Source organism: Eumetopias jubatus, unplaced genomic scaffold (assembly GCF_037043125.1).
Source record: "Eumetopias jubatus isolate StellerSeaLion01/CBP00866 unplaced genomic scaffold, mEumJub1_p1.0 scaffold_1, whole genome shotgun sequence".
Taxonomy (NCBI): domain Eukaryota; kingdom Metazoa; phylum Chordata; class Mammalia; order Carnivora; family Otariidae; genus Eumetopias; species Eumetopias jubatus.
The window spans coordinates 212110618-212182706 of NW_028274807.1; the positions used below are offsets into that span (position 1 = coordinate 212110618).

The following is a 72089-nucleotide window of genomic DNA, read 5'->3' on the forward strand; positions in this document are numbered from 1 at the left end:
AATAACATACAAAGTAAGGGAAGATAACAGTACCTCATGGAAAGGAAAGATCTCTTTTCTCTCCTTGCCTGAAACCCAATCTTGCAGTTCAAAAAGATCACTGTCTCTATTGTCTATGTCACACAAAATAATTTAATACAAGAAAAGTACTGGTACATATTAAAGTTTCGAGGGCTCGGGGCATGAAGACACCATGGACACTGCAAAGAGACATTAATGAAGTGCCCTGTGCCATTTCATCTGCACTAGCTTCTTTTTCTCATGGTGTTTTTCAGGATGTCCTTCTTGGCCCCTCATTGTCTCTGCCTCTCTAGCAAGTCTGTCTACAGCCAGTGCTGTGGCCAACCTTTCTCTTGCTGTCTTCACTTTCCTTTCCTGTTTCCTGATATCTTCCTCAGTCACCAGAAATTGTTTGCACAAGAGCTGTGGGATACCCAGATCAACTCCTGAAGACCCAGCAGGGATGGGCATGGGGCTGGAGTTCAGACTACCTGCAAGAACATCTGGCAGATATTCACCTGTGCACCTAGGTTCAAGTTTTTGCAAGGCTCTGGCAAGATCCAAAGTGCTTAACGGTTCCCCTGTACTGCTGCAGGCCTGGAGGCCTCGTAGCCTCTTCTGCCAGCACACCTGTTGGGGCTTGTCCAGGGCTTCCTCCCAGTGATGGCATCTGACCTCACTACCAGGATGGGATGTAATTCTGGTAACTGGCCTCTTGAATATGTAACTGGACATCCTCAAAGGGATCGAGACACTTAAGCAAGACTTTGGTTTGGATTGGTTTCCACAATCATATTGCTTCCTCTGTGGAGTCTTGACCATCATACTTCTTTTGCTTTTACCCTATAAAAATAAATCATGAGATTGGTTTAAAATGGTTTAAAAGGTTGCCTTCTTAGGAGCATGGTATCGGTTATCTTGTACTTCCACCTTCCTTCTCTACCTCTGGGGATAGATCTGACCTGTGTCCTGGGATGTCATCAGATAGACTTGGATCAAAACCAGAAAGTTCAAGGTCAAAATTCAGGACCTACTCCAGATCATTTCTCCTTCACCATCTTGTAAGATTCCTCTCTTTTATGATTTATTCTCACTTGTCCTTGTCACGCTCAACCATACAATTCCTGGTCTTCCCCCTACCCCCGGACATACGGTGCCCAGTCTTTTTCTAAATCTCCAGCCGCACCATCCTTCTGTGTTAGGTGACTATTCATTTGCTCGACCTGTTGACCACTTTGTTTTCAAAACTTAAACCAATAGTGAAATTATCATCTGCCCTGCTCTTAGCAACTCACTCCCATATCCCAGACCTTGACGTCAACCAACAATGTCATGGTCAAAAATAATTCAGAGAACATATTCGCCCACCATAAATTCCTGATTTTCAGTTTTCACTCAAACACTTATTACAATAGTTACCTGTCCCTCAAGGTTGGAAGTGATGCCAGATCACCATATACTCACCTTACTTTCTCTCCTATTCCTACCAATCCTGGATTCCATGGTCTATGATCTCAATAATTCCCTTGGAATAATTCAGAATTCCTTAACAATTATCATATCTGCCTTGTAAAATTTCAAATCTGGAAGACCCTCATTATCCACCATGCCATAGCTACTGCTAGTCTTAGGATAACTGCTGAGAAGAGCACACATACTTTAGTACCACTATAAATCCAAAATCATCTACATCCACTGCAAAACATCCATAATCCCTGGAAATTTTACTTTACTTTTATGTGTTGGCATATTTATTCCTTGGCTTTTCACAAAGCTTGTTTCAAACATTCCCTACTTTTTACTTCATATATATCCAAGATCCCTTAACTTGCCTGATATTTCACAGAGAAATGGTTCTTTCCACTCCTTCCTGTTCGTTGTGGATCACTGAGAAAAAGTCATCTACATCCTGTGCCTCTGGGGCCTCATCTTCAAGCACCTCCTCAGACCACCCCACTCTTCCATCTGCCCTCACCATTCTGTGGGTGCTTCCTTGATAAGGTCACAATGACTCCTTTGTTACTAGACCCAGTAGAAACTTTTCAGTATTCATATGACAAGATCTTTAAGTGGAAAACTTATAGGTATGTTTGCAACAACTTAGATATGTGAACCCTATTTTACATCTGTGAATAGTGTACAATCTAAATACAAAGCAGATACATCTGACAAAATTCAACTTACAAAATGAGACTGTGTTGTAAGTAGAAAGTACTGGATTTCTGATAGCACACACAAAAAATGTAAACTATCTCTATTAATTTTTACATTGATTGCATGCACAGGTAAAAATATCTTGGTTATAATGTTTTAAAATATATTACTAAAATTCATTTCACATGTTTGTTTTTATCTTTTTAAAGGCGGCTACTAAATTTAAAAAATTCCATATTATAGAGTGCTTAGTGGTCCTATTGACAGCACTGATTAAGCCGTGTGCCTAAAAATAAAGCCCAGAGCAAAATGTCTGGGAAAAATTTTCCCAAGGAGAGGAGTCTACCTCCACCCCATAGCAAGATGCAGCATGTACACACACACACACACACACACACACACACACACTCACACACACGGTAGATGTCCCAGAGTACCCCCATTACTTCTCAAACGCCATGAGGTTGCACTCCCACAGAGTCCAAACTGGACTTGATCTCAAGAGAGAAATCAGAAGTCCATATAATTTACCATTTAGGGAGAGCCAAACCAGAGACTATGCATAAAAATTTTTTTAGTTGCTCATCATCGGCTTCTATTATAAATTCAATTTGTTTGGAAAACTCTTCCAGGGAGGGTCATTTTAAAAATACACAGTAAATGTAAATAACTATCACTCTAGCCAATAAATGAAACTGAAAGGATAGAACACAAATATTATCATTATCAAGTCACTACTGGATTTGTGAGTCAGTCAGGGAACAGATGAGATTGGATTAATTAGGTGATTCTAATTGCACCGCCATAATATTTATCATATTATGCTAGGACTTCTGAAACATGGCAGCCCTCCCAACTACTTAACCACCAAGGCCCAGCAACCAGACAGGTTGTTGCTGGCAAATCCCCTCTGACAACACCTGGAGGATTTTCCCAACATCCCACTCTGCCACTGCATTCTTCTACCTGCTACAGGCCAAGGAAACATTTTCTCCAAGGTTCAGGCTCTGTGTGTATGCCAAGATCTGGGGGTGACCCTTCTCTCCCAGGTGAAGAGAAGGATCGAGGTGCAAGCCCTGGGAGCTGCAGGGATTGGACAAGAACTAAGATTTGCTGACACAGAAAAGAGAATCTATGGTGTGCAGGGTCAGCAGAGTCCAAGAAGCCCCAGTGATTCCTGGATAGAATCAGAGAAGAGGATGTCAGACAGAGCAGGTATGTTTGGGTGTGATTTTGCTTGGGAATATCAGGAGGACGTGCGTAACTCAGGTAATGCATTCATAAATGTTTATTGTTCATATACCCATCCTTTGTTATGGAGTACTTTCTACATACATTAAGGCACTAGCTCTTGCCCTCTGGAGTTTACAAAGTCAGTGTCAAAAGAATTTATAAATTTTGTTTATAATATACAGATACAGCACTTCAGGTATGTTAGGTGTTCCAAGCATTTTTCAAACATTAACTCCTTTAATAACTCTCCAAGACCTTACAAAGTAGGTAGTCTTGTTATTATGCTAATGACAGATGGAGAAACTGAGGCACAGACAAGGTAAGTAACTTGCCCAAGGTCAAATATCTAGTAAATGATAGAGCCAGAACCCAGGCCTGTTTTGAGTGGTATTCTGTGCTATGTCCCCTTCCTGTAATTCTCATTTCTGAGTTTATTCATCATATACATGTGTCACCAACCCACAGGTGTTACAGATATAATCTCATGTATACCTGGTGATGTCAAAAGGAAGTAGTTACCAGCATGAACCCCAACGCGCAGGTTGGGAGAGTGGAGAGGCTCCCAGTGGCACAAAGGCTTTTCCAGGACAGGGAACTGACAGAGAGAAAAAGAGGACTGAACTCAGCTCTGTCCCCTCCAGGCTGGGACCCTGGCTACATTCCCAGCGCGTGATGTGGCGAGCTGTGGTGGATATTTGTGAACAGTTATGGAGATAACACAGCCAAGTAGGGTAAGCAGTCAATGGTCTAGTGGAGGCTTTGGGTGGGTTTCAGTGAAGGAAGGGGCCCAGGAAATGGAATCTTGAAGAAGCAACCTCACTTCCTTGGTGACAGAACCCAACAGAATTCTGGTCACCAGGCACCCACATTCTAGAGACGGCCCTTCATTCAGTTCACTTGACCAGAGATGCTCAACAGAGCAACATGTATGTGGTCCTGTCATTTCCCCACTTTCCAAGGCTCTGGCCTCAGGAGAGCCAAGAGTGAGAACTTTATCAGTCGCTGTAGACATTGGCTCAGCCCTTATTTCTAACACCTCCGGCCATTCGGCACAAGGTACCGTAAGGTAACACAAGGCATCCAGGACAGGTCAGTCCAGGCCAGGCCACAGCTGTGATCCCACCAGGGCAGCCCCACACCCTTTAGCCCTTCCTGTGTGTGGTGGGGGGATAAGGCAGGAAATGAGGGGTGTCTTCCTGGGCAGGAGCAGATTAGGTGTGGGAAACCTGGCAGTATGTCATGTCCATACCCCAGCTTATGTCTAGCAGGATGGAAATGTAAGTTCTGGGTACCAAGGACCTCTACCCACATCCCAAACCTCAAGGTGTCATCTTGTTCCCTCTCTGGCTGGAGATCTATGCAGATGCTCCTCTGTGCTGGATCTTGGAAGCAGAACTGGGGGTCCACATTTCCTCCTGTGGTGTTGTCCAAGCAGACCCCTGAAGCCTCTTCCCCAGTTACTCTTTAAGAGCCTTTCAGATTTAAATGGGTCCCAGGGGAAATAGGCATTCAGGTTTTCTCTCTTAAGTCTCATCACATGTTTAGGCTTTGGAACAATAAACCACTCAGATACATAAAATTATATATTTATTCATTCAGATATTAGAAAACAATCAAAATTGTTTTACCTCTATTTATCAAGGGATTCCCCCTCTCTTTTTAAGAGTCCCTGTCTACACCTACCCTCAGCGATCAAGACTCACCATTGGGGTTCCATCTCAGATTAATGCTATCCTTGAGGATTTGCTACTATATCTAGCCGTGTCTTCCACCACTGAATAAACATTAAGTATGTCCTCTATTGCTTCAACCATTCTATACCAGAAAACTCATTTCCTAACTAAGAACTTTTCAGACCACTCTTTTGTACCTTCTACGTTTTGTTTCATCAACTGAGAGTACAAAGATTCATATTTGGGTAAAATATCTAAGTCATACATGCTTTTACCATGTTGTATTTGAACTATTTTAGAAAAGTTTTTAAATTTAAATTTTAGCTTTAAAACTTTCTCTGAATGCAGACATTAGCCAAATTTTAAAAGATGTAATATATTCTCCTCAATTTTAAATAATCATTTTCCAACTTACTTGAAATGCTAAATTTATCAAATACTAAACTTCCATATATACAAGGGGCTGTTTCTGGAACCTCCATATCCCTCTTCAATTTGTTGGGGGTTTTCCTCCCATAACAAACTTTAGAGAATGTTGTGGTATATCACTTTTTCCATATCCTCCCTTGTTCTTCATTCCTTCCCCCCCGCCAAAAAAGTTCTTATTTTTCTTTGAAAATTTTCACTTCCAGGGTGCCTGGGTGGCTCAGTCAGTTAAGCATCCAACTCTTGATTTTGGCTCAGGTCATGATCTCGGGGTCCTGGGATAGAGCCCCGCCTCAAGCCCCATGTGGGACTCTGAGCTCAGCGGAGAGTCTTCTTGAAGTTTCTCGCCCTCAGCCCCTCCCCAACCCATATGCATGTGCCCTCTCTCTCTGTCTCTCTCTCTCTCTAAAATAAATAAATAAATCTTTAAGAAAAAAGAAAAATTTCGCTTCCTTGTGAATTTGAGAATCAACATCTTTATCTAAAAATTACTTTTTGTTTCTATTCTAACTTTATTACATTGAATCAAATATTTGGGGTGAAAATGAATTCTTTACCATATTGTAAACCATTGGTAAATACAGTTCATTTTTATTTAATCATGGATTTTATTTCCTTTTTAATGTTTTATCATTTTTTCATATTATCTATTGCATTTGTTTTAGAATTTATTGACGTGTTATTCTCATTATTACCTTACTTCTGATTGCTTTGAGTATATGCGCTGCTGAAGTGAGCACTACTTCTGATTGCTTTGAGTTTATTTTCCTCTTCTTTCTAAAATTTCTTGAGGTGGGAGCTTAGATTAATGATTTCAGACACTTCTTCCTTTCTAATGTAAGCATTTAGTGCTGTATTTAAATTCCCCTCTAGGCACTGCATTATCTGCATGTCACAAATTTTGATATGTTGTATTATTTTCATCTTTTTTTAAATTTAAATTCAATTAGCCAAGGTATAGTACATCGTTAGTTTTTGATATAATGTTCAATGATTCATTAGTTGAATATAACACACAGTGCTCATCATATCATGTGCTGTCTTTCATTCCCATCACCCGGTTACCCCATCCCTCCACCCACCTCCTTTTCCACAGCCCTCAGTTTGTTTCCTGGAGTCAAGAGTCTCATATGGCTTGTCTCCCTCAATGATTTCTTCCCAGTTTTCCCTCCCTTCCCCTATTCTCCTCTGCACTATTCCTTACGTTCCATGTATGAGTGAAACCGTATGATAATTGTGTTTCTCTGATTGACTTATTTCACTTAGCATAATACCCTCCAGTTCCATCCATGTTGATGTAATTTCATCTTTTTTAGAATTTCATTTGAGAGTGCCTATTGAACCTTAAATTACTTATAAATGGGCTGATTAATTTCCAGTTATTTGGAGACTCTCTTGTTATCTTTATGTTGTTGATTTAAGGATGGTTCTATTATGGTCAGAGAATATACCTGGTATGATTTCAATTTGTTGACATTTGTTTTACAACCCAGTATGTGTTCTATCTTGGTGGATGTTCCATGGGAACTTGATAAGAATGTGTATCGGCTGTTGTTTGATGTAATGTCCTATAAATGTCAACTGAGTGTTCTACAAATGTTAATTGGATACTGATATTTAATGACATTGTTCAGTTCTTCTATATCTTTGTTGACTTTTTGTCTAATAGTGCCATAAATTTCTGAGGAGGGTGTTGAAGTCCCCAGTTGTAATTTTGGATCCCTCTATTTTTCCTTCCAGTTATATTAGTACTATTTTTTTAGATTTTGATTTTATTATGAACATTTTCAAGAATACAGCGATTGAAAGAACTTTACAGTGAATGCCTGTATACTCACCACATAGATTTCACCATTATAATGTTTTGCTATACTTGTTTGTTTTAGCATATAGCCATCATCTATCATCAATAAAACCATCTGGTTTTGATACATTTCTCTTTCTTCTTTCCAGCTTTATTAAGATATGATTGACAAGCAAAAATTGTACATATTTAGGTTGTACAATGTGGTATCTTTTTTATGGTGTACAACTGATGATATATCAGGTTTTGATTCACATATTTTGATTCTCTGTTGTAATCCCTGTCTTCTTGGTGGAGTGATTCTTTTATTATCAAGTAATTCCCTTGTCCCTAGTAATTTACTCTGATCTGAAATCTACTTTTGGCATGTTCTTTCTCCAGTTCCTTCCTCTCCAAGATCTTCTCTCTGTCTTTAATTCAGAGCATAAGGGATGCCACGTGCCACCACTGGAAGGCAATGGAAGTTCAGACTCTCATTCCATCTGCACTGACAATATTTTAGCTGGGAAAGGGAATGCAACCTTTGGTTGCCTATTGATGCAACTTGGGGGGGGCAGTGAATGACCACACTTCCTACTCATTCCCCTCTGACACTGACTGATCCAGCAGGTTATCTTCTACCACACCAGTGGGAGACAAAGAAACAGACTCCCAGCTCTGTGTCCACTGATGCTGCAGTGGAATAGGAAAGCACCCACCTGGGATGCCTGCTGTTGCCCAGGGTGGCAAGAGTCTAGGTGTCTGGTTTCCACCTTGTTGATGCTGCTGGTGGGACAGAAAAGTGTCTTCCTGGGCATTTGCTTTTGCTGAATCAGGTAATCAGTAGAGACCAAGTCAGCAGGTAAAAAAGTGCCCACCTGGGCTGCCTGATGCTGATGGTAGGAAATAGGTGTCTATACTCCCCACTTAGTTCTCACGGACAGCACAGAGTTTGGGTGGGGTAGGGTGGATATGATAAAAAATGTTTCTGTCCTGCTGAGTATTCGATGACCTGACCCTTTAGCCAGAGAGAACATGCTTGTCTAAGGACTTTTATTTTGCCTGGGCCTGTTGGTGATTCCAAGTTGCAGGCACCTCTGGTGATCAGAATTGGGTAAATGGAAAATTTTAATAAAATGTAAGAAACTTCTTACTGTGTAATGCATTCCTCAAGTGCTGAGGTCCTTAGCCAGTCCACCTTCCTCTTTCCATCTTTTAGTCTTCATACAATTATTTGTTGAATTGTTTCCAAGGCTTTATATTATGTTTAGCAGGGAGAAACAGGGAAAAGTGAGTCTATACCATCTTGTCCCAAACTGGGAGCTACATTTTTTCCTTTACTATTTAGGTATTTCTTTTTTTTTTTTTCTATTTGAGTATTTCTTAAGTTTTTGCCTCATATTTTTCATGTTTTGTTGATCTAATAAAGGAGTTCTTTTTATCTATTACATTTTCAATGTATTATCCTCAGATATAAAAAGTTTCTTATGTATTGGTCTTGTATGAAGTAACCATGAGGAGCTTACTGATTATAAATCAAATTGTGATGGGGTGTCTGGGTGGCTCAGTCTGATTGAGCCTCCAACTCTTGATTTTGGCTCAGGTCATGATCTCAGGGTCGTGAGAATGAGCCTTGTGTGGGGCTCAGTGCTCAGCAGGGAGTTGCTTAAGATTCTCTCTCTCCCTCACTCTCTGCCCCTCCCCCCACTTGTGCACTCTCTCTAAAAAAATAAAAATAAATAAAATAGAAATCAAATTGTGAGTAGAACCTCCAGGATTTCCTGGGCAGATGATTTTGTCATTAGGAACATTACTGATGCTGCAGTTATCCTTGTGCTTGTCTCCTATAGATTGGGAGTTGTTCCAGTCCTTAACCGTTAGAGATTGTTATGGGCTGAAATGTGCACCACCCTCTCTCTCCACAATTCCTATGTTGAAGCCCTAACTCCCAGTATCTCAGAATGTGACTGTATTTGAAGATAAGGTCTTTATAGAGGTAATTAAGTTAAAATGGGGTCAACAGGGCAGACCCTAATCCAAATGACTGGTATCTTTATAAGAAGAGGAAATTTGGGCAGAGATGTGGACAGAAGGAAGACCAGGTGAAGACACAGGGAGAAGACAACTATCTACAATCTGAGAAGAGAGGCCTAAGACAGATTCTTCCCTCGTGATCCTCAAAAGGGACCAACTCTGGTGACACACTGACCTCAGAATTCTAGCCTCCAAACTGTGAGAAAATAAATTTCTGTTGTTTAAGCCACCTAGTCTGCAATACTTTGTTATGACGGCCCCAGGAAACTCCTACAGGTTTTAATGCCCTTTCAATGTTTTCCAAATTAAGGAAGGTCTTTCTATTCTGTGAGTTCTATATTAGAAATGGATATTATGTTTCTCAAAATATTTTTATTATGGGAAAAAGGCACATAACATAAAACTCATCCTGACAATTGCCAAGTGTACATTACAATATTATTAACCACACGCACATTGTCATGCAACAGATCTTGAGAACCACCCCCACTCATCCCACATGACTGAAGCTCTGCACACACCGAAAAACTCCCCACCCACCCTACCCCCAGCCCATGGCACCCACCATTTTACTTTGTTTCTATCAGTTTGACTACTTTAGAGTCCTCATATAAGTAGAATCATGCAGTATTTGTCATTTTGTGACCGGTTCATTTCACTTAGCATGATGCCCTCAAGGTTCACACATGTTGTAGCATATGACAGGATTTCCTTCTCTGAATAATATTCCATTGTATGAACACACCACATTTTCTTTATTTTTTCGTCTAACAATGTGTATTTAAGCTGTTTCCATCTCTTGGCTATTGTAAATACTGCTGCAGTGCATTTTCTCAAATGTTTTCCCGGCACTCAGTGAGACCGAAAAAAAATTTTCTTATATACATTAGCTAATGTAATATATTACCTTTTTAAATTTCTAAAGTTTAAATATTTGCCTCTCCATAGATAAATCTTGCCTAATTGTGATTTGTGTTGATATCAGTTCATTAATAATTGAAGTTTTTTCATCAAATATTTTTCCATAATGGCATTTTGTGTGTGTTCAGGAAGTTTGCATATGATATGGGGATTTCCTAATTCTTGAATATTTAATAGAGTTTTCTAGTAAACCTTTAGGATAGGAAGTATCTTCCTAGATGTGAGGCAGAGAGCAGAAAAATAATAAAGTGATTGCTATATCAAAAAAAACTGTCGTTTTATTAAATCATTTTCTACCTACTCTGCTTACTTGTTAGAAGAGCGCATATTATTTTATTAATGAAAAGAGAATTCAATAAGCTATTTTAAAATAAGACAATATCTATTGAGAGTTTCTATGAAATATGAAAATTTTAGCAATATGTTGCTATCAATTCCCTCATCTGTAAAATGGAGATAGATAATAGCATCTTCCTTGAAGATTTGCTGTGAAAATACTCAGGAGTGATGTGCATAAAATGCTTATCATCATGTACATTGGAAATTAATGCTGTCTTCATTTTTCCACAAGGATGACTATAGCTTTTTTTAATGCTAGAAGATGGAAGTTTTCAAAATACATTGTTGTTGCAAAGTGAATCACTTTTATAAATTCTTCTTACAGTTTGATGATCCCTTTGGAATATAAATAATACTTAAAGCCTTATAATGAAAAGCTGTCCTCTTTTCTGACTCCCCGAAACAACTTCTTTATAGTAAATTGTAATTTCTGTATTTCTAAATTATCTCCTTATTCAGTGTTTTCATTTTTCAGCTTTTGACTTTTTCTAATAACTTCTCTGAAAAAATAGCATGTAGTTCTCTTACATATCTTAAAACATAACTTCCCTTATCCAATATAATTATTTAATGAATTAGGATAAACCAAAAGTCAATGTCTATTGTTTTATTACATAAATATTTAGCACTTTATGACATATGAATCTTATCTGTTGATATGCCAGGTAGGATATTATGAATACATTTTCTTTCTCATTTTTTTCTTTTGACTTTTTAAATGTAAAGTCTTTCTTTCTATCAGTTCATCACGGTTTATCCCTCTCCACCAGGAATTTAAATCTCCTTTCCGTAGTTCCAGATGCATGGGACAGTTTATCAGTTTCAGTTGTTGCTTGCCGACATCCCTCTTGGGCTTGAACATATACATACGCATACATATACACCTATATCTAAAAGAATAGAGGAGGAAAGGATGTTTATCTCTGGGCAAAGGACTGGGAGACAGTGCTGGGAGTGAGGATATTTTACTGACTTTGTATCGCTTTTTAAAGTTTTCCTGTATGTGTATCTATGACCTAGTACCCTCCCTGTCCCGCGAAAATTCTTAAAAATAGCGTTAGATCTCTAAGGCAAGTTGTAGAGCAATGTGCACATATAATCCATTTTTAAAGAAATTAAGACAGCAAACATGCACAAAAAATTAAAAGCCCTAAATATGGACACGTCGTTCTTTAGGATTGTGCGAGGCTGTGTGAACGTGGAGACAGGACTGTAGCGAAGTTTCTTGCGCATCCTGCTACCAGTGCAGTCTAGGGATACACGCAAAGCCCCGACTCCAGCCCCGCCCCTGGAGCTGATTTCCTCCCACCGTCCCGCCCACCAAGCCTATTCCAGCCACACTCTTGCCCCTGGAATTGGTCTCCGCCCACCACACCTCCTCTTGACTACGACCCCGCCCCACTGCCCCGCCCCAGGTGTGGTCTCCGCCCATCTGCCCGCCCGCCGTCTCGCTGTTCCCGCCCACAGTCCCACCCACAGACCTGATCTCCGCCCGGATGCCTGGCACCGCCCACAGCCCCGCCCCTAGGACTGGTCTCCGTCCCAGGTGCTGATCCAGGCCGGGGCCGTGGGGCCCTCACTAATTGAACTAGAAATCCTCTCCCGAGGCTGGGGTACGCGGCGGTCGACCTCGCCCGACCCCACCCAGAGCCCCTAAACGTCCCTCTCCGCGGCGGCTCGACAGAAACCGGAACTGGGGCGCGAGGCGGCCAGCCCGAGACCGGAAGCGGAAGCGTGGGGCGGGGCGGTGGAAGGAGCCTCGGGTGGCTAGCTGCGTGGGGTGCGCGGTCTTCTCCGCGCGGGACCGGCTTCACGTGGTATGTTTGGCCTCTGGGCGAGGGGCCGGACTCGGTGCGCGGCGGGCAGTCCAGGGCTTCCGGTAGGCGCCCAAGGAGGGGCACGGGCCGCGGGCATTCCGGATTTCGGGCTCTGGCGTCCCCGCGTCCCTCCGTCCCCAGCCGGAGCCCAGTTTCCTCCCCTGGGCTGTTTCCTCAGGTCGGTCCGAAGCTGCTGTTCCTCCCAACTCTGGACGCCGCCGCTCCCCCTACTCTGAGGGGTGATTTTGCTCCCCTCCCCGGGGACTTTGAGCAATGTCTGGAGGCATTGTTTTGGTTGTACAAATGGGGGTGTGGGGAGGCGCAACTAACATCTAGCGGGTGGAGGCCAGGGATGCTGCTCAGCATCTTACGGTGCACGGAACAGCGCCCCACAACGATGCATTATCAGTAGTGCCGGGGTCGGGAAATCCTCCTGTAGGGCCCCAAAATATCTGAAGTCTTGAGTCAACCTTGGAAATTGTTTCAGAGTCAGCTGAGCCACTTATCCGCCCCCTAAGTGACAAGCCATGTTTGAAGTGGAGTCAGAGGGTACCTGGGGTGGCTCAGTTGGTTACGCACCGGACTCTTGGGTTTCTGCTTAGGTCATGATCTCAGGGTCCTGGGATCCAGCCACCTTCGGGCTCCTTGTTCAGCATGGAGTCTGCCTGAGATTCTTTCCCCCACTCTCCCCTCTTCTGCTCCTTCTCCCCCCTCGCCCCGCACTCTCTCTAAAATAAAATCTTTTTTAAAAATTTTAAAAAAATGAAGCATATGTAGTCACCATAAAATCTTTATCCAGCCAGATGAGTTGAGCAAGTGGAATGCACACACAGCATGACACTGCTTTCCTCCCACTTGGGGTGAAGATGGTTGGGTGGGAATCAGGTAAATCCAGTCACTGCCAACATTTACACTTTAAGCAAATGAAAAAAAAAAAAAAGATGGATGGGGTGGTCTATTTATCCAAGAACTATTACTCGCTGTAAAAAGGCCTTAACAATCTTTGTGCCTTTTTTTTTTTTCCCCAGAAAAGAAAAGCATCTCTTGAGCTCAAGTTGGTGTTAAAACCAGCTTCAGGGTCCACGAGCCTCACTGATCCGTGGATTTCTGTGACCAGGTGAGGACGCTGAGGAACTTGTAACAGGTTCCAGCAGCCTCCACTGTGCAGAGGAGCTGTTAATGGGTTTCCCTGTGCTCAGGCTGTAAACACAAAGAGCCGCTAAGAGTGAGGGTATCTTAAGAAAAAATATTTGTATGTTTGATGGATTATGTTCAAAGGAAAGATACTAAGGTGAGTGTTGTTATGTGTGTGGAAATAAGGCAGTAAGTACAGTTATATGCAAATAAGTACACATTAAGCAAATACGTAAATCACTAAATGTGTGTAACAATAGAGAAATAGATTTTCTTGCATTCCATAATACTAAAAATTTCAGGATTTTATATATAAGCATAAATACATAAAGTTTTTATATGTATATGTAGTATTACAAGTCATCCCAGTAAAGATTAGCAGGACTCCTCAGCAGCATTCCTCAGGCACATTCAATCTGACTTCTAATGCCCTATAAATCCTCCTCAGAGATTCACAATAAAGGGACATCTGGGGGGAAAAATGCTTTGAACTTCTTTCTTTTAGTAACAAATATAAAATTCAATTGACCGGCAACCAGATGCAGTGGTTGAAGAAGTGGATTTTTTTTTCTTAATGAGATTTAAAATTATATAGAGGAATATCCAACAACTTGTGTGTTGAAGGTAGGGCATTTGTTTCCACAAAGATTGTCCTCTCTACCTTGTCTTCTGGCAGGAATTAACTTTATTTCTTAAAACTTTTCTGAAATAATGGTCTGGTGATTCACATTACAGAGGATCCTGTTAAGTAGTCTTCTATTTAATTGTTGGGTTTTACTAATTACATGTATGTGTGTATGTCCCATTTTCATTCTCGAGTTTCTGTAATGTTTTGGAGGGGAATGTCTGTCATGCAGTAGATAGTCTTTGAGTGCACAGTGTATGGCGATCAACCCTTCTTGTTTATTTGAGAGTGAGAGGTTTACCAGGACACAGGACATTTAGTGTTCAAACCAGGACAGTTCTAGACAAACCAGGATGGCTCATCATCTCCGTGAGGCAGGCCCTGGGCCAGATGGTAGAGACCTGGGAGAGCCAAACTGACCTTGTTCTGCCTCCATGGAACTTACATTCTAATAGGGAATTGTGATTTTATTTATTTTTTTTAAGATTTTATTTATTTGAGAGAGAGAGAGCACGAGTAGGGTGAGGGATAGAGGGAGAAGCAGACTTCCCACTGAGCAGGGAGCCCTGTATGGGACTCGATCCCAGGACTCCAGGATCATGACCTGAGCCGAAGACAGATGCTTAACTGACTGAGCCACCCAGGCGCCCAAGAATTGTGATTTTAAACACCTAATGACAGAAGTGATGTGGGAGCTTGGCACAGAGAACTCAATAGAGGGAACAGGGAAGCCTTCTTGAGAAGGGCTGATACTTACCTTAAGAGCTGAGGTTGGGGTCAAATTTAGCTAGCTGTAGAGTTGCTGGAGCAAGGGTGTGCGATTATTTTCAAGAGAGCATTTCAGGCAAAGGGAGCTGCATGAAGACAAGCCCTGAAGCAGGAGAGAACCTTGTGTGCTCCATGAGCTGGGAAGACAGGAATGGCTGAGCCGAGACAGCAAAGTGGGGAGTGCAGAGCAGGGCAGGCTGGACCAGGTCAGGTCTTAGGTTGGACTCTGTTCTAGGATCGGTGGAGAGACACGGTAGCGATGTGATTCACATTTGGTCTATGTGCGTGGGTTAAAATGGACCTCAGGATTCAGAAGGAAGATTTAAGAGGCAAGACTGGAGGTGGTAGGAGGAAGTTTAGGGATAAGATAATGGTTCCCTAAGCCCGGATGGTGGTTGTGGAATAGGAAAGAAGCGGGAAGAGGAGACCCAGGAGTTTAGAACTGAGAAAATATAACGATGCTTTCATTCGTGCTTGTATTTGCCAGATGATACCGGGCCCTTCTCTGCCCCCAGCTCCTGTCCATGCGAACCTGCAGGCCTCCCCCTCGCCCAGGCCCATGCTTTCATCCTGCTTTGCCACTCACAGGCCCCCTCCTCTGCATCCTGGAAGAAGTCGGGCCTGAGTATGTCCACGGCTGCCCTGTCTCCTGCGGGAGCCACAAGGCACCTGTAGCTATTGCAATGAAACCAATGAGAAATACGATCAAAATTTCATTACTTTCTGTCCTCCTGGCCCCATTTCAAGTGCTCAGTAGCCACATGTGGCTTGTGGCTGCCAGTTGCACAGAGCAGTTAGAGGACATCTCTGTCATCCCTGAAAGTTCTGCTGGGCAGCCCTGGTATAGGGTGGCCCGTCCTCTCTGACCTTCCAGCACTGACGTACATCCGGGTGCAGGAGTCACTGAATCTCTAAACTGAGCACAGACCCCTCTGCCCTCCTATGAGATTTCACCTGCCAGAAGACCTTGATGAGGACCTTGGGGCCTGAAAGTGCCCCAGGCACCTTCTCAGCCTGCTTTTCCTCTGGGGGCTCCGGGAGTGGCTGGATCCCAGCCCTCTCACTGCTCAGCTCAGTGACTGGGCTCTTCCTAACTGCAAATTGGGTCCCTGGTGGGGAGAAGGGAGACATCCTCCACCTGCAGAAGGGAAGGAGGCTCCATAGCAGTTATCTGGGTCTGCTGGACTAACTCCAGGCCTCAGGGAAGGTTGGATGTAAGAGGCTGTATTCCTTTCCTGTCGCTGCTGTAACAAATTACCAGAGACTCTGTGGCTTAAAGCAACACAGATTTCTTCTCCTGCCATTCTGGAACGTAGAAATCCTCAGCGGTCGGCAGAGCTGCATTCCTTCCAGAGGCTCCAGGGGAAATTCCTTTTCCGTGTCTTTTCCATCTCGTAGAGGCCACCTGCCTTCCTTGGCTTGTGGCTTCTGCCTCCATCTTCAGAGCCGGTGGGTAGCATCTTCAAATCTCTCTCTCTGACTCCTGCTTTCATCATCACAGCTCTTCTGACCTGACCTTCTTGCCTCCTCTTGTAAAGACTCTTGTGATGACCTTGGGCTCACCCAGATGATCCTGGATACTCTCGCCATCTCAGGAACCTTACCTTAATCACAGCTACACAATCAATCCCTTGTGTATGGAAGCTCACACATTCACAGATTCGGAGGAGTAGAATCTGGACACCTTTGGGGCAGAGGCAGTAATCTGTCTCCACACAGGCCCAGGAGGCAAAGATGCCCTGAGCTCATTCTCTCCACCTGGCCCAAACTCTTAGTGTCCCACGTTCCCCTCCCTGCTCACACTCACACCCTTTATTGCATTTATCTGTTGGGTGCCAGGAGGGCACATGTAGAGACCTCAAGAAGCTGGTTCTGTGGAGTTATATTTGATTCCCTAACTCCAGGGAAAGGAGGCCATTCATTCCCTTTTTATAAAAAGGAAACATTCCATAGACACCACTTTGAACCTTCATTTTTTTTTTCACTTAAATTTATTGGAGATAAGAATCTCTGTCAATACCTAGAGATCACCTCTTTCTTTTTTGGCTGCGAGTTTCTTCATTCTGTGGATAGTCCCTAGTTTATTGAGCTAATTCCCTGTTGATGGGCAGTATTGTTTCCAGGTCTTTGATATTCTAAATAAGGCCAGGGTATTTGTGTATCCTCGAGATAGGTTCCTAGAAGTGTGATTGGCAGGGAAGGCGTAAATGTTGCTGCGTTTTGCTTGAAGTTGGCAACTTTCCTTCCATAGGAATTATGCCCCAGCAGTGTATGACCATGCCCTTCCAGACAGGCTTGCCAAGAGGAGATGTGGCCCACCAGGCCCTTGTTGATCTGACAGATAAAAAAATGTTATCAGTGTAGTTACAGTGTGAGTCTCTGTTATTATGAATAAGATCACTGGTGGTTCTACCAAGGGCCGTGTCCTTGAAATGGTGGTGGTGGAAACCAGGGTGTCCTGGGCTGAGGAGGGGCTGGGATGTGGGGAAATGAGTCAGAGAGCGAGACCCTTTGCCTGTGGTCAGAGAGAGGGGCTGGGTAGTAACAGAGAGAAAACTGCTCTTAAGATAGATTTATTTCACGGGGCACCTGGGTGGCTTGGTCATTGAGCATCTGCCTTCGGCTCAGGTCATGATCCCGGGGTCCTGGGACCCAGCCCCACGTCGGGCTCCCTGCTCGGCAGGTAGGCTTCTTCTCCCTCTCCCACTCCCCCTGCTTGTGTTCCCTCTCTCTCTGTCAAATAAATAAATAAAATCTTTAAAAAAAAAAAAAAGATTTATTTCACTACTGAAAAACACTGCCTCGGGTTTCCATGGTGTAAGAAAGGGCCCAGTAGAGCGGGCGAGCTGGACGGGAGGGGCAGACGAGACAGTCAATTGTGCGCAGCTTCTGAACGGGCAGGCGGGACAGAGCACAGAACAGAGCTGCAGAGCTGGGCCTGACACAGAAGGGGAGGCAGCTCCGGGTTTGGAACAGGAAAGAGGGCGGGAACCATGGTGCGCGTGGCCGCTTGCGGGGCAGCGCAGGCAGGTAGATTCCTTCTCATGAAGACTGCTCTGAGAAGTAGGAGGCAGGACCAGCTGCCAAAAGCGAGGGTGTGTTTATTATCTGTTGCCCCCTAACAGATTGTCCCAAACCTTGGTGACTGAACACAATAATAATCGTGTGTCATCTCTCATAGTTTTTGTGGCTCAGGAACTCAGGGCAGCTTAGCTAGAAGGTTCTGGCTCAGGGACTTTGATGAGTTCCTAGTGGGATATCAGCTGGGGCTACAGTGATCTGAAGTCTTCCTGGTGCTGAGGGTTCACTGCCAAGGCAGGTGGCTCCCAGGCCGGCACGCCGGTGCTGCTGTTGGAGGGAGGCCTCGGTTCCTCTCCCAAGTCACCACCGAGGTACTCTTGTCACGTGGGTCAGCCTGATGCAGATGGAACATGTCCAGATGCAGACACCAGGAGGCTTCAGTCATCGAGGGCCATTTAGGAAGCGGGTTACCATGGAGGGAAAAGGGGAGGGCGTGTGGGTGTAAAGAGATGAGAGCAGGTGGATGGGTAGGGAGTCGCACTGACTTACGGGATGGCCTGCGGGGTCAAGGGCTCTGCATGTTGGTGACCGTGTTTCCCTAGAGGTGGCAACATTACAGCTCTACCCCGGCGCTGCCACTGGGCAGGCGTGAAGGTGGGGCTGAGAGATGAGGAAGCGTGCCAGCGAGGGGTCATGAAATCCAAGCTGGGGAAGCATAAAGTGAGAACAGGGAGTGCCTGAGGAGGCAGGAGAGCGGCTGGACTGAGTCCTTTGTGTGGTTGAGAACAACTGATGGACAAGGGTGAGGTTTGGGAGGCTGGGTTCAGAGAGACATTTCTGAACTGTTTTTCTAGATGGTAGAACAGGGTCAGGTGATGACAGAGTCTAGGGTGGTGCCGATGGAAGGTGCGGCCAATGTGGATGGGGACCAACTCGTAACACAGTGAGGGTCATCCTCACGCCCTCTGATGTTGTCCGAGGGCAGTGGGACTGGAGATCGAAAGACTAATGGGAGGCAGGTGCCAGTGTCTCTATTTGGCAAAGGGGTCGTAGCTGGGAATGTGTTTGTGACAACCACTTGGACGGGAAGAATGTGCCCTGAGACTCGGTGAAGCTGAGGATTTAAATGGGGGTGACACAGGCATGTGCTGGTTGTACCATTTAGGACTCTTCACATGCTAATAAGCAAAGTAAAGACCCAGAATTGGAGACCCCACTTGCATTTAAAGGAGGACATGGTGGGCGGGCTGAGCCCTGTTCATCCTCAGTAGCCTGGAGAGGGAGAAAGGCTGTGAAAGCGTCCTGTTTTCCATTTCTTCCAGAGCCTGGCCTGCGTGCGCTGTAGGCACGAGGGGAGGAGCATCCGGGTTCTCTGTCTGAGTCACAGGATGGCAGCCATGGTTCTGTCCCCCACTTGCGGTAAGTCGGGGGGCCCTCAAAATCCAAGCGTTAAAGGTCCCTGCACCACAGAGCAGGAAAGGAGGGGCTGAGCAGTGAGGCAGGAGTAGAGCCTGAATGCCCGGGGGCACTGGGACCCCAAGTGGTTCTTGGGATTTGGGGTGTTGGTGGTTTGAGTGTCTGTGGAGGTCTCACCTGTGTCCTGAATATGGGAAAGCCTTTAAATTTACCTGAAATTCTTTCCATAAACTTGATAAAATGACAGTGCTGTCCCTTGAACTTCAGTTTCCTCATCTGTGAAATGGGAATTATCACCTTTTCTTCCGGTGCAGTAAGAGCCTTGGCCCTGTTTTCTAGCCCTGGTGAGACAGGGCTCTGCTCTGGTATCCTGTGAAAGGGGTGTGTGTGTGTGTGTGTGTGTGTGTGTGTGTGTGTGTCCGTGTGTGTCCGTCCTGTGAAAGGGGTGTGTGTGTGTGTGTGTGTGTGTGTGTGTGTGTGTGTGTGTGTGTGTGTGTGTTGGGGTATGGTCAGTTACAGGTAGGTGAGAAAGCCTCCAAACTGGTGAGTGCTAGAATATAGAGCAATCCTGGACTCTTCTGACTCATTTCTTCTCCAGCTCAGTCTTCCCTGTACTCAGTCTCTCCTCAAAAAGGATGCGCAGAGGAGGAAGGGTTGGTTCATGGCTTCCTGACAAGCTGGTTACCGGTGAGTCAGATACTCCTCTTTCCAAATCATTATTCCTTTGATCAGCAGTTGGATTTGCTATTTCTCAATGACCTGGAGCCCCACAGTCAAACCAGGTCTCAGACAGCGCAGGGTCTCCGGGCATCTCGTAGGGGGTGAGGGGCTGCCCAGCCAGCGGCGGTGTTTGTCAACATTTTCTACATGGCAGAGCTTCCTCCAGGGTCACTGGCTACGTCATGTTCCACTGAGAGTTTTAAGGGGAAGGTAACTCAGGTGTCCTAGACTCAAGTAATTGATGATGACTGTGGGGCAGTCACTCATTCGTTTACCAAGTATTTCTCTGACATCTGCCATGTCCCCGGCCTATGCTCAACCCTGAGATCAAGGGAACTAAGACTGGAGGATTCCACGGTCTCACTGGAGTAGGGACTCACCTACGTGTTAGAGGTACATTTCACCTTGGGAGTGGGCGTCAGTAGACAGGAGAGGAGCCCTGCAGGCTGAGCCCAGGAGCAGTGGAGAACAGAGCTCAGAACCCTGCCCATACATCTTGTGCTTGGGGTTCCAACCTATTTCTACTCCTGTCCTCCTATCAACTTGGTGGGGTGGTCCTTGGCTAAGCCATGATGCTTGTGACGGCTCAGGACTTGGTGACCTTCGAGGATGTGGCTGTGGAGTTCACACGGGAGGAGTGGGCACTGCTGGACCCTTCTCAAAGAACACTGTACAGAGACGTGATGCGGGAGAACTGCAGGAACCTGGCATCGCTGGGTAAGCCCCACCTCAGCCCTGCATGTCTTGAATGACTCAGGTGACAAGACTTCCTTTTGTCCTTTTTTTGCTTTTAATTGACGTGACATTCACATACCATAAAATTCACCACTGTAACTATTTTAAAGTGTACAGTTTAGCAGCTTTTGATAGATTGGCATTGTCGTGCAGCCATAACACCGTCCAAATGGAGGACATTGTCATCAGCTCTCAGCCCCTCCCCTGGAAGTGCTCAGTCCCAGGTACCTCCCCCACTGCCCCCTGCGGGCAGCCACTAATTTGCCTTCTGTTTGCTGTGCTTCTTGAGAACATTTCATATCATTGGAATTCTAAAAGATGTGATCTCTTTGGTCTGGCTTCTTTTGGGCAGCATAATGGTTAAAGGCCCAGCTATGGTGTGGCCCTGTACCAGCTCATGATGCCTCATTGTGACCGAATAACGTGCCACTTTATGGATATACCACATTTTTAAAATTCATTCATTGGTTGATAAACATTTGGGGGGTTTACACTGACTGGCTGTTTACAAGCGGTGCTGCTGTCAATATTTGTGTCCAGGTTCTTGTCCCGACACGTTTCCCCTTTTGTTGGGTATGCGTCTAGGAGAGGAATGCTGAGTCAGATGTTACTATGTTTAGCTTTTGGAGGAGCTGCCAAACCATTTTCCACTCAGCTGCTCCAGGGTGTGAGGGTTCTAATTTCTCCACCTCTTCTCCAACATTTGTTTTTCTGGTGGTAGCCATCCTCATGGTTACGAAGTGGGATTTCATCTTCGTTTTGATTTGCATTTCCCTCGTGACTAATGACCTTGAGCACTTTTTCACGTACTAGTTGGCTTGTTTTGCAGATCTCCTGTGGAGAAGTGTCTATTCAAGTCCTTGGCCCAGTTTGAAAGTCGGTTTATCTTTTGTTCTTGGATTATAAAAATTGGTTGTATATTTTGGATACTGGTCCCTTATCCAAAATATGATTTGGAAACAGTTTCTCCCGTTTGGTGATATATTTTCATTTTCTTGATAGTGTCTTTTGACACACAAGAGTTTAATTTTTTTTTAAGTTTTTATTTAAATTCCAGTTAGCTAACATACAGTGTTACGTTGGTTTCAGGTGTACAATACAGTGACTCAGCACTTCCATTACATCACCCAGTGCTCCTCCCAAGTGCCCTTCTTTAAGCCCATCACCTATTGAACCCAACTCCCCACCCACCACCCCTCTGCTAACCATCAGTTTGTTCTCCATAGTTAAAAGTCTGTTTCTTGGTTTGTGTGTCTCCTACCGCCCCCCCGCCTTTGCTTGTTTGTTTTGTTTCTTAAATTCCACATATGAGTGAAGTCATATTTTTCCAAAGAAGACATCTGGATGGCCAACAGACACATGAAAAGATGCTCACCATCACTCATCATCAGGGAGATACAAATCAAAACTACAATGAGATATCACCTAACACCTGTCAGAATGGCTAAAATCAACAACACAAGAAACAACAGGTGTTGGTGAGGATGCGGAGAAAGGGGAACCCTCTTGTTCTGTTGGTGGGAATAGCAAACTGGTACAGCCACTCTGGAAAACAGAATGGAGTTTCCTCAAAAGTTAAAAATAGAACTATGACTCAGCAATTGCACTCCTAAGTATCTAAAGGGTACCAAAAAACTGATTCGAAGGGGCACATGCACCCCACTGTTTATGGCAGCACTATCAACAATAGCCAAATTATGGAAAGAACCCAAATGTCCATCAACTGATGAATGGGATAAAGATGTGGTATATATATACAATGGAATATTACCCAGCCATAAAAGAGAATGAATCTCGCCATTTACAACGAGTGGATGGAGCTAGAGAGTTTTGTGCTAAGCAAAATAAGTCCGTCAGAGAAAGTTTTAATTTTGATAAAGTCCTATCTATCTTTTTCTCTTTAAATTTTTTATTGTTATGTTAATCACCATACATTACATCATTAGTTTTTGATGTAGTGTTCCATGATTCATTGTTTGTGCATAACACCCAGTGCTCCACACAGAACGTACCCTCTTTAATACCCATCCCCAGGCCAACCCATCCCCCCGCCCTCCTCCCCTCTAGAACCCTCAGATTGTTTTTCAGAGTCCATCGTCTCCTGTGGTTCGTCTCCCCCTCCGATTTACTCCCCTTCATTCTTCTTCCCCTCCTGCTATCTTCTTCTTTTTCTTTTTTCCTAACATATCTTGCATTATTTGTTTCAGAGGTACAAATCTGTGATTCAGCAGTCTTGCACAATTCACAGCGCTCACCATAGCACATACCCTCCCCAATGTCTATCACCCAGCCACCCCATCCCTCCCACCCCCCACCACTCCAGCAACCCTCAGTTTGTTCCTGAGATTAAGAATTCCTCATATCAGTGAGGTCATATGATACATGTCTTTCTCTGATTGACTTATTTCACTCAGCATAACACGCTCCAGTTCCATCCATGTCGTTGCAAATGGCAAGATTTTATTCCTTTTGATGGCTGCATAATATTCCATTGTGTATATATACCACCTCTTCTTTATCCATTCATCTGTCGATGGACATCTTGGCTCTTTCCACAGTTTGGCTATTGTGGACATTGCTGCTATAAACATTGGGGTGCACGTACCCCTTCGGATCCCTGCATTTGTATCTTTGGGGTAAATACCCAGTAGTGCAATTGCTGGATCGTATGGTAGCTCTATTTTCAACTTTTTGAGGAACCTCCATACTGTTTTCCAGAGTGGTTGCACCAGCTTGCATTCCCACCAACAGTGTAGGGGGGTTCCCCTTTCTCCACTTCCCCGCCAACATCTGTCATTTCCTGACTTGTTAATTTTAGCCATTCTGACTGGTGTGAGGTGGTATCTCGTTGAGGTTTTGGTTTGGATTTCCCTGATGCCAAGCGATGTTGAGCACTTTTTCATGTGTCTGTTGGCCATTTGGATGTCTTCTTTGGAAAAATGTCTGTTCATGTCTTCTGCCCATTTCTTGATTGGATTATTTGTTCTTTGGGTGTTGAGTTTGATAAGTTCTTTATAGATTTTGGATACTAGCCCTTTATCTGATATGTCATTTGCAAATATTTTCTCCCATTCTGTCTGTTGTCTTTTGGTTTTGTGGACTGTTCCTTTTGCTGTGCAAAAGCTTTTTATCTTGAGGAAATCCCAATAGTTCATTTTTGCCCTTGCTTCCCTTGCCTTTGGCGATGTTTCTAGGAAGAAGTTGCTGCGGCTGAGGTCGAAGAGGTTGCTGCCTTGTTTTTTCTTTTTTTGCTTTATCATATCTAAGAAATTATTGCCAGATCCACCAAGGCTGTGAACATTTACCCCTATGTTTTCTTCCAGGAATTTTTCTAGTTTCTCTTCAGTTAAGTCTTTGGTCCTTTTTCAGTTAATTTGCTGTATGTCTGGGAGAAAGTACCAGTTTCATTCTTTTGCATGTGTTTACCCAGTTGCCCAGCATTTCTGTAGGAGACTGTTCTTTCCCTTGAACTGTTTTTACTCCCATGTCAAAAATCGACCTCAGACGTATGAGTTTAAATTCACTCAGTCCTATTCCATTGACCTCTGTGTCTCTCCTTGTGCCAGTACCACAATGTGTTGCTCTGGCTTTGACGTAAGTTTTGATGTCAGGAAGTGTGAGAGTTCCTATTTTGTTCTTTTTCAAGACTCTTGTCTATTTGGGACCCTTTGCAAATCCCTATGAATTTGAGGCTCGTGTGTGTCCATTTCTGCAAATAAAAGCTGTTGGAGTTTTGGTAATGATTGCACTGAATCTGTAGATCACTTTGGTTAATATTGTCACCTTAACATTATTAAGTTTTCCAAACACATCTTTCTGTTACTAATTTTTCATCTGATTCTATTATATTCAGAGAAAATACTTTGTATGATTTCACTGTTTTTAAATTTATTCAGGCTCATTTTATGGCCTAACATGATCTGTCTGTTCTGGAGAATGTTCCTAGTGCACTTGAGATGAATGTGTATTCTGTTGTGAAGTGGAGTATTTTATATGTCTGTTAGGTCTAGTTAGTTTGTAGGATTGTTTAAGTACTCTTTTTCCTTGTTAACCTTCTAACTAGTTGTTCTACCCATTGTTCAAAGTGGGGTGTTCAAGTCTGCAACCATTGTAGAACTCTCTATTTCTTTCTCCCTTAAATTCTGTCAGTTTGAAATTTAATATTGTAGAATTCTGTTGTTATTGGTCTTTAATTGTTATATCTTCTGGATGAATTGACCTTTTTATCATTAAATAATATCTTTGTGTCTCGTAACAGTTTTTGTCTTAAAGTCTATTTTGCCTGAAGTTAACGTAGCTACATTCTCTTTTGGCTTCTCTTTGCATGGAATATATGTTTCTGTCTGTTGACTTTCAACCTCTTAGTGTGTTTAGATGTAAATTGAGTAATGTAATTGAATAATGTAAATTGAATCTCTTACGGATAACATATAATTGGATATTTCTTATCTATTCTGCCAAAATCTGCGTCATAATTGGACAGATTAATCCATTTACATTTAAGGTAATTACTGATAAAGACCCACATAGATCATGTTACTATTTTCTACATGTCCTATACCATTTTTGTTCCTCAGTTCTTTGTTATTTTTGTGTTAGATGTTTCCTAAGGGACCATTTTAATTCCCTCTCATTTCTTTTTGTTTTTGTTTTTTTTTTTTAATGATTCTCCTGGGGATTACGATTAACATTTTAACTTATAGCAATCTATTTTGATTTAGTACCAATTTTGTTTCAATAGCATATAAAATTTTTGCTCTTGTATAGGTGCACACACACACACCCCTTTATATTGCTTTGTCATCAATTACATCTTTATACCTTGTGTGCCCATTAACATAGATTCATAATTATTGGTTTAGGCATTCCTCTTGTAAGTCATATAAGAAAAAGAGGAGAATTTCTTTATTTCTTTGTGTGGATTTGAGTTAATAACCATTATCCTTTCATTTCAGTCTGAAAGTCTCCCATTAGCTTTTCTTGTAGGATAGCTGTGCTGCTGATCTCTGTGTCGCTCAGTTTAGCCTACTCGAGGTTTCTTAAGCTTCTTGGTTGTATACATTTGTGTCTTTCATCAGTTTTTTGGAAGGTTTTGGCCATCATTTCTTCAACTATTCTTTCTACCTCATTCCCTTCTCCACTTAAGAAACTCCCATGATATGTGTGTTGGTATGTTGGATGGTATCCCACAGGTCTTTAGGGCTCTGTTCATATTTTTTTCATTCTTTTTTTCTTTCTGTTCTTCCAGTGAGGTGTACTATAAATTGTCCTGTCTTCATATGCTTATTGATTCTTTCTTCTGCCTCCTCACACATGATGTTGGACACCTCTTCTCTCTTTTTCATACCCGTTTTTGTACTTTTCAACTCTAAAATTTCTATGTAGTTTCTTTTGTAATTTCTATTTCTTTAGCATGTGTTCTGTTTCATGAGAATTCATCCTTATGGTTTCCTTTATTTTTTTTATAATTTTTTATTGTTATGTTAATCACCATACATTACATCATTAGTTTTTGATGTAGTGTTCCATGATTCATTGTTTGTGCATAACACCCAGTGCTCCATGCAGAATGTGCCTTCTTTAATACCCACCAACAGGCTAACCCATCCCCCCACCCCCCTCCCCTCTAGAACCCTCAGTTTGTTTTTCAGAGTCCATCATCTCTAATGGTTCGTCTCCCCCTCCAACTTACTCTCCTTCATTCTTCCCCTCCTGCTATCTTCTTCTTTTTATTTCCTTAACATATATTGCATTATGTGTTTCAGAAGTACAGATCTGTGATTCATCAGTCTTGTACAATTCACAGCGCTCACCATAGCACATACCCTCCCCAATGTCTATCACCCAGCCACCCCATCCCTCCCACCCCCCACCACTCCAGCAACCCATAATCTCGGTATGTTTCCTGAGATTAAGAATTCCTCATATCAGTGAGGTCATATGAAACATGTCTTTCTCTGATTGACTTATTTCACTCAGCATAACACCCTCCAGTTCCATCCAGGTCATTGCAAATGGCAAGATCTCATTCCTTTTGATGGCTGCATAATATTCCATTGTGTATATATACCACTTCTTCTTTATCCATTCATCTGTTGATGGACATCTTGGCTCTTTCCAGTTTGGCTGTTGTGGACATTCCTGCTATAAACATTGGGGTGCACGTACCCCTTCGGATCCCTACATTTGTATCTTTGGGGTAAATACCCAGTAGTGCAATTGCTGGATCGTATGGTAGCTCTATTTTCAACTGTTTGAGGAACCTCCATACTGTTTTCCAGAATGGTTGCACCAGCTTGCATTCCCACCAACAGTGTAGGAGGGTTCCCCTTTTTCCACATCCCCACCAGCATCTGTCGTTTCCTGACTTAATTTTAGCCATTCTGACTGGTGTGAGGTGGTATCTCATGGAGGTTTTGATTTGGATTTCCATGATGCCGAGCGATGTTGAGCACTTTTTCATGTGTCTGTTGGCCATTTGGATGTCTTCTTTGGAAAAATGTCTGTTCATGTCTTCTGCCCATTTCTTGATTGGATTATTTGTTCCTTGGGTGTTGAGTTTGATAAGTTCTTTATAGGTTTTGGATACTAGCCCTTTATCTGATATGTCATTTGCAAATATTTTCTCCCATTCTGTCGGTTGTCTTTTGGTTTTGTGGACTATTTCTTTTGCTGTGCAGAAGCTTTTTATCTTGATGAAATCCCAATAGTTCATTTTTGCCCTTGCTTCCTTTGCCTTTGGCAATGTTTCTAGGAAGAAGTTGCTGCGGCTAAGGTCGAAGAGGTTGCTGCCTGTGTTCTCCTTTAGGATTTTGATGGACTCCTGTCTCACGTTTAGGTCTTTCAACCATTTGGAGTCTATTTTTGTGTGTGGTGTAAGGAAATGGTCCAGTTTCATTCTTCTGCATGTGGCTGTCCAATTTTCCCAACACCATTGGTTGAAGAGACTGTCTTTTTTCCATTGGACATTCTTTCCTGCTTTGTCGAAGATGAGTTGACCATAGAGTTGAGGGTCCATTTCTGGGCTCTCGATTCTGTTCCATTGATATATGTGTCTGTTTTTGTGCCAGTACCATGCTGTCTTGATGGTGACAGCTTTGTAATAGAGGTGGAAGTCCGGAATTGTGATGCCGCCAGCTTTGCTTTTCTTTTTCAAGATTCCTCTGGGTATTCGGGGTCTCTTCTGGTTCCATACAAATTTTAGGATTCTTTGTTCCATTTCTTTGAAAAAAGTGGATGGTATTTTGTTGGGGATTGCATTGAATGTGTAGATTGCTCTAGGTAGCATTGACATCTTCACAACGTTTGTTCTTCCAATCCATGAGCATGGAACGTTTTTCCATTTCTTTGTGTCTTCTTCAATTTCTTTCATGAGTATTTTACAGTTTTCTGAGTACAGATCCTTTGCCTCTTTGGTTAAATTTATTCCTAGGTATCTTATGGTTTTGGGTGCAATTGTAAATGGGATCGACTCCTTGATTTGTCTCTCTTCTGTCTTGTTGTTGGTGTATAGGAATGCCACTGATTTCTGTGCATTGATTTTATATCCTGCTACTTTACTGAATTCCTGTATGAGTTTGAGCAGTTTTGGGGAGGAGTCTTTTGGGTTTTCCACATAAAGTATCATATCATCTGCAAAGAGTGAGAGTTTGACTTCCTCTTTGCCGATTTGGATGCCTTTGATTTCTTTTTGTTGTCTGATTGCTGTGGCTAGGACTTCTATACTATGTTGAATAGCAGTGGTGAGAGTGGACATCCCTGCCACGTTCCTGACCTTAGGGGAAAAGCTCTCAGCCTTTCCCCATTGAGAATGATATTCGCTGTAGGTTTTTCATAGATGGCTTTTATGATGTTGAGGTATGTACCCTCTAATCCTATACTCTGAAGAGTTTTGATCAAGAAAGGGTGCTGTACTTTGTCAAAAGCTTTTTCTGCATCTATTGAGAGGATCATATGATTCTTGTTCTTTCTTTTGTTAATGTATTGTATCACGTTGATTGATTTGCGGATGTTGAACCAGCCTTGCAGCCCAGGGATAAATCCCACTTGGTCAAGGTGAATAAACCTCTTAATGTACTCTTGGATCCTATTGGCTAGTGTTTTGGTGAGAATTTTTGCATCCATGTTCATCAAGGTTATTAGTCTGTAATTCTCCTTTTTGATGGGGTCTTTGTCTGGTTTTGGGATCAAGGTAATGCTGGCCTCATAAAATGAGTTTGGAAGTTTTCCTTCCATTTCTATTTTTTGGAACAGTTTCAGGAGAATGGGTATTAATTCTTCTTTAAATGTCTGATAGAATTCCCCTGGGAAGCCATCTGGCCCTGGGCTTTTGTTTCTTGGGAGATTTTTGATGACTGCTTCAATTTCCTTAGTGGTTATAGGTCTGTTCAGGTTTTCTATTTCTTCCTGGTTCAATTTTGGTAGTTGCTACATCTCTAGGAATGCACCCATTTCTTCCAGGTTATCTAATTTGCTGGCATAGAGTTGCTCATAATATGTTCTTAGAATTGTTTGTATTTCTTTGGTGTTGGTTGTGATCTCTCCTCTTTCATTCATGATTTTGTGGATTTGGGTCGTTTCTCTTTTCTTTTTGATCAGTCTGGCCAGGGGTTTATCAATCTTGTTAATTCTTTCAAAGAACCAGCTCCTAGTTTCGTTGATCTGTTCTACTGTTCTTTTGGTTTCTAGTTCATTGATTTCTGCTCTGATCTTTATTATTTCTCTTCTCCTGCTGGGTTTAGGCTTTCTTTGCTGTTCTTTCTCCAGCTCCTTTAGGTGTAGGGTTAGGTTGTGTATTTGAGACCTTTCTTGTTTCTTGAGAAAGGCTTGTATTGCTATATACTTTCCTCTTCGGACTGCCTTTGCTGTATCCCAAAAATTTTGAACAGTTGTGTTTTCATTTTCATTCGTTTCCATGAATTTTTTTTAATTCTTCTTTAATTTCCTGGTTGACCCATTCATTCTTTAGTAGGATGCTCTTTAGCCTCCATGTATTTGAGTTCTTTCCGACTTTCCTCTTGTGATTGAGTTCTAGTTTCAAAGCATTGTGGTCTGAAAATATGCAGGGAATAATCCCAATCTTTTGGTACCGGTTGAGACCTGATTTGTGACCTAGGATGTGATCAATTCTGGAGAATGTTCCATGGGCACTAGAGAAGAATGTGTATTCCATTGCTTTGGGATGGAATGTTCTGAATATGTTTGTGAAGTCCATTTGGTCCAGTGTGTCATTTAAAGTCTTTATTTCTTTGTTGATCTTTTGCTTAGATGATCTGTCCATTTCAGTCAGGGGGGTGTTAAAGTCCCCCACTATTATTGTATTGTTTTCAATGTGTTTCTTTGCTTTTGTTACTAATTGTTATTAATTGCCTTCTATGCTGCTCCCATGTTAGGGGAATAGATATTCACAATTGTTGAATCTTCTTGTTGGATAGACCCTTTTCGTAGGATATAGTGTCCTTCCTCATCTCTTATAACAGTCTTTGTTTTAAAATCCAGTTTGTCTGATAGAAGGATTGCCACCCCAGCTTTCTTTTGGTGTCCATTAGCATGGTAAATGGTTTTCCACCCCCTCACTTTCAATCTGGGGGTGTCTTTGGGTCTAAAATGAGTCTCTTGCCGACAGCATATCAATGGGTCTGGTTTTTTTATCCAATCTGATAGCCTCTGTCTTTTGATTGGGTCATTTAGCCCATTTACATTCAGGGGAACTATTGAAAGGTATGAATTTAGTGCCATTGTATTGCCTGTAAGGTGACTGTTACTGTGTATTGTCTGTGTTCCTTTCTGATCTATGCTGCTTTTAGGCTCTCTTTTTGCTTAGAGGACCCCTTTCAATATTTCTTGGAGGGCTGGTTTCGTGTTTGCAAATTCCTTTAGTTTTTGTTTGTCCTGGAAGCTTTTTATCTCTCCTTCTATTTTCAATGACAGCCTAGCTGGATATAGTCTTCTTGGCTGCATAATTTTCTCGGTTAGTGCTGTGAAGATATCTTGCCAGTCCTTTCTGGCCTGCCAGGTCTCTGTGGATAGGTCTGTTGCCCATCTAATGTTTCTACCATTGTAGGTTCCATATCTCTTCTCCCGAGCTGCTTTCAGGATTTTCTCTTTGTCTCTGAGACGCATAAGTTTTACTACTAGATGTCGAGGTGTTGACCTATTTTTATTGATTTTGAGAGGGGTTCTCTGTGCCTCCTGGATTTTGATGCCTGTTTCCTTCCTCACATTAGGGAAGTTCTCTGCTATTATTTGCTCCAATATACCTTCTGCCCCTCTCTCTCTTTCTTCTTCTGGGATCCCAATTATTCTAATGTTGTTTCGTCTTACCGTATCGCTTATCTCTCGAATTCTGCCCTCGTGATCCTGTAGTGGTTTCTCTCCCTTTTTCTCAGCCTCTTTATTTTCCATCATTTGGTCTTCTGTGTCGCTGATTCTCTCTTCTGCCTCATTTATCCTAGCAGTTAGTGCCCCCATTTTTGATTGCACCTCATTAATAGCCTTTTTGATTTCGACTTGGTTAGATTTTAGTTCTTTTATTTCTCCAGAAAGGGTTTCTCTAATAACTTCCACGCTTTTTTCAAGCCCAGCTAGTATCTTTAAAGTCATGATTCTGAACTCTAGGTCCAACATCGTACTAAGGTCCGTATTGAGTAGGTCCCTGGCTGACGGTACTACCTCTTGTTCTTTTTGCTGAGGTGATTTTTTTCGTCTTGTCATTTTGTCCAGAGGAGAATAGATGAATGAGAGAACACAATGCTCACAAGTTAACAACGTCTCCAGCAAATATACTCTATTCAAATCAGAAAAGACCTGAAACCAGGGGACAAGAAAGGGAAAGAAAGAAGAAAAAAAAGAAAAAGAAAAAGAGTTTTAAAAACAAATAAAAACAGAACAAAACAAAAAAAAACCAGAATATGATCAAATATGATCAGGCTAGTGCATAGATCAGTGCCACACACTAGATTTTGGGAGTGTTTTGGTGTGTTAGAAGAAAGTGCCTGCTAAAATTTGAAAGGAAGAAAGACTTATATATGTACAAAATAAGGGTTGATACAATGAAGGGATGGAAGATGACTGTAAAGATGAAAATTATAAAAGATTTTATAAAAGGAATTGATAAGTTGTTTTTACAAAGAGAGAAGATTTAAAAAAAAAAGTAAAAAGGAGAGAATGTGATCAGGCAGGAGACTAGAACAAAGCCATACACTAGTGATTTAGGGTATATTTTGATCTGTTAGAAGAAAGTGTATCTCAAAATTTTAAAGAGAGAACAACTTATATATATATGCCAAAAATAAGGGTAACTACTATGAAGGGATTAAAAGTATGACTCTAAAAATGAAAAATAAAAAGTGTTTTCTTTTAAAGGGATTGATAAGATGTTGGTTGAAAAGGGGAAAAAGAAAAATTCAAAAAAAAAACAGGTAAAAAAATTAACTTTGAAAAACTAATGAATTATGGTAAAACCATGAATTCTATGTGCAGTATTCCCCTAGCGCTGGAGTTCTCCCGTTCTCATTGATCGGTAAACTTGGTCTTGGCTTGCTGGCTGTTCGTGCTGATCTTCTGGGGGAGGGGCCTGTTGCCGTGGTTCCTAAATGTCTTTGCCGGAGGCGGAATTGCCCCATCCTTGTCGGTCCGGGCTAAGCAAGCTGCTCAGGTTTGCTCTCAGGAGCTTTTGTTCCCTGCAAGCTCACGATACAGCTTTGGAGGACCAGGGTGAAAATGGTGGCCTCCCAATCTCTGCCCGGAGGAGCTGAGAACTCGGGGCCCCGCTCCTCACTGCGCCCTCAGAGAAAAGCAGTCACTCCCGTCTCCCTGGTCTCCAGCCGCACTCCGTGCTCACCCGGCCTGTGACCGAGCGTTTGTATCTCTGGCACCCGACCCCGTGTGGAGTCTCCAAACCCAGCAGATCCCTGTGGTGCGCTCCCGCGCCGCTCCTCCCGGGGGAGGAAGGGGAGTCTCCCCGGATCTGCCACTTGTTGGGTCCCTGCTGGAGGAGCAGTGGCCCAACTGGGCTGCGGATCACAGTTCATGGCAACCCCGAGCTGAGAGCCTGCGCCTCGGCTCTGTCTCTGCAGCCGGCTTCCCCGCTCCGATACCTGGGAGCTCTGCCGCAGTCAGGCACCCCTGGTCTTTCTGTGACCCCGAGGGTCCTGAGTCCACACTGTCCCGCGAGGGTTCCACCCCCCGCTTAGCCACTGGAGCGACGTCCCTCAGCGGAGCCGACTTCTAAAAGTTCCGATTTTGTGCTCCGCGGCTCTATCATTTGCCAGAAGCGGCCGACGGAGGCCCCCTCCCCCGCCGTCTATCCTCCCGAATGTCACCTCGGATTCACTTCTCCGCACGTCCTACCTTCCAGAAAGTGGTCGCTTTTCTGTTCAGAGTGTTGTTACTAGTCTTATCTTCGATCTCCTGTTGAGTTCGTAGGTGTTCAGAATGGTTTGATCCCTTTTCAGCTGAATTCCTGAGACCAGACGAAATCCAGGTCTCCTACTCCTCTGCCATCTTGCTCTGCCCCCCCCCCCCTTTATTCTTTATACAGTTTTCTTTTGGTCTTTGATATTCTTTAAAATAGTTGATTTAAATTCTTTGACTAGAAGTCTGATGGTTGAGCTTCCTCAGGGAGGAATTTTTTTTTTCTGTAATGGGCCACACTTTTATTTCTTCGCCTACCTCAAAATTTTGTTGTTGAAAAATGGACATTTGGAAAGTTATTATATGGCAATTCTGGAATCGGATTTTTCCCCATCACCAAAATTTGTTGTTGCTTGTTCTATGTATGTTTAATGATATTCCTGAACTAATTTTGTAATGTCTGTATTTGTCAATGTGTGGTCCCTGAAGACTTATGTTAACCTCATGGTTAGCTAGCAGTTTGTCAGAGATTTTCCTGAAGGCCTCAAACAAAAAGGAAAAACCTGTGGTCTCTGCAGTTGTGTTCCGTGTGTGTGTGTATAGGGACATACCTTCAAAATCAGCAGGCAGTTTACAACTCTGCCATAATTATCACTTTCTTTTCTGAGCATGTGCCCAATCCTGGCCTTCTTAGATTCAAAGAAATGGGAGGGAAACTTTTAAAAATTCCCCAAAATATTTTATTTCTCGCTTTTCCTCCCAAGCTTCTTGGTTAGTCTTTTCTTTTCCTGTACTATTTCATAGGCCTCAGGCAGTGGTGGCTAATATATTTGCCTTGAAATGTATTCAGCACATGCCCCCTGAGTCCCCAGCACAGCCCTCGGAGAGTTTGAGATTAGATAAATAAAGGCAAGCCCTTTGAGTCAAACCTTCAGAAAGATCAAAACAAACAACCACAGAACTTTGAGAATAAGGTCCATCCTGCTCCCTCTGGTAGTAGGCATGTGGGCTGTGATCTTTAAGGTCACAGCCAAAGCAGGGAATAGAGGATGAGACAAGGGTTAGTGAAAGTGTCAGCTGGTTGTTCTTGATTAAACATTTTCCAAGTTGCTGTAAACTTTTGATAAGTTTCCAAAGTTCTGATAAAGTTGATTCGAATGGTTTTCCCCATGTTATTCACTGTTTTTGTAGAGTTATGGACTTCTGGTTCAGTATCCCTCAGTTTTCACTGTTGTTACTTCTCACCAGTCTTTCTGAAGCACTTCTGAGTCCCTGGGTCTATGCTGGGTTTAGGAATACAGTGTATCCATCATACAGTGATGAATGAGACAGACGTGGTCCCCACCCTCATGGAGCTTTCTGTCTGATGCCTTCCCTATGAACTGAATAGCTATTCCTTACCCTTACTTTATATTCTCCATGGTTAAAAGCTTTAGAGCTTCTGAAGTATGTATGTAAACTTGGATATGGACTTTGGGACTGTTTATGTCCTGTCACCTGGATATTGAGTGTGCTTGAATTTTGGTTTCTTGGGAGTTAACTATATTCATTACAATTTATGTGTAGTTATTCCACTGCTGCAAAAGTCATACTTGATCATCTTCAGAATTGTTGGCTCCAGTTTCATGGGGCTGCTTGTCACCTGTACAGTCACCCAATATCATGTGTCTTTTCTCCATGAATAGGGTATCATATTGATAAATCCAGTCTGATCTCCCATTTGGAGCAAGAAGACAAGGTGACGACAGAGGAGCTAGGAATTCTTCCAGGCACCTGTCCAGGTGAGCACCAGGTGGACAGGTGAATATGAGGAATAGCTCTGGCCAGTGATTTGGGGCATGGGAGTATTACATTTAGGAAATGTCCAACAGGGAAGTTTGTACAATGTACTTTTCTCTGACAAAGATGGTCAAGAACGTTGGGTATGAGCTTCCTTGTGTACATTCTTTCCTTTTTACCTTTCTGTTCAACATCTCATACGTTACCTTGGAGTCAGATGGGGAAAAAAAAAGACATACCTCTTTTCCTTCTTTTTTTTAATTGAAGTGTAGTTACATACGTTACATTAGTTTCAGGTGTACAGTGTAGTGACTTGACAAGTTTATAAGTTATACTCTGCTTACCACAAGTGTAGCTACCATCTGTCACCATGCAATGCTATAATGGTCCTTTTCCTTTTTAAATAAATTTCATATGAACATTTTGTCCAGTGCCTTCCTACTTTGCATTCCTCATAATCCCTTCTTCTGTAAATCTCTGATCAGTCTTAATCCTTCAAAACCACTTTTTAAATATCTATAGTTTTCGTACTCTTATTCCTTGCATGGCAAACCTCCTCAAAAATGCTGATCCCTCAGAGTCTGTGTTTACTCATGTGTGCACTTTACTATTTCTTTTCTCCATCAACTTAAATTTCTTTTTTTTTTTTTCCCAGATTTGGAGACTGTACTTAAAGCCAAATGGTTAACTCCTAAGAAGCATGATTTTAGAAAAGAACATTCCAATGGTATAAAAGCGGTAAGACTAACATGGCTGATTTCTGGTTTTTCACAGTAGGAGAATAAGTTAGGAAAGTCACAAAGTGAACAGAGTCATTAAAGGAAAGTCATTTACACAATACGAAATTGTGTCTCTGGAGAGATACTGTGAAAAGTTGTGAATTTGGAGAAAACTGTAAGTTAGCCCCAAACTTGTTTCTTCACTGGGAGTTTCTACAAGTAAATATTTCCTTAAATGTGACTAAGATATTGAATGTTGAAATACAAAGTGGTTTACCAGAGTTTATCAGAAGATGTTCAATGAATATGATAAGGACTTGTGGCAAAGCGTCCATCTTTTTTAACTTCTAAGAGCTCAGACTGGGCAGAAGCCATATACAAGCACTGAAAATAGCCAAAACATCAATTGTAATAATGTAACAGAATTCCTGGGAAAGAGTTCCTATGCATAAAATTAATTGAATATTAAAAATACTATAAATTATAGTTATCATTCATCTCTTAATCAACAGGAAAGAAATCATCTTGGAGTGAAACTCAACGAATGTAATCAGTGCTTTAAAGTCTTCAGCACAAAATCTAACCTCACTCAGCACAAGAGAATTCATACTGGAGAAAAACCCTATGACTGTAATCAGTGTGGCAAATCCTTTAGCAGTAGATCTTACCTTACTATTCATAAGAGAATACATAATGGGGAGAAACCCTATGAATGCAATGACTGTGGGAAAGCCTTCAATGATCCCTCATCCCTTAGACTACACGTGAGAATTCACACTGGAGAAAAACCCTATGAATGTAATCAGTGTTTTCATGTTTTTCGCACTAGTTGCAATCTCAAAAGCCACAAGAGAATTCATACGAGAGAGAATCACCATGAATGTAATCAGTGTGGCAAGGCCTTCAGCACGAGGTCCTCCCTTACTGGGCACAATAGTATTCATACAGGAGAGAAACCTTATGAGTGCCACGATTGTGGGAAAGCCTTTAGGAAGAGCTCATACCTGACACAGCATATGAGAACTCATACTGGGGAAAAACCGTATGAGTGTAATCAGTGTGGAAAATCCTTCAGCAGTAGTTTTTCTCTTACTGTGCACAAGAGAATTCATACTGGAGAGAAACCCTATGAATGCAGTAACTGTGGGAAAGCATTTAATAATCTTTCAGCTGTTAAGAAACACGTGAGAACTCACACTGGAGAAAAACCCTACGAATGTAATCATTGTGGAAAATCTTTCACCACTAACTCTTACCTTTCTGTGCACAAGAGAATACATAATAGGTGGATATGAATACAATAACTAGGAAAGCAGTCATTGATTTCTTAATTCTCAGACAACTGATGGTAACTCACTAGATGTATGAGTTATCTGTTGCTCCATAACAGATTTCCCTCCAAACCGTAGTGGCTTCAGACAACATACATTAATTATCTCACAGTTTCTGTAGGTCAGGAATTTGGAAACGGCTTAGCTGTGTAGTTCTGGCTCAGGATCTGTCATGAAGTGAGGTCAAGATGTCAGCTGGAGCAACACTCATCTGAGTCTTTACTGCTGAAGAATCTACTTCCAAAATGGATCACTCACATGTCTGGCAGGTTAATGCCAGTTGTTGGCAGGGAACCTTCGTTACCTCACTCTCCACAGGGCTAAGTATCTTTATGATGTAGCAGCAGGTTCCTCCCAAAGCATTTGATCTGTGGGAGAGCTAACGCACAAGCCACATTTTCTTTTTCGACCTAGTCTCAGAAGGACATATTATCACTTCTTCCAGACTGTATTGCTCACACAATGTGGAAAGAAACTACACAGGGTATGTATAGTAGGAGACAGATCATAAGGAACCATCTGAGAAGCTTGCCATTCTCATTCTTTCAATCGATTCTGTATGAAGTAGCCTTCACTAACTCATGTTAATTCACTCTGGAGAGAAACCTCAAGCGTGCAATCTTTGTGGTAAGCTTTCAATTCAGACTCACCCTAACATGCACAAAAGATTACTTACGGGGAGAAACCTGAGGATTGCAGTAGCTGTAGGAAAGCCTTCGTGATATTTCTAGGGAGTCACATGACGGTTCACACTAAGGAGAAAACCTTATGAATATCATCAGAATGCAAAAGCCTTCAGGGACACCCATCCCTGAGAGCACACGTAAGAAATCCCTACAGAGGAATATTCATAGAAAGAAGGTGGAAAATCCTTCAGCACAAGTGTTCACATTACTGAGCAAAAGATGAGGAGATATTCTGAACAACACAATTACTGTGGGAAAGCCTTGAATGGTCTCTCAGTCTCTAAGAAGCATGAGGATTTATCCCAGAGAGAAGGTCCTGTTGAATGTCATCGGTCCTGGAAAGTCATTTTTCCACATTCCTTAGGAAACTGAGAATTCACTGCAGACACTTGTGAATATAAAGACTAGGGGAATGCCTTGGATAATACCTCATACATTAGGAAAAATACGAAGTTTTCTCTGGATGCAAAACTTGTCAGTGTATTAATTTGGAAAAATCTTGCAGTGATTCTTTGTTGATTTGTGAGAACTTACATTGGAGGCAGACCCTAGAGAAGTAATCAGTATGAGGATGCCTCAGCTCTTTACTGAGTGGCCACAAAATAAACTAGAAACCGAAAGAATAAATAGTGAGTGTGGGATTACCTTTATCAATGTCTCATCCTAAGATTGGGCCACTAGTTCGTTAGTTTTCGGTCTTTTTATTTTAGTATAAACACATCTATATAACCGTACCCAAAAATAAACCTTAAGTTATGGCCCATAGTTTTGTATGTAATATGTTTGCTATAATTTACTCTTTTAAAATATCAGTACGTAGCATATCCAGGAAGGCATTTCTGAATATCTCCTGAGTGAATTTGTTTATCGTAGTGGAAATTAGATTCTATTTACAATATACTTTTTCTAGTTTAATGGCATCTTTGTCAGGTAAGTGGAGTTTATGATGCTGATTCTTTTTTATCTTTCTACCCTAGTATGGCATTTTGTCAGCTTCTTTCCCAATGTCCATTCTCCCCTACTTATATACTTTTTTAAAATGTTTTTGTTGTTGTTCAAGTTGTCAATGAGTAGAATTGAAAATACTCAATCTGCAAGCCTTCTCTGAAGCTCAGAGGGCTGTTGCCTTACTCTGCTGACCACGAGAAGTAGGTAGAAGTCCCCGGGGAGAAGAACAGCATCTGGCTTGTTTGCCTCACCTGTATCCTGTTTGTCTTACCCATTCTTTCTCTTGAAAGTGGACTCAAAGCCAAGAGTTGGAAGCACTCTGTTGTGATCATGATGACAGAAACCATAGTGCAGCAAAATATCACAATGATATGGGCTCCCCCAAAACTTCTGATTGGTGGAATCAGCTCTGGACTGCTTGTTCCCAGACTTGTCCTATATGATTAAAAGTAACCTCTAACTGGTTGAAGCCAAAGTCATTTTTTTTTTTTTTTGGTTTGTTTTTGAGGTGGCGTTCTGTTCATGTCCAGCTGAATGCAATATCTAACTAGTAAACCTATTTGTTGGTCACATTTTATAAGTGTTTCATGTTTCTTTGAAAATAATGTATATTCTCTAAGTCTTAGATGTAGAGTATATGCCCATTAACTCAAGCTAATTGTGTTTTCAGATATAGTATGTACATTGAGATTTTTGTCCTCAAGTTTATTTAGTGGTAGATATGTATTAAAGTCTTCTGCTATGGCTCTGGATATGGATTCACACTTTTTTTGTCATTTCTGTCATCTTTCTCTTTATATATTTTGATATATAAGTACATTCAGGATTAGGTTTTTTTTTCTTGTGAATTTTTCCTTTTTATGTTGGGATCATTTTTTTATAGTGGATTATTTCAATACATTAATAAATGACAAACATTTACATAGCCCCTCCTATAGATGAGGCCCTCTTCTGAATGCCTTATGGATATTATTGAGTACTCAATATAAGCTTAAGGAAGTATGTACTATTATTATCCCCATTTTACAGTAGAGAAAACTAACATGGTATACCTGTAACTTGCCTGAGCTCCCTGGCTAGTAAATGGTAGAGCCCAAATTTGAACCCAGACAGTCCATGCTCTTAACCACTAGTCTATCTGTTGAGTATAATCTATATGCCAGGCACTGTTTAAGACACTGGTGTTTATAGCAATTAATGAAACTCAAGTTTTGCTATTGAAGCACTTACATTCTAACAGGGGAAAGACAGATTATAGAAGAATCAAAACACACTAATATAAGTGTTGAGCAGAAAAGCAAAGCATTATAAAATAGCTGAGGGGGATTGGGATCTTGCCATTGTATATGAAATAGGAAGGGAAAGCCTCTTAGTTAAGGGACACTTGGAGCAGAGACCTTAATGAGTTGAGACAGTGAGTCATGAATTTGTGTAGCAAGAGCAGTCTTGGCATGCAAAGTCCCACAGCATAGAAGCCAATGAGACTGGAGTAGAACAAGTTGGGGATAGTGAAGGTGTGGTAGAAGATGATGTGGTCAGAGACGTGGTGGATCCTGATCTTGGGTTTTATGGGTCACATTAGGACTTTTTCTTATACTTGGAATGAGTGGGCATATCAGTCAGAGTCCCAACGGAAAACAACTGACACGAGGACAATTCAAGTAGAGTTTTCATAAAGGGGTTACTCACCGCATTGTGGACAGGATGGAGGGAAACCACAAGAAATGTTTGGTACCTAGTAGCTGGTAAGGGCAGGGCTCTATTAACATCCCTGAGCCTGAATGGGCAAGAGGAGGGAACAATTACTGAAATCCAGAGACAGGAGAGAACTGCATTCCAGGAGCTGGGAGGTAAGGGGTAGCATCCAGCCCCACATTCTGCAAGAAATAGCCAGAGCTAGACTTCATCTTCTTTCATCCTTCTGATTTCATGCCCAGGCTCCCCATTGACCAAACCCAACCAGAGGCCATAAGGCAAGGAAGCCCATTGATGTAGCTCATATTGGTTAATGTTACTAGGTTCAACAAGGTAGAGAAAGTGGGTCCACTGGGGCAAATGGAAGCTATCCAGAACCGTTCACTGCTTTTGCTTCTCAGAATCTACTCTGAATTCTATCAGTTACTATACTGTCTTGGGTATTGTCAAAGCACTGATGCTCCCATCTATAGTCTAGAACAGTTGCCTTCATAAGTGTTCGTATAAGATGGGTCATGGGCTCTTGGGAGGAAAGCACACAAAATAACCCAAAAGCTCTAGTTTCCAGAGGGGGAACACTTGCCGGCAAAGTAAGGGTCCCATTGACCTTTATGATTGCTATGAGACCAGCACCTGAGGAAAGAAGTCACCCTGGCTTCTGGCATAGGTGATCCTGTGCCAGAGGATGTGGGGCTTCTGTTGTACCATGAGGGCAGAGAAGACATTTGGCACTCAGGTCCTTTGGGATGTCTTCCCAATTTTGTTGATAAATAAATGTAGCAGCTGTATCCTGAGAAGGGCATGTTGACCAGGTGTTCAGACTCAGGGGTGAGGATCTGGATCATCCCTCCAAGTAAGCCACCTAGTCCAACAGAGGTTGTAGTCAAGGGTGAAGGGAAACTAGGCTGGGATAGTAGAAGTGAGATGATTAAGTATCAGTTGTGGGGCGCCTGGGTGGCTCAGTCGGTTGAGTGCCTGCCCAACTCTTGATTTCAGCTCAGGTCATGATCTCAGGGTTGTGAGATCAAGCCCCACATCGGGCTCTGCATTCAGCATGGAGTCTGCTTGTCTCTCTCCTTCCCCCACTGCATCTCCCCCCACTTGTGCTTGCTCTCTCTCCCTTTTTCTCTCTCTGTCAAATAAAATCTTTTTAAAAACAAAGTATCAGTTGCAACACAGTGAAAATCTGTTGTTGAGAGCTGTCTATAATTTGTTCTACCGATCTTCCTCTTGAAAGGTTCTCCAAGCAAGATGACTAACCAGAATCCTGTGTGCATTTACTTTTTAGAAGCAAGTGCATCCAAGTGGCATAAGTGTTGGGCCATAATGAAGACAGTGGTATATTTCTCAGATTCTTCTTTCAGGACTAAGTCACTCATTCCCCTAGCTGCTGGAAATGTTCTAATGGCTCGTCTTGCCATTCTCTCAGGAATTCTCTTGGGCCAAAGAAAGTGCCACACCTAAGATAATGTCCACCTTCAAGGGGCAGCCCAATTCCACTGACTAGTTCATATGAGGAGTACAAATGCCCAATTCCTTTGCCTCAATTTGTGACACCCCTGAAGGGCCACCCCAGCTCCAGAACTCCCATGGGATTAACTGTTACCTCTGTTTTTAACTTATCAGTGTTCAGTCTCTTATTCTGCCCAATCTTGGTTCTCTCCTTTAGACATGGTTACCTCAAGCAAATGACAAACTTTTTGTCCTAAAGTTTTATTTCTTCATCTGTAAAATAGAAACAATGGAAGGCCTACTTTGTAGATTTGTATTAAGGACTGAGGAACATATGTAAAGCATTTATGAGACTTCTGGTATGTAGGAAACATTTTATTTTTATTATAAATTAATTAAAATTTATTGTAGGAATATACTGAGCAAGATAAGCCACACAAAGAGTAAATACTATATGAATGTATTTGTATGAATTTTAAGAATAGCAGAACAAAATCTGATAGGAAAAAAATCAGAATAGTGGTTGCATCTAAACTCAGGTTGTGGGGGCAAGGGATAAGGAGCAGGGATTGACTGAGATGTGACATGAGGGAACTTTATGGGATGAAGAGAATGTTCTGTATCTCAATAGAAGTATAGATTACATAAGTGTATGCATTTGTCACGATGCATTAAACTATAACCCAAGATATGTACATTGCATTGCATGTAGCTTGTACCTCAGTTTCATTTATTTTGCTAAGTGAAAGCAGCCAGATGTGAAAAACCATTTATTGTATGACTCCATTGTATGGCATTTGGGAAAAGACAAAACTCTAGGGAAGGACAACAAATGAATGATGTTCAGGGGCAAAGAGTAAGAGAAGGGAATGACTGCAAAGGGGCAGCACAAAGGAATTTGGGAGTGATGGAATTGTTCTCTTGTGACTGTGTTGATAGATACACAACTCTATGCACTTGCCAAAACCTATAGAACTATACACCGTGAAGAGTGAATATTACTGTAAGTTAAAACAAAAATATGCCAGGTAGCAGAAGGAATGTAAAATAGGATAAACTAAAACAAACCTAACTGTATTATAAATGAATAACATAATCACAAGGAAGGAATCCAAATTTACTTTGGAAAGCTGTATTTTGACCAGATATGTAAGGCTGACTACAAAAAGAATTGTCCAGAAGTCCTCTACTTTAGTTCAAAAATTTGTTCCTTACAATTTTGTGGATTAGTGATTGTGAAATTATTTTATGTGTATATTAGGGTTGAACAAGTAAACATGTTGTAGATCATGAAAGCCAGCTTCTGACTGTCCAAGAGAAATGTTACAAACAAGGAAAGAGAGAAGACTAGAATAAACACTGTGGTGTTTGATTGGATTGGAATTGGAGGTAGGAGTATGAGTTCATGATTTTTGATGGATGGATAGAGATTGTGTGTGTGTGTGTGTGTGTGTGTGTGTGTATACACGTGTGCATAGGATAGTACACATTCATATATATTCAAGGCCTGTCAGGTAAGTCACTCAGAAGGCCTAGTAGCAATGACAGTCCAGTAGGAATGAGAATACTTATTGCCTACCCCAATCTAGGTTTCTAAAATACTATTCTTGAAAAAGAAGAGGAGGAAGAACAAGAAGAACCAGGGCTCTTTGGAGAAATGGGGGCTGTCATAGGGAATATAGAACCCAATCCTGAAATATCTTGAGTTTTTTCTAATGGAAAATAAAGATTGACAAAGAAGAGGCCCCAAAAATCTGCCTGAAAATTTCCATCAGGTCCTCAAATAATACCTAAGCTGTGCATGTACAGGGGAAGACTAGGAGGCTTTGAAGAGAGTAGCTATTGAAAGCTGAAAGTTATACAGAAATTTCAGAGATCACACATGCCAGGAGTTGCAGGTTGGTTTTTGGACTCATTTGGAATGGAATGACCTTGGTAAAATACATACATACATACATACATACATACAGTGGGTTTCAATTATGTCCCTAGAAATGTCACACCCTGAGGTTAAGTACCATGCACTTCAAGTAAGGACTGCATCTTAGAAGTCAGTGCAAAACTGAAATAGATCTATGCTTTCAGAGGCTAAAACAGCCTTTATAGGCACAAGGTCACCCATTAATACTATAACTTCCTGCCATAACAAAATCTAATATTCAGAGGAAGGGACAATAATTAAGAGCCTTTATCAAGTATACTGTTCACAAGATTCGAAGATTCAGCAAACAAGAGTCCTAGACATGCAAAGCAGCAGGAAGATGTTCTCTCAGGAATATATGAATCAATAGAAGCAGACTCAGAAACCAGATACTGGAGTTAGCAGACAAGGACTTCAGAATAACTATGAATAATATGTTAAGAAAAATGGAGAAGATGTGGAAAAATTGTAGAAAATGAAAGACAAGCTGCAAATCTTCAAACCAACCAAAGAAAGGACATGTTGCTTTCAAAGGAGCAATAGACTGAAATTTTTCCAAAAAGAAACTATGGAAGCAAGAAAACAATGATGTCTGACATCCAGGTTTGAATGGGGGGAAATAAAATATCAACTGCCAGGATAAAATTCAATGACCTAAGAAAAATATTCTTTGAGAATGCAGACAAATTGAAGGTGTGTTGCAACAGGGGTTTTAAGAAAGCAAAAGCTGAAATAATCAACAGAATTGCACTTCAAGAAAAACTAAATAATGTTTTTAGGCTGGGGCACCTGGGTGGCTCAGTTGGTTAAGTGTCCAACTTGATTTCGGCTCAGGTTATGATCTCGGGGTCATGAGATAGAGGCCCGTGTCGAGCCCCATACATCTGTCTGTCTCTCTATCTCAAACCTTTTAAAAAGAGTTTTGAGGCTGAAGGAAAATCATTTCATTTGAAAACACACAACCAAGAATCAAGACCAGCAGGAAACAAAATAAAAGTAAATATAAATGAATATTTACTGTATAAAACAACCCTGTATAGTTTTATTTTTGTGTAAGCCTAGACTGTTTCAAAATAAAATGCTTTTAAAAACACATGGAACCAATCCCTCAAAACTGGAGATGATGTAAGCCACTGCAAGAGATCTCCCAGTCCACCCCCCAAAACTAGAGATCATGGGAACCCCAGCAAGTGATGCTCACTCACAATCTGCATCCAATAATAGGATAGAAGCCTTAGTAGAGGACCACCAGTCCCATTCAAAACTAACAACAGGACCTCAGATAGCAACTGTCACCCCTAAACACAATGAGGTCTGAGCAAGCAAGACCTCCCATCCCCCAAAACTAGAAATGATAGGAACTCCAGCAAGTACCCCCACCGAGTCACTTTCAATTCTAGAAGTGACAGCAGCCCCATCAGAGACTCCTTCAGCTGCTCAACACTAAACAGTGAGGAGCCCCAGTCCACTGACCCACCCAGTCTATACCAACAATACTGACAAGGGGAGATCCAGAAAGTGATTATTCTTGTCCTCTGCTTAAACTAGATAAAACGATCTATATAAAAAGACACTCCCCCAGTCCCTCACTAGAGATAAGTGGGATCCCATGCAATTATCCCCCTGATTCTCTCCCCAAATTAGAGACAATGGGATCTCCATCCAGTGGTGCCTCCCTGTCACACCAACACTGGGAGCCCCAGATAGGCAGTGACCTTACAATCCCCAGCATCAGAGACAATAGGAGCCCCAGCCTCATACTTCCCAGTTACCCCCAACATCATGAGGGTTCCATCTGATGGTGGAAGCTTCAGTAAGTGATCTCCCTTATCCCTCCAAGATTAGAGATGATGGAAACACCAAAAACAATTTACAATCCCCTACACACTAAAGGAGAAAGGAGCCCCAGCAAATGTCACACCATTCTCAACACAAATCCCAGCTTGCTTCCCTTGATTCCCTCAGACTAGATATAGGAGTACTTCTAGCAAAAAGTAACCTGTCTCCCCAAAGGCAAGCAATACCAGTTTCAATAAACGACCCTTCAGGTTCAACAATATAGGTGTCAAGCAATCCCAGAAAACTGCATCTCTTCCTATTATCACAAAATAAAAGTTGAAAGAAAGCAAATAAGGAGGGAAGCCCACAGTGCAAATCCCTCAAGTTTTCCCCAACATGAGATAACTGCCCCTGTGATGACCCCTCCTCTATCCCAAACACAAGGAACAATCTGAACCCTAGCAGGCAATTTTCAGCCTCCCTTTTGCAATACAGATATCTCTGTCCCCAGATTATAGTGGATATATAGAGCCCCATCAAACCAAGTGTCCCGTGTCCTGGGGAATGTTGAGGACCCCTGCCTCAGAATAAGGAAAACAATCGTAGTCCTGATAAGCCAGCAGATAGCCCAAGCTCCCATTATTCAGGTGACAGGAACTCTCAGGAAGCAAAACTTCCTCCAACATTTCCCGCCCTAGCAGACCCTTCTTATCTGCCGCATTCCCAGCTGGCCCTCAGAACATCTACTCGAAGGAGCACTAGTAGGCAAGAAAGGCTGGAGCTGGGGTCAAGGCTGAGAGGGACAGAGAGGGGAGACGAATAAAAGTAAGTAAAGGGGGAAAGGAGACCTTCCAAGGTGTTCCACCCCCACACAGAAAATTCATGAGGCTCCAAACAGCTACACTGAAACCAGGCTTTCAGGAGAAAACGAATAGAATAAAGGAATTCTGGGCTGATGAAGTGAAGTGGCCTAGAGAAGAGGTGGGTGCATCAGCTAGCCTCCAAGATGGCCACCAAGTGTCCTCGCCACCTGGTATTCATGCCCTGTGCAGTCTCCTTCCACATTGAATCAGACATGACCCAGGTGATAAGCACAATGCCGCAGAAATGACAGTATGTCATATCTGAGGCCGTGTCATAAAACACATTGGAGCTTCCTCCTTAGTCTCTTAAGTTGCTTCGTCTCCGGGGGAAGCCATCCACCATTCCAGGGAGATACTCAACCCCAGGGAGATGTCCACATGAAGAGGAACCAACTCAGCACCAAAGCAGTAGGAATGCAATGAGCTGCCTTGAAAGATCACCCAGCCCCAATTTTTGAACTCTCATTAATATGTGTGCTAAAATGTTTAGGGGGGGGGAAGGCTCCTACTGTATGCAACCTACTTCAAAAAAAAATTTTTTTTTTAAGGTGGATCGACGGATGGTAGAGGGATGGATGCAGCAAAGCAAGTGTAGTGAAATGTGGCAGGATCTGAGTGGTAGATTATATTAGTTCATTAGAACCGCCATTACAAAATACCGCAGATTGAGTGGCTTAAACAACAGAAATTTATTTTCCCACAATTCTGGAAGTCCAAGCTCAAGGTACCAGCAGAGGTGGTTTCTCCTGAGGCTCCTCCCCTTGGTCTGCAGATGACCACACTCTTGTAGCCCCTTTACGTGGTCATCCCGCTGAGTGTGTGTGCTCCTGTCGTCTCTTGGTCTGTATGTTTTAATCTCCCTCTTTTAAGGACACTAGTCTGATTGAATCAGGGTCCACCCTTATGGCCTCATTTAATCTTAATTCTTGAAAGGCCCAACCTCCGAATATCGTCATATCATTATGAGGTACCAAGGATTTGGGCTTCAACGTATGAACGTGAGGGGAGAGAATTCGGTCCACAACACGAGTGTTCACTGTAAAATTCTTTCAACTTATCTCCATACTTGAAAAGTTTTCATAATAAACTGGGTGCAAGTGATGTGCTAAGTCAGTAAAGGAAAAATGGATCATCATGGAACCATGAGTTGGTCTGTGCAATACACATATTTGATTCAAATGTAAAAATTGAAGCTATGAAAGTCCTAGAAGAAACCAAGGCATAAATATTTTATATCTAATCTCAAAGGAGAGATGATCTTTTAAAACTATACATAAAACAAGAAGAAACAAAAATTAATACGTTTGATTTCACTTTTAAAAATCTGCATGGCAACTAGAGGCAAAAAAAAAATTTTTTAAGAAGAAAATGTTGGCAACTCATCACCAAAAGTTAATTTATTGCTATTAGAGAAATCCTGCCAACCAAAGAAAAAGAACAAGAATCCATTGAAGAATAGGTAAATGCTGGAACAGAACTCACAGAAAATACAGAATAGTCTCAACAGAAGAGATGCTTCCCAACAACCCAACAAAAGAAAAATACGAAGTAAAATACGGAGATTCCTTTTTTCATGTATCAGATTGGGAACATTCTTTTTTAAGTGTATTATGTTGAGAGCCGGAATGTGGGGAAAGTGGCATTCCCATACTACTATGGCTGGACGTGGATTTGGACCTCTACCCACAGACACTAGCACCTGACCGGGCAGGGTGAGCTCCCCAGAGCCCAGTGCGGCGGAAAGAGCCGAACTAGGGCAGCGAAATCCGAGAAAGCCGAGGAGAGGCGGAGGGAGGCGACGCTGCACGGAAAGAGCCGAAGTTGGGCGGAAAGAGCCGAAGATGAGCGGAAGGAACCGAGGTCTGGCGAAGGGCGAGTTGTGGGCGCCGCCGAGCGAGAAAGAGGCGAGAAGGGGCAGAGAGAGCCGAGCCAAGTCCTCGCTGGGAAGGATGGAGGGGTCCTGGGTGGCAGAAAGGGGAGAGGCTGGCCAGGCAGGAGCGCGAGGCGGAGGCGAGAGTGGCGGAGAACAGGGCCACCGTGCCGTGCGGGTGGAGCCCTGGAGGCCGATCCCGGAGCCTTCCTGGCGCCGCCCCCGCCGCCGGCGAAGGGGTGGTGGACGCCGCCCTCCGGCTGCCCGTCTCCCTGCCCCTCCAGCCCTGCCCCGCTGCCCGTCTCCCTGCCCCTCCAGCCCTGCCCCGCTGCCCACCGGCCCCGCGGCGTGTTCTCCCCCCCGCCCGATGGCTCCCGGCGCGATCGCTGCGTGGAGGCTGGCGCCGATGCCCGCCAGTGGGGACTGACGGCCCTGGGCTGCAGCGTCTGACCCGCGCTGCGCTCGCGACCCAAATCCCGCAGGGGTGAGTTGGACCCACGCCAGCCCACGTGGGGGTCTGGGAAGAGACCCCGAATCCAAGACAGGGGTTGGAGTGCAGAGTGTGCGCCCACTCCTGACCGTCGGTCCAGTGCCAACACCAACGCGGTCTTCAGCGAGGGGACCACCAGCTGTCCCAACCCCTGCCTCTTAAGGCCCTTCCTTAGTGTTTGCCTTGCGAGGAGCCAGCTTTGACTCCTTGGCCATGAGTCGGTTTTCCCAGTCCCTGCACTTTTGACATTTGGGACTGGGTAACTGCTTTGTAGGATCTTTGAGAGTGAGGTGGGAAACAAAAAGGAAAAATTACTAAATTTCCTTACTACCTACAGCCCCGGACAAGTCTTTGAAACAGGCAGGGTTGACATTCCTCTAGGGACTCAACCGCCTCAATGTTGACACTTTGCTTAGGGCAAAAGATAATCTTAGCCCGACCACCCCCGCACACACCACCCAGGATCGGGTAAGTCTACTTTAACATATAAAAATTTCTTTAGGGCGCCTGGATGGCTCAGTTGGTTAAGCATCTGACTTGGCTCGGGTCATGATCCCAGAGTCCTGGGATCAAGTCCCGCATCTCCCTGCTTAGCAGGGAGTCTGCTTCTCCATCTGTCCTTCACCCTGCTTGTGCTCTCTCTCTTTCTCTCTCTTGCTCTCAAATAAATAAATAAAATCTTCGGAAAAAAATTTCTTTAGAAATTTCCTTTAGCTCTAAACCCCCCAAGATACATGTTGGCAATCACCCCCCAAGCATATGGCCCACCAATACACATCTGAAGGGTCTCATGACTAAGGTTTTATTAGACAGTTAATAAATGACTTTTTCCCAAAAATGGCTAGCTCCCTCAAGATCCTAGAAACCTTGCTTCCAAATTCCTTAGAGATTTACGCTATCCCTAACCCCCTCCCGACTTGAAAGTATATAATGGGCCACTCTTCATGACCCCAGTGCTGCTCTTCCTGCCCAAGGGTCCTGTCCCCGGGCTTGAATAAAACCACCTTTTTGCACCAAAGACGTCTCAAGAATTCTTTCTTAGCCTTCAACTTCAAACCCTAACGTTCTTTCTTACATCGAGAGTACTCCTAGCCTCCACCCGCTAGTGCCAGTAGCAAGCCTCTTCCCCCAACCTTGTGACAAAGATAAATGTCTTCAGTCATTGACAGATGTCCACTAGGGTAAAATGTCACCAGTGCCCTTGAGTTGCTATTTTCTGGGCTACATACTGAATTTTTATGCTTAGAATCATTTTAAAGCCCTGTCTTGGGTCACAACAACTCTTCATCGTGCACCCATCTCTCAGTTCTAGCACCAGTCTTGCTCCTGGATCTTGCCCAGTGGTGCCCCTACTTGGGCACCTGCATCGGACACCTCAGCTTTGCCCTGGGACACCCGCTTTAGGTAGAAAGCCCAGGCCTTATCCTCTTTTCAAAGTTCAACCCCAGAGAACACTTTCATCCACCTCCTCTTTTCCACAACAGCCTCCCAAGTCCAAGGCGAGAGGCAAGAATTTAATTTCTTGGGAAAGCGCAGCCGACTAGGGGGAGAGCAGGTCCCTAACAGCTTCCTTTCTACTTCATCAGCAGTGAGTCCAGCTCCTGTTCATGGGCAGGCTGCTGCAAATTCCCACCTCACAAAAACAATCTCAGTAGCCTCTGACCCTGCAGCTGGTTCTCTGGTCTTTTTCATTAATTCTCATGATATTTTCCTTCTATAGGTGCTCCTGGTTTGCATTCAGATGCCAGTTAATTTACCAACTTGGGGCTAGGAATTTTAGGCAACCTCCTCTACCTGATTTTTTTTTCAGTATGTTCAAAAAATTGTAATTTTAACTTAAATTTATACTAAAAGTTATGTTTCTACTATGGAAGATTGGAGGCATAAAGAATAGTATAAGGGCTCTATGTAATAAATGAAAACAGGGTAATTTGCATATATCGCCATTTGCAACCACTAAGGACATACTGTATCCATAGAGTTATGAGTCTTTGTTAACTTCAAAATCAGATTCTTCCAAGACATCCGTTGCCTGCTGATGGATGGTCACAAAACCATCTAAGAATTCATCTTTCTAAAAAAACAGAACATGAACACGATGAAGGCTTCATTTCCAACTATTATTCCCCTGAAACAACAGATGCCAGACTTAAATGTTAAGTGTAACCATGGGGTTGCAATAAGCAAATCCAAACTGAATTAAGCTCTGCAAGACATACAACCCCATTCCTTCTAGAAATAATTCACACACATCATCATCATCCTTCACCCCACCCCAACATGGACGGGCTGTGGAGATTGAAGAGATTTCACGTACAGATCAACCAGTTGCAAACTGTGGATTTTACAAAGATCCTTAATCAAATGAAATGTAAAACCAGGGAACGAACAAACAAGATAATTGGGGAAATTGGAAAACAAGATATTTGATTATGGGCAGGACTTATTTTAATTTTCGTATGTGATAATGGTGTGGTGTTCCTGTTCTAAAGATCCCTGTCCTTAAAGAGATACTAAAATGTTTACAGATAAAATGATATACTCTCAGGAATCTGCTGCACTTTCATCCATGGGAATAGCATCCAAATCATTTATGAGTTGACAATTTTTGAGGTAACATGATGGATACATGGGAGTCAGGTTTTCTATAATCTCTACTTCTGCAAATTTATGAAAATTTCAGAACAGTATTTTAATATAGTATAGTCAGTTCACTGTTTGCATCAAAATACTTAAGAAAAAATTAAAACATCACAAATATATATGAGTCCCTCTGAGCATGTAGAGATAACCACTATCTAAAATCTAGAGTTTATATTCTAATTTAACATTCTTTGAATTCCTCATGCCCTCTGGGCCATTAAACGCTAGTTTGCCATCCATCCCTGAAGCACTGATCTCAAGGAGCTATTCATACCAGGTGATCCAGAGAGTAATTTAATTGCTTCTTTCTTCGCTGATTGCCATGAATTCACCTTTCTCCAGACTTAGTGCTGTGGCTGGCACAATTAGCTACATGTTTAAGTCACCTAGGTAAGTTACAAAGTACTGTTGCCTTCCCCACCCCCTACAGATACAATTGATCCTGCCTGAGATCCAGTCCTTTCCAATTTCACCAGGTAATTCTAATGTGCTGAGAAGCCTGAGAAACTCTGAAATGAGAAGAAGGTCCTTCATCTTGCAGTCAGAAAACTTGGAGTTCTTACAAAATACATTCTGCTGTCCTGACCCCTCCATTGTGATACACTTGCTCTGGGACACGTCCAGACACCCATAGCATTAAAAACACTGCAGGTGATGGGCACCTGGGTGGCTCAGTTAAGCATCTGCCTTTGGCTCAGGTCATGATCCCAGGCTCCCTGCTCAGTGGGGAGCCTGCTTCTCCCTCTGCCCCTCACCCCGCTCATGCTCTCTCTCTCTCTCTCAAATAAATAAATAAGATCTCAAAAAAAACAAAAACAAAAAACATTGCAGGTGTGTTTCACACAAGTCAAGGGCCAGGACCACAGCTCCTAAAACAGCTAGAGTAGTTTCTCATTCTTGGCTGTCCTTTAGACCATTGGGGATTTATTTGTAAAATTGCTGTAGATCAGGCTGCATCCCACATCAGCAGATGAGAAGGGCTAGGACCGGACACAGCCATCAGTGGTTGTAAATTGTCCAGGTGATTCCAATGTACATCCAAGCTGAGAGCGATTGAAATAGATCGTCTGATGTTAATCACAATTCAAATCAGGTGATGCCAGATGATAACTCTGGATTCCTCCACTTCCTCTGGGGGGTACTTGTCTGCAACAGCAACAGCCTCTGTTTTACCTAAGTGTAAGAGGACATATATCCAGGCTTTGGGGCAGCTTTTGGAAGGAAGGAGAATTTTAGCTAACGTGATATATATCCAACAGTATCTCACTATGGTTTTTATTAGCTTTTCCCTGAAGCTGACAAGGTTAACATTTTTCCCTTTTTGACCATTTGTTTCTCCTCTTTTATGTAGTGCCTATTCAAGGTTTTGTGTGGGGTTTTTTTTAACCCATTTTTCTAATGGTTTTTCAGAATATATTTCTTTATCTGACAAAATTCTTTACACACTCTGGCTTAATGTACATTACCAGATATGTAATGCCAATCTCCTCTCCCGCACTGGTATTCCAACCGTTCTCCCTGGTAAATTTTGATGAAAAGTAGCTTCTAATATATCTTGATATGAGCTAAGTTATAATTTTCTCCCCTCTATTTTGTGTCTTATGTATTGTAAGAAATTTTTTTCTCAATTGTGAAGCTGTTTTTCTATAATTTTCTGAAAGCTATTGTGTTCCATGTTTAGATCTGAAATTTAAAGCATAAATGGGGACAAGTTTAAACCGAGCAAAAGGCTGGGTTACTAAATTGGAATACAGTTCAAGAGCAGACATCCCAACAGAAGCATGGGGTGAACAGCATTGGAAAAATCAGGACAGAATTAGAAGACAGGTGGGATATGATTAAAAGTAGGAAGGGAAAAATGAAGGGGGAGAAATCGGAGGGAGAGATGAACCATGAGAGACTATGGACTCTGAGAAACAAACTGAGGGTGTTAGAGGGGAGGGGGGTGGGCAGATGGGTTAGCCTGGTGATGGGTATTAAAGAGGGCACGTTCTGCATGGAGCACTGGGTGTTATGCACAAACAATGAATCATGGAACACTACATCAAAAACTAATGATGTAATGTGTGGTGATTAACATAACATAATAAAATAAATAAATAATAAATAATAAATAAAACGAGAGCAGAGAGAACTTGTGGAGGAAATGCTATTAAAAGTGAAGATACACAAGCATGTTCTAAATTGCTGAAGGACATCAACCCACAGATTCAATTAGCCCAATACCCCCTAAGCAAAGTGAACACACAGGAAACCATAGACAGCTACACACCATTGTCTGAAAACCAAAGAAAATGAGAAAGATTTTAGAGACTACAAAGACCAAATAAGAAAAAGGTTGACAGCTGACCTCTCGACATAAATAAAATAAGACATTAACGAGAGCAATTTTTAAGTGTTAAATCTCCTGTCAAAGCAGATTTCCATACCCACGGCAAAATAAAAATGCCTGAATAAATATGTAAGCTGAAACATTTCAATGTTAGCAGCCTCGAATTAGAAAAAACACTAGAGTGAGTTCTTCAGTCCAAAGGAAAATAATTCCAGATTGAAAACTGGAAATGCACGAAGGAAAGAGGGCACCAGAAAGGATAATGTATAGACAAATATTATGGAATATTATTTTATAAAGGTACCCTAGAAAAGTCTTATGAAGATTAAAATAATGTAAGATAAAAATGCATGACAACAGTAATATAAAAGTCAAAAAAGGTAAAAACAGGATTAAAAGTGTTTTAATGTTGTAGCTTGAGGGGGAGGTTATGAAAATAATAAGCTATATTAAGTAAAGGATTCACAATCATTGGTGCAACTTCACAGAAATTTGTGAATCTAAAGAGATTATAGAACTCAACAGGAGACCGAAGAAGGGAGTAGCAACAACTCTTTGAACAGAGAAGCGACCACTTACTAGAAGGTCTTTTCTGATTTGTATAGAGTATATTTGCTGGGGATGTTATTAACCTGTGAGCATTCTGTTCTCTCATTCATCTATTCTCCTCTGGACAAAATGACAAGACGAAAAAAATCACTTCAGCAAAAAAACAAGAGATAGTACCGTCAGCCAGGGACCTACTCAATACGGACCTTAGTACGATGTCGGACGTAGAGTACAGAATCATGACTTTAAAGATACTAGCTGGGCTTGAAAGAAGCGTGGAAGTTATTAGAGAAACGCTTTCTGGAGAAATAAAAGAACTAAACTCTAACCAAGTCGAAATCAAAAAGGCTATTGATGAGGTGCAATCAAAAATGGGGGCACTAACTGCTAGGATAAATGAGGCAGAAGAGAGAATCAGCGATACAGAAGACCAAATGATGGAAAATAAAGAGGCTGAGAAAAAGAGAGAGAAACAACTACAGGATCACGAGGGCAGAATTCGAGAGATAAGCGATACGGTAAGACGAAACAACATTAGAATAATTGGGATCCCAGAAGAAGAAGAAAGAGAGAGAGGGGCAGAAGGTATATTGGAGCAAATAATAGCAGAGAACTTCCCTAATGTGAGGAAGGAAACAGGCATCAAAATCCAGGAGGCACAGAGAACCCCTCTCAAAATCAATAAAAATAGGTCAACACCACGACATGTAGTAGTAAAACTTATGAGTCTCAGAGACAAAGAGAAAATCCTGAAAGCAGCTCGGGAGAAGAGATATGGAACCTAAAATGGTAAAAACATTAGATTGGCAACAGACCTATCCAAAGAGACCTGGCAGGCCAAGAAAGGACTGGCATGATATTTTCATAGCACTAAACGAGAAAAATATGCAGCCAAGAATACTATATCCAGCTAGGCTGTCATTGAAAATAGAAGGAGAGATAAAAAGCTTCCAGGACAAACAAAAACTAAAGGAACTTGCAAACATGAAACCAGCCCTCCAAGAAATATTGAAAGGGGTCCTCTAAGCAAAGAGAGAGTCTAAAAGCAGCATAGATCAGAAAGGAACAGAGACAATACACAGTAACAGTCACCTTACAGGCGACTATGGCACTAAATTCATACCTTTCAATAGTTACCCTGAATGTAAATGGGCTAAATGCCCCAATCAAAAGACACAGGCTATCAGATTGGATTAAAAAACAAGACCCATCCATATGCTGTCTGCAAGAGACTCATTTTAGACCCAAAGACACCCCCAGATTGAAAGTGAAGGGGTGGAAAACCATTTACCATGCTAATGGACACCAAAAGAAAGCTGGGGTGGCAATCCTTCTATCAGACAAATTAGATTTTAAACCAAAGACTGTAATAAGAGATGAGGAAGGACACTATATCCTACTTAAAGGGTCTATCCAACAAGAAGATCTAACAATTGTAAATATCTATGCCCCGAACATGGGCGCAGCCAATTATATAAGGCAATTAATAACAAAAGCGAAGAAACACATTGACAACAATACAATAATAGTGGGGGACTTTAACACCCCCCTGACTGAAATGGACAGATCATCTCAGCAAAAGATCAACAAGGAAATAAAGACTTTAAATGACACACTGGACCAAATGGACTTCACAGACATATTCAGAACATTCCATCCCAAAGCAATGGAATACACATTCTTCTCTAGTGCCCATGGAACATTCTCCAGAATTGATCACATCCTAGGTCACAAATCAGGTCTCAACCGGTAACAAAAGATTGGGATCATTCCCTGCATATTTTCAGACCACAATGCTTTGAAACTACAACTCAATCACAAGAGGAAAGTCGGAAAGAACTCAAATACATGGAGGCTAAAGAGCATCCTACTAAGGAATGAATGGCTCAACCAGGAAATTAAAGAAGAATTTAAAAAATTCATGGAAACCAATGAAAATGAAAACACAACTGTTCAAAATCTTTGGGATGCAGCAAAGGCAGTCCTGAGAGGAAAGTATATAGCAATACAAACCTTTCTCAAGAAACAAGAAAGGTCTCAAATACACAACCTAACCCTACACCTAAAGGAGCTGGAGAAAGAACAGCAAAGAAAGCCTAAACCCAGCAGGAGAAGAGAAATAATAAAGATCAGAGCAGAAATCAATGAACTAGAAACCAAAAGAACAGTAGAACAGATCAATGAAACTAGGAGCTGGTTCTTTGAAAGAATTAACAGGATTGATAAACCCCTGGCCAGACTTATCCAAAAGAAAAGAGAAAGGACCCAAATCCACAAAATCATGAATGAAAGAGGAGAGATCACAACCAACACCAAAGAAATACAAACAATTCTAAGAACATATTATGAGCAACTCTATGCCAGCAAATTAGATAACCTGGAAGAAATGGGTGCATTCCTAGAGATGTAGCAACTACCAAAATTGAACCAGGAAGAAATAGAAAACCTGAACAGACCTATAGCCACTAAGGAAATTGAAGCAGTCATCAAAAATCTCCCAAGAAACAAAAGCCCAGGGCCAGATGGCTTCCCAGGGGAATTCTATCAGACATTTAAAGAAGAATTTATACCCATTCTCCTGAAACTGTTCCAAAAAATAGAAATGGAAAGGAAACTTCCAAACTCATTTTATGAGGCCAGCATTACCTTGATCCCAAAACCAAAGACCCCATCAAAAAGGAGAATTACAGACCAATATCCTTGATGAACATGGACGCAGAAATTCTCACCAAAATACTAGCCAATAGGATCCAACAGTACATTAAAAGGATTATTCACCACGACCAAGTTGGATTTATCCCTGGGCTTCAAGGTTGGTTCGACATCCGCAAATCAATCAACGTGATACAATACATTAACAAAAGAAAGAACAAGAATCATATGATCCTCTCAATAGATGCAGAAAAAGCATTTGACAAAGTACAGCATCCTTTCTTGATCAAAACTCTTCAGAGTATAGGGATAGAGGGTACATACCTCAACATCATAAAAGCCATCTATGAAAAACCTACAGCGAATATCATTCTCAATGGGGAAAAGCCGAGAGCTTTTCCCCTAAGGTCAGGAACGCGGCAGGGATGTCCACTCTCACCACTGCTATTCAACATAATATTAGAAGCCCTAGCCACAGCAATCAGACAACAAAAAGAAATCAAAGGCATCCAAATCGGCAAAGAGGAAGTCAAACTCTCACTCTTTGCAGATGATATGATACTGTATATGGAAAACCCAAAAGACTCCACCCCAAAACTGCTAGAACTCATACAGGAATTCAGTCAAGTAGCAGGCTATAAAATCAATGCACAGAAATCAGTGGCATTCCTATACACCAACAACAAGACAGAAGAGAGACAAACCAAGGAGTCGATCCCATTTACAATTGCACCCAAAACCATAAGATACCTAGGAATAAATTTAACCAAAGAGGCAAAGGATCTGTACTCAGAAAACTATAAAATACTCATGAAAGAAATTGAAGATGACACAAAGAAATGGAAAAACGTTCCATGCTCATGGATTGGAAGAACAAACGTTGTGAAGATGTCAATGCTACCTAGAGCAATCTACACATTCAATGCAATCCCCAACAAAATACCATCCACTTTTTTCAAAGAAATGGAACAAATAATCCTAAAATTTGTATGGAACCAGAAGAGACCCCGAATAGCCAGAGGAATATTGAAAAAGAAAAGCAAAGCTGGCGGCATCACAATTCCGGACTTCCAGCTCCATTACAAAGCTGTCGTCATCAAGACAGCATGGTACTGGCACAAAAACAGACACATAGATCAATGGAACAGAATCGAGAGCCCAGAAATGGACCCTCAACTCTATGGTGAACTTATCTTCGACAAAGCAGGAAAGAATGTCCAGTGGAAAAAAGACAGTCTCTTCAACAAATGGTGTTGGGAAAATTGGACAGCCACATGCAGAAGAATGAAACTGAACCATTTCCTTACACCACACACAAAAATAGACTCCAAATGGTTGAAAGACCTAAATGTGAGACAGGAGTCCATCAAAATCCTAAAGGAGAACACAGGCAGCAACCTCTTCGACCTCAGCCGCAGCAACTTCTTCCTAGAAACATCGCCAAAGGCAAGGGAAGCAAGGGCAAAAATGAACTATTGGGATTTCATCAAGATAAAAAGCTTCTGCACAGCAAAAGAAACAGTCCACAAAACCAAAAGACAACCGACAGAATGGGAGAAAATATTTGCAAATGACATATCAGATAAAGGGCTAGTATCCAAAATCTATAAAGAACTTATCAAACTCAATACCCAAAGAACAAATAATCCAATCAAGAAATGGGCAGAAGACATGAACAGACATTTTTCCAAAGAAGACATCCAAATGGCCAAGAGACACATGAAAAAGTGCTCAACATCACTCGGCATCAGGGAAATCCAAATCAAAACCTCCATGAGATACCACCTCACACCCGTCAGAATGGCTAAAATTAACAAGTCAGGAAACGACAGATGCTGGCGGGGAGGTGGAGAAAGGGGAACCCTCCTACACTGTTGGTGGGAATGCAAGCTGGTGCAACCCCTCTGGAAAACGGTATGGAGGTTCCTCAAACAGTTGAAAATAGAGCTACCATACGATCCAGCAATTGCACTACTGGGTTTTACCGCAAAGATACAAATGTAGGGATCCGAAGGGGTACGTGCACCCCAATGTTTATAGCAGCAATGTCCACAATAGCCAAACCGTGGAAAGAGCCAAGGTGTCCATCGACAGATGAATGGATAAAGAAGAAGTGGTATATATACACGATGGAATATTATGCAGCCATCAAAAGAAATGAAATCTTGCCATTTGCAACGACGTGGATGGAACTGGAGCGTGTTATGCTGAGTGAAATAAGTCAATCAGAGAAAGACATGTATCATATGACCTCACTGATATGAGGAATTCTTAATCTCGGGAAACAAACTGAGTGTTGCTGAGTGGTGGGGGGTGGGAGGGATGGGGTGGCTGGGTGATAGACATTGGGTAGGGTATGTGCTATGGTGAGTGCTGTGAATTGTGCAAGTCTGTTGAATCACAGATCTGTACTTCTGAAACAAATAATGCAAGATATGTTAGGAAAAAAGAAAAAGAAGAAGATAGCAGGAGGGGAAGAATGAAGGGGAGTAAGTCGGAGGGGGAGACGAACCATGAGAGACGATGGACTCTGAAAAACAAACTGAGGGTTCTAGAGGGGAGGAGGGTGGGGGGATGGGTTAGCCTGGTGATGGGTATTAAGGAGGGCACATTCTGCATGGAGCACTGGGTGTTATGCACAAACAACGAATCATGGAACACTACATCAAGAACTAATGATGTAATGTATGGTGATTAACATAACAATAAAAAATTAAAAAAAAAAGGAAACTGCAGATCCCACCCCTCACGCACGAATATGTTCAGGTTTTTCTTCTACAGACAGTATCGACAGCGTGATAACCCCACATTTTTGTGTTTTTGTATAAAGATTCAGGAATTCCTTACATGCCATGGATGTGAGACAGATGTCTCTTCTGGATTGTCCGCTCTGGGTTATCCACCCATTTCCTCCATAAGAGGGGAAACAGAGGTTGCTGCATTTTCCAGCAAGAGACAGGCTGTTTGCATCTTAGGAGTGGGGGCACCTCCACGGACCTGGATGCCAACCCAGCCTATTCTGATGAGCACAGCGTCCATATTGATGAAGAGCGTCCCTTTGTATCTTTTTTCCTTCTGTAAAGCCTCTATGGAAAGTTAACTCTGAAGTGTAAATATTTGTTGAGTGATATTCAAGATATTGTGTTCTTTTGTGTATGAAGCTTTCTTGGGATAATAGGCCAATTTTGTTTCTTAACCCCCATCACTAGGAAGAGAAAATAATAGTTTTTCCTGAACTGTTCAAATTGTCTCCCTCTTTGGAAAATGCTTTATCCAGCAGGTGCTTGTCTTCTTTTTTCATCTCTGCTCAAATATTATGTCATCAGTCAGTCCTTCCCTAATCTTTTCACCTTTATTTATCCCCCCTCCTTCCATCTCCTCTCTCTGCATTACTGTTTATCACAATGCTTAAATCTACCTGATAGTAGAAATTCATTAGTCTGTTTATGATCACTTTCTATTCACCAAGATTAAAATAAATAGGGGCAGTGACTTGATAAGTTTGTTTCTGGATTCTGGGTTTTAGTACTCTGCTTGACACATAATAGGTGCTCTATAAATAAGGAGATCAATTTTGTTTCATTTCAAACTAGAACATCTTGGGTACTAAAGTAGGTAGTATCAATAATTATGCCAGGACAACTGGAATGAAATGAGAATTATGGTCTGCCTTTCTAGAAACATCAGCTGAGGTAGCAATGAAGGATTTTAAAAGAAAGGTGTGCTGACTGTGTGATCATAAGAACCTTGGACCATTGCACATAGAGTCCTGATACATTCATCATGCAATACCCTATGTTGATACACTCCAATGGCACAGGAATCTCAGTGAGGACAGGGACTGTGTTTATCTACACCAACACTGTGTCCTTGGGAATTAGCATCATGCCAGCACATTGTAGGAACTCAATAAATATTTGTTGCCTGAAAAAAAAAAAAAGAAAGGTGTGCTGGTTAGGTTTACATTTTAAATAGATTATTGTGACAAGAAATTTATACTTGTACAATAGGGAGCCTGGATTTAAAGCTTAGCAATTAATAATTTATTGCAGAATACAAGTCAAAAGATTATATCATTGTGTACTGGTTTTATTCCTTTTTATTGAATTGACATACAGTATTAGTTTCAGGTGTACAAGATAGTGATTCAATATTTTTATGTGTTACAAAATAATCACCACCATAGCTCTAGCTGTCATCAGTCAGTATGCAGAGTTGTTGACAATACCTCTATGTTCCCTCTGCTGTACAGGTGTAGAATTTAGTGATTCATAACTTACATACATACGTTCATCACTTACATACAACACCCAGTGCTCATCCCAAGTGTATACCTTAATCCCCATCACCCTTTATGATGTTGAAGTATGTTCCCTCTATCCCTACTTTGTTGAGGGTATTTATCAAGAATGGATGCTGTACTTTGTCAAATGCTTTCTCTGCATCTCTCAAAAGGATCATATGGTTCTTCTCCTTTCTTTTATTAATGTTATGTATCACACAGATTGATTTGCAAATATTGAGCCACAGTGCAACCCTGGAATAAATCCAACTTGATCATGTGAATGATTCTTTTAATGTACTTTTGGATTCTATTTGCTAATATCTTGTTGAGGATTTTTGCATCCAAGGTCATCAGGGATATTGGTCTGTAATTCTCCTTTTTGGTGGGGTCTTTGTCTAGTTTTGGAATCAAGGTAATGCTAGCCTCATAGAAGGAGTTTGGAAGTTGAGAAGAATAGGTAGTAACTCTTTAAATGTTTGGTAGAATTCCCCTGGGAAGCCATCTGGCCCTGGACTTTTGTTTGTTGGGAGATTTTTGATTACTGATTCAATTTCTCTCCTAGTTATGGGTCGGTTCAGGTTTTCTATTTCTTCCTGTTTCAGTTTGGTAGTTTATCTACTTCTTTGAGATTGCCCAATTTGTTGGCATATAATTTTTCATAATACTCTCTTATAATTGTTTGTATTGCTGTGGTATTGGTTATGATCTCTCCTCTCTCATTCATGATTTTATTTATTTGGGTCCTTTCTCTTTTCTCTTTGCTAAGTCTGGTTAAGGGTTTATCAATTTTATTAATTCCTTCAAAGAACCAGCTCCTGGTTTCATTGGTCTGTTCTACTGATCTTTGTTTGTTTCTGTATCATTTATTCCTGCTCTGGTATTTATTATTTCCCTTTTGCTGGTTTTAGTCTTCATTTGTTCTTTTTCTAGCTTCTTTAGGTGTAAAGTTGTGTATTTGAGATTTTTCTTGCTTCTTAAGGTAGCAAGAAATAAATTATAAGTTCTTTATGTCACTATATATTTCCCTCTTATGACCATTTCTTCTGCATCCCAAACGTTTTGGACTGTCATGTTTTCATTTTCATTTGTTTCCATGTATTTTCTTATTTCTTCTTTAATTTCCTGGTTAACCCATTCATTCTTTAGTAGGATATTCTTTAACATCCATGTATGTGTGGTCTTTCCAAACTCCTTTTGTTTTTAATCCATCTTGAGTTTCTTTTTTTGTGTATGATATAAGAAAGAGGTCCAGGGGCGCCTGGGTGGCTCAGTCAGTTAAGCATCTGGCTCCTGATTTCGGCTCAGGTCATGATCTCAGGGTCCTGAGTTCAAGCCCCACATCGGGCCCCACACTCAATGGGGTGTCTGCTTGAGGATTATCTCTCCTCCTCGCCTTCTGCCCCTTCCCCTGCTTGTGCACGCTCTCTCTCAAATAAATGAAATCTTAAAAAAAAAAAAGAGGTCCAGTTTCATTCTTTAGAACATTGCTGTCCAGTTTTCCCAACACCTTTTATTGAAGAGACTTTTTCCCATTGTATATTCTTGCTCCTTTGTAGTAGATTAATTGACCATATAAGTGTGGGTTTGTTTCTGGTCTCTCTCCTGCTCCATTGAGTTCTGTGTCTGTTTTTGCGCTTGTACCATACTGTTTTGATTATTACAGCATTGTAGTATATCTTGAAATCTGGGATTGAGATACCTCCAGTTTTGTTCCTCTTTCTCAAGATTGCTTTGACTATTCAATGGCTTTTGTGTTTCTACGCATTTTAAGACTGTTTGTTCTAGTTCAGTAAAAAGTGCTATTGGTATTTTGATAGGGATTGTGTTAGATCTACAGATTGCTTTGGGTAGTATGGACATTTTAATGATATTAAGTCTTCAAATCCATGAGCATAATTTATCTTTCCATTTGTTTGTGTCATCTTATTTCCTTCACCAATAGTTTCATCACGTAGTTTTCATCATATAGGTCTTTCAACTCTTTGCTTTCATATCTTGGCACTTGTAAGTAGTGCTAAAACAAACATAGGCAAATATCTTTTTTAATTAGAATTTTCATTTTCTTTGGGTAAATACCCAGTAGCAGAATACTGGATCGTATGGAAATTCTATTTTTTAAGTTTTATGAGGAACCTCCATACTGTTTTCCACAATGGCTGCACCAGTTTGTATTCCCACCAATAGTGCACAAGGGTTCCTTTTTCTCCACAACCTCACCAACACTTGTTGTTTCTCGTGTTGTTGATTTTAGCCATTCTGACAGGTGAGGTGATATCTCATTGTACTTTTGATTCACATTTCCTTGATGATAAGTGATGATGAACATCTTTTCATGTGTCTGTTGGCCATCTGTATGTCTTACTTGGAGAAATATCTGTTCATGTCTTCTGCCTGTTTTTTTTTTAATTTTATTTTGTTATGTTACGTTAGTCACCATACATTACATCATTAGTTTTTTTTTAAGATTTTTATTTATTTACTTGAGAGAGAGAATGAGAGAAAACATGAGAGGGGGGAGGGTCAGAGGGAGAAGCAGACTCCCTGCTGAGCAGGGAGCCCAATGAGGGACTCAATCCCAGGACTCCAGGATCATGACCTGAGCCAAAGGCAGTTGCTTAACCAACTGAGCCACCCAGGCGCCCCACATCATTAGTTTTTGATGTAGTGATCCACTGCCCGTGTTTTAAGTAGATTATTTGCTTTTGGGGTGTTGAGTTTTATAAGTTCCTTATATATTTTGGGTACTAAACCTTAATTGGATATGTCATTTGCAAACATTTCTCCCATTTCATAGGTTGCCTTTTAGTTTTGTTGATTGTTTCCTTTGCTGTGCAGAAGTTTTTATTTTGATGTAGTTCTAATCGCTGATTTTTGCTTTTGTTTCCCTTGCCTCAGGATACATACTGAGAAAAAAGTTGTGCTGATTTCAGAGAGGTTACTGCCTGCGTTGTCTTCTAGGATTTTGATGGTTTGAGGTCTCACATTTAGGTCTTTCATCCATTTTGAATTTATTTTTGTGTATGGTGTAAGAAAGTGACCCAGTCTTTCTTTTGCATATTGCTGTCCAACACCGTTTGTTGAAGAGGCTGTCCTTTTCCCACTGGACTTTCTTTCCTGCTTTGTCGAAGATTAACTGACCATACAGTTGTGGGGTTTTTTCTAGATTCTCTATTGTGTTCCATTGATCTGTGTGTCTGTTTTTGTGCCAGTATCATAGTGTTTTGATTGCTACAGCTTTGTAGTATATCTTGAAATCTGGGATTGTGACACCTCCAGTCTTGTTCTTTCTTAAGATTGCTTTGGCTATTTGGGTTTGTGTGTGTGTGTGTGTGTGTGTGTGTGTGTGTGTGTTTCTATACAATTTTAGTATTTGTTCTAGCTCTTTGAAAAATATTGTTTTTTGATAGGGATGGCATTAAATCTATAGATTTCCATGGGTAGTATGGACATTTTAACAGTATTTATTCTCCCAATCCATGAGCATGAAATGTCTTTCCATTTGTTTGTGTCATCTTCAATTATTTTCATCAGTGTCTTAGAGTTTTTGGAGACATTCACCTCCTTGGTTAAGTTTATCCTAGGTATTTTATTGTTTTTGGTGCATTTGTCAATGGGATTGTTTTCTTAATTTCTCTTTCTGCTGTTTTATTATTAGTGTATAGAAATGCACTGATTTCTGTGTATTGATTTTTGTATTCTGCAATCTTAATGAATTCATTTATCAGTTCTAGTAGTATAATGGTTGGAGCATTTAGGGTTTTCTATATATAGTATCCTGTCATCTGCAAATAGTGAAAGTTTTACTTCTTCCTTGTCAATTTGGATGCTCTTTCTTTTCTTTCATTCTTCCTTTCTGATTGCTTTGGCTAAGATTCCCAGTACTATGTTGAATAAAAATGGTAAGATTGGACATCCTTGCCTTGTTCCTGTTCTTAGTACAAAAGCTCTCAGTTTCTCACCATTGAGTATGATGTGTGTTTTTCATATATGCCTTTATTGTGTTGAGGTATAGTCTGTTTTACTCTGTCAGATGCCTTTTCTGCATCTACTGAGATCATATAGTTTTTACCCTTTCTTGTTAATGTGATGTATCACATTGATTTGTGAATATTGAGCCACATTTGCATCCCTGGAATAAATCCCACTTGATTGTAGTGAATGATTTTTTTAATGTATTGTTGAATTTGGTTTGCTAATATTTTGTTAAGGATTTTTTGCTTCTGTGTTCATCAGAACTACTGGTCTGTAGTTTCCTTTTTTTGGCATGTCTTTATCCGATTTTGGTATCAGGGCAATGTTGGCCTCATAATGAATTTGGAAGCTTCCCTTCCTCTCCTGTTTTTTGGACTAGTTTGAGAAGAGGTATTAACTCTTCTTTAAATAATTCACCCTTAAAGCCCTGGTTCCAGACTTTTGTTAGTTGGGAGTTTTTTGATTACTGATTCAATTTTGTTACTAGTAGTAAATCTATTCAAATTTTCTATTTCTTCCTGATTCAATTTTGGAAGGTTATATGTTTCTAGGAATTTATCTATTTCCTCTACGTTGTCCAATTTGTCGGCATATAATTTTTCATAATATTCTCTTATCCTTTATATTTCTGTATTGGCGGTTGTTATTTCTTCTCCTTTGTTTCTGATTTTATTTGAGTTTTCTCCCTTTTCTGTGTGGGGGGGACTGTTTCCTCGTTTTAAAAAATTAATTTTTTTAAAATTTCCAGTATGATTAACATTGTTATATTTGTTTCATATGTTCAATAAATGATCAACAATTGTATACGTTACTCAGTGCTCATCATGGCAAGTGTATTGTTTTTTAAGATTTTATTTTTAAGTAATCTCTACACCCAACATGGGGCTAGAACTCACAACCCTAAGACCAAGAGTCACATGCTCCACTGACTGAGCCAGCCAGGTGCCCCATGATAAATGTATTCTTAATCCCCTTCACCTATTTTACCCATCTTCCCACTCATCTCCCCTTTGGCAAATCAAAACCACAATGAGATACCACCTTACACCTGTCAGAATTAAAATTAAAAAATAAAAAATAAAAAGTGTTGGCCTGAATGTGGGGGCAGGGGGGAAGGAACCCTCATGCACTGTTGGCGGGATTGCAAACGGGTGACACCACTGTGGAAAACAGTATGAAGGTTCGTCAAAAAATAAAAATAGAATTTCCATATGAAACCAGTAATTCCACGGCTGGATATTTACCCAAAGAAAATGAAAACTGTGATTCAGAAAGATATAGGCATCCTTATGTTTATTGCAGCCTTATTTACAATAGCCATGATATGGAAGCAACCCAACTCTCCATAAATAAATAGGTAAAGTTCGTTCTCTCTCTCTCTCCCTCTCTGGTACAGGGTGGGTCTAGCTAAATTTTATCAATTTTGTTGATCTTTCAAACAACCAACCCCTGGTTTCATTAATCTTTTCTGTTGTGTTTTTATTTATTTATTTTATTTATTTCTGCTCTAATCTCAATTTCCTTCCTTCTACTCTCTTGAGTTTTGTTTTTCTTTTTCTATCTTCCTTAGGTGTAAGGTTAGGTTGTTTATTTGAGATTTTTCCTGTTTCTTGACATAGGCCTGTGTTGCTATAATCTTCCCTCTTAGAACAATTTTTTCCTCATCCCAAAGATTTTAAACTACTGTGTTTTTATCTCCATTTGTTTCCATGTACTTTTTGATTCCCTCTTTGATTTCTTGGTTGATCCATTCATTGTTTAGTACTATGTTGTTTATCCTCTATGTGTTTGTGTTCTTTTCAGATTTTTTTCTTGTAATTGAGTTCTAGTTTCAGACTGTTGTGGTTGGAAAAGATGCATGATAGGATTCAAGCTTTTTGAATTTGTTGAGATTTGTTTTATGGCTTAACATGTTATCTAAACTGAGAATGTTCCATGTGCAGTTGAAAAGAATGTGTATTTCACTATCTTTGGATGGAATTTTCTAAATATATCTATTAAGTCCATCTGGTTAAATGTGCCATTTCAAAGTCATTGTTTCTTTGATGATTATCTGTCTGGATGATCTATCCATTGATCTAACTGGAGTGTTAAAGTCCCCAACTATTATTGTGCTACTATCAATTTCTTTTTTTAATGTTTGTTAATAGTTGCTTAATGTCTTTAGATACTCCCATGTTGGGTGTGCAAATATTTACAATTGTTATATCCTCTTGTTACATTACTGCCTTTATCATTATGTAGTGCCTCTCTTGCTCCAGTCTCTCTTTTAAAGTCTATTTTGTCTGATATGAGTATTACTACTCCAGCTTTCTTTTCACTCCCATTTGTATGGTGTATAATTTTTCATCTCTTCACTTTGAATTTGCATGTATCTTTAGGTATGAAGTAGGTCTCTTGTAGGTAGCATATAGATGGGTCTTGCTTTTTTTTTTGTTCGTTGAGTTACCCTATGTCTTGGTTGGAGGACTTAGTCCATTTACATTTAAAGTAATTATTGATAGGTATGTACTCATTGCCATTTTGTTACTTGTTTTAGAGTTTTTATAGTTCTTCTCCATACCTTTCTTCTCTTGCTCTCCTCCCTGTGGTTTGATGGCCTTTTTAGTGTTATGCTTGGATTACTTTCTCTTTATTTTTGTGTATTTATTATAGGTTTTGATTTGTGGTTACCCTTACCCTTCATATACAACATCTTACGCATGTAGCAGTCTCTATTAAGTTGATGGTTGCTTTGCTTAAGTCTGAACCCTTTTTGGAATCCTGGGTGGCTCATTCGGTTAAGCATCTGCCTTTGGCTCAGATCATGATCCCAGAGTCCTGGGATCGAGTCCTGTATCAGGCTCCTTGCTCAGTGGGGGAACCTGCTTCTCCCTCTGCCTGCTGCTCCCCCTTATTGTGCATTCTCTCTCTCTCTCTCTGAAGTTTGAACCCTTTCTAAAAGCACTTAGTTTTTACTCATCCCCCATTTTATGTATATGACGTCTTATTTTGCATCCTTTTATGAATCCTTTGATTTTTTTTATAGACATAATTGACTTTACTGTTTTTGTGCTTTAACCTCTGTACTGGTTTTATAATTGGTTAATCTACTTTTTTTTATATGTTTGCATTTACCAGTGAATTTTTTTTCCTTTCCCTAATTTTCTTACTTCTGATTGTGGCCTGTCTTTCCACTCAAAGAATACCCATTAACATTTCTTGTAAGGCTGCTTTAGTGGTGATGAACTCTTTCATCTTTTGTTTGTCTAGGAAACTCTTTCTCTCTCCTATTCTGAATGAAAACCTTGCTGGGTAGAGTATTCTTGATTGTGAGTGTTTTCCTTTCAGCACTTTGAATATATCATGCCACTCTCTTCTGGCAGGCAAAGTTTCTGCTGAAAAATCAGTTGATAGCCTTATGGGCTTTCCCTTGTATGTAACTGTTTCTTTTCTCTGGATGCCTTTACAATTCTCTTTTTATCACTACCTTTTGCCATTTTAATTACTGTCTCGGTGTGGACCTCCTTGGGTTGACTTTGTTGGGTGCTCTCTGTGCCTCCTGGCTCTGGATCTCTGTTACCTTCCCCAGATTAGGGAAGTTTTTAGCTATTACTACTTCAAATACATTTTCTGTCCCTTTTCCCTCTCTCCTCTCCTTCTGGGATCCTATAATGTGAATGTTGTTTCATTTGGTGATGTTGCTGAGTTCTCTTCATCTATTCTCGTTTTTTATTCCTTTTCATTTTTGCTGTTCAGCTTGGTTACTTGATATTACCCTGTCTTCCAAGTCACTGATCCCTTTTTCTGCCTCTTCTAATCTGTTGGTTCCTTCTAGTTATTGGATTTTTCATCTTTGACTAGTCCCTTTTCATATTTTTTATCTCTCTGTGAAGACCTCACTGATATCCTCTACTCTTTTCTCAAGCCCAGTAAGTATCTTTATGACCATTACTTTGAATTCTTATCAGGCATATTGCTCATCTCTGTTTCATTTAGCTCTTTTTCTGTGGTTTTTGTCCTTTTCTTTCATTCAGGACATATTCCTCTGTCTCCTTATTTTGTCCAGCTCTCTGTGTTCGTTTCTATGTAGTAAGTAAGTTAGCTCTGTCTCCTGATTAGGAAAGCAGTGCCCTTCTGAGGAAGAGATCCTATGGTCACCAGACCAGGTAATTCAGGGGTGCCTTCTATGTGGTTCCAATGTGCCCTACAGTTGTGACTGAGCCTCATTTGCTCTCAGTCTAATCAGCTGCAATGGTCCACTTTGCATGTTGGGAGCATCCCAGGCAGGGCTTGGTCCCTGTGCTCTTAAGAGGATAGTCTGGTCTGGGGCAGGTTTGTAGTTGGGGGATATCAGCAAACAGACCAGATGGCTGCCCTCAGCCCATTTGCCAGGACCATAGTCACACTGATCGGCAGTGCACTCTCTCTATATTGCCAGCTATAAAGTTTGGCTTCTGAGACTTTAGGCACACTGGTGTGTGGGGTTATCTTCTCTCCCCAGAGCAGTAGTCACTTTGCAGTGGTGCTGGTCCCTGCTGGGGCTGCTTGGAGGGTGTGTTGGGCAGTAGCTTCTTTGGAAGGATTCCTGCTGAGTGGAGCAGATTGGTTGGGGGTAGATCCTCAGGAGAACTCAGGAATGGGACAGGTGATGCCAGCAAGGTAGGTAGAGAGTGTTCCTGCTGGTTTCTGAAAGTTTCCTTCTATCTAGGATGTGGCTGTTGTGCAGGAGGAGGGAGAGAAATGGTATCCACTAGCTTTTATTATTATTATTATTATTATTATTATTATTATTATTATTATTGGCGAAGTCTCCTAAAGATCCCTGGCCCTCCAGGGCACATTCTGAGATTGATAAATAAATCTTCATGTCACCCCAGGTACTTTTCAAACTGCTGCTTCTATGCTCTAGCTCTAGCTCAGCAGGGTTGTTATGCTCTATCTTTAAGGGTGGGAACGCAGTTTTCTATTGCCTCTGGTTTTCCCAGAGCTGAGCATGCTCATTTTAAAAGTTTCTGGAATTAAGCTCTACTGATTGTAAAAAGTCAGGGAGTTAAGCCCCACTGGTTTTCAAAGCCAAATGTCATGGGGATTCATCTTCCTAGTGAGGTTTCCCATGTCCAGGGTGTCTGTTGTGGGATCTGTTTTTCTCACTCTTCTGTGCTTGTGGGGTCCCTCCTATTTGCGATTAGTCTCACTGGGGGGTTGGTTCCCAACTGCATCTCTGCCCTTCCTACCATTTTTGATGTGGCCTCCTCTCTATTACTAACTGTGGAGAGTCTGCTCTGTCAGTTTTTGGGTCATTTTCTGAGTTATTTGCACTGATGTGGCTGATATCTCTGTGTATCTGTGGGATGCAGTGAGCTAAGGATCTTCTTACTCTGCCATCTTCCCAACATCCCCAATTATTATTATTATATTTGCCTTTTGATAAAATCTGATAGCTTTCAGGTTACTTCACTTTTTAAAAATCTTAGTTCTCTCCTCTAACTAAATTATTCCTCTATTCTTATTCTTCAAGCCATTTATTCTTTCTTTCACCTGGTCTGCCTTGTTGCCAATGCTCTCTATTGCATTATTCATCTCATTCACTGATTTAATCAGTCCAGAATTTATTTGGTTCTTTTTTACAATTTCAATCTATTTGATAAAGAACTTCTGTTCATTAATTTTGTTACTGAATTCACTGAATTGTCTTTCTGAGATTTCCTGTAGCTTGTTCAATTTCTTTATAACAACCTATTTTAATTCTGTATGAGTTCTATCACAATATTCCATGCCTTTGTGTTTGGTTGCTGGAGAATTGTCATTTTCTTTTTTAATGTGTTTTTAATATTCCAGTATAACTAACATACAATATTAGTGTCAGGTGTACAATATAGTGATTCAACACTTCTATGCATTACTCAGTGCTCATGATGATAAGTGTACTCCTAATCCTCTTCACCAATTTCCCCCATGCCCTTACCTACCTCCCCTCTGGTAACCATCAGTTTGTTCTTTTGTTCTCTGTAAGAGTCTGGGTATTTCTTTCTTCTTTATTTGTTTTGTTTCTTAAATTGCACATATAAGTGAAATCATCCAGAACTTGTCTTTTTCTGACTAACTTCACTTAGCATTATTTGTCTAGATCCATCCATGTTGTTGCAAATGGCAAGGTTTCATTCTTTTCATTTTGTTTTTATTTCAGATATTTTTTATGTCTTCAAGTTTATCAGGAGTGACTGAAATGAAAAATATAATTGAGTCCCAAAATCATGGAAATGGCTTTAAGAGAAAACTGGTCAGATGAATATTATTGCATCCCATTTTCAGCCAGTTAATTGTTGCCATTAAGAAACGGACAGCCAACAGTCTGTCAAGAATGCTCAAGATATGTTATATAATACAACATGCATTTTCACAGGGCGGAAAAAAACTAGGAAATAACTTGTATGATGAAATCAAGAAGTTTACATAAGACAAGCACAAAAGCACCACCCATGCCTCTGAGAACACTGGGCCATGCACCCTTGAAAAAAGCTGTGGCTCTTTCCTTGCAAGCAATCTTCCTCCAGCAGTTAAGTGTGTTTGTGTACATGATGTCAATTCCTTTACATCCTGATTGCATCACCACACAGTGATAAACAATGTCAAATGGATAGGAAGTCAATCCAGCAACCGCTGTGACAAATTGTGCAATCATTCAGATGACAAAGATGTGCATCTTCTTGGGATCTGGAAGCATTCGCTTTGAAGTGCATAGATACTAAGGTCGACAGCTTGGTAAATGATAATACCCTGCACAGACACATTAAAACCTTGGTACGGGTCCTTAATCTCATCAGATTTGTAGATCTTGACCAGGTGGTCACTGAGGCCTCTGAATTCCCTTTCAGTTCCAGCTATGCCCACATCAGCTGCTGGATGGGTGGGTATGGGCAAAATCAAGAGGATACACAAAAAACAAGAATGTAGCCCCAGCGGCATCACCTGATGTCAGATTCCCTGC

At 41.4% G+C, this 72089-nt stretch overlaps 2 protein-coding genes and 1 pseudogene across 4 annotated transcripts; 1 reads left to right on the plus strand and 2 right to left on the minus strand.

The window, feature by feature from the left end:
* Positions 1 to 213: 213 nt before the first annotated feature.
* MBD3L1 (methyl-CpG binding domain protein 3 like 1) lies at positions 214 to 825 on the minus strand. Its single transcript, XM_028093214.2, has one exon. It carries the CDS (start codon positions 823 to 825, stop codon positions 214 to 216), a length of 612 nt encoding a protein of 203 aa, XP_027949015.1.
* An 11460-nt stretch (positions 826 to 12285) lies between these two features.
* LOC114200856 (uncharacterized) lies at positions 12286 to 39188 on the plus strand. 3 transcript variants are annotated; one of them, XM_088017526.1, is made up of 8 exons: positions 12287 to 12380; positions 13409 to 13497; positions 19251 to 19347; positions 19943 to 20031; positions 20655 to 20781; positions 34839 to 34934; positions 35588 to 35670; positions 36164 to 39188. In XM_088017526.1, the coding sequence occupies exons 3-8, from the start codon at positions 19317 to 19319 to the stop codon at positions 36944 to 36946; spliced, it is 1209 nt and encodes a 402-aa protein (XP_087873652.1). In that variant the 5' UTR covers positions 12287 to 12380; positions 13409 to 13497; positions 19251 to 19316; the 3' UTR covers positions 36947 to 39188. The 3 variants fall into 3 exon arrangements, with proteins under 3 accessions (XP_087873655.1, XP_087873659.1, XP_087873652.1); XM_088017529.1 differs by lacking the exon at positions 13409 to 13497 and having other exon boundaries at positions 12286 to 12380; XM_088017533.1 differs by lacking the exons at positions 19943 to 20031; positions 20655 to 20781 and having other exon boundaries at positions 12286 to 12380.
* Positions 39189 to 71516: 32328 nt separating this feature from the next.
* Positions 71517 to 72089, minus strand: part of LOC114200854 (ADP/ATP translocase 2 pseudogene) — a 914-nt pseudogene continuing 341 nt past the window's right edge.

What these genes read in the sequence shown, in the direction of transcription:
- MBD3L1 (XM_028093214.2), bottom strand. Translation starts at nt 825, where the DNA reads ATGATGGTCAAGACTCCACAGAGGAAGCAATATGATTGTGGAAACCAA.
- LOC114200856 (XM_088017529.1), top strand. Translation starts at nt 19,317, where the DNA reads ATGGCAGCCATGGTTCTGTCCCCCACTTGCG. An exon ending in GGTTCTGTCCCCCACTTGCG is followed by an intron (nt 19,348 to 19,942) that starts GTAAGTCGGGGG and finishes TTTCTTCTCCAG; the next exon opens with CTCAGTCTTCCCTGTACTCA. An exon ending in CAGGAACCTGGCATCGCTGG is followed by an intron (nt 20,782 to 34,838) that starts GTAAGCCCCACC and finishes CTCCATGAATAG; the next exon opens with GGTATCATATTGATAAATCC.